At 35.2% G+C, this 72,089-nt stretch overlaps 1 protein-coding gene across 2 annotated transcripts; it reads left to right on the top strand.

Moving 5' to 3' along the window:
• Positions 1 to 11,918: 11,918 nt before the first annotated feature.
• LOC148835216 (contactin-3-like) lies at positions 11,919 to 70,534 on the top strand. Of its 2 annotated transcripts, none has more exons than XM_088916625.1 (22): positions 11,919 to 11,987; positions 16,777 to 16,903; positions 26,507 to 26,682; positions 31,986 to 32,081; positions 36,061 to 36,264; positions 36,802 to 36,904; positions 39,468 to 39,652; positions 41,880 to 42,016; positions 42,530 to 42,659; positions 47,807 to 47,957; positions 50,012 to 50,142; positions 51,944 to 52,119; positions 55,212 to 55,329; positions 61,501 to 61,659; positions 62,824 to 62,973; positions 63,396 to 63,466; positions 66,282 to 66,516; positions 67,134 to 67,249; positions 67,945 to 68,131; positions 68,414 to 68,526; positions 69,795 to 69,960; positions 70,437 to 70,534. In XM_088916625.1, the coding sequence occupies exons 1-22, from the start codon at positions 11,933 to 11,935 to the stop codon at positions 70,532 to 70,534; spliced, it is 3,084 nt and encodes a 1,027-aa protein (XP_088772751.1). In that variant the 5' UTR covers positions 11,919 to 11,932. The 2 variants fall into 2 exon arrangements, with proteins under 2 accessions (XP_088772751.1, XP_088772752.1); XM_088916626.1 differs by having other exon boundaries at positions 11,933 to 11,987; positions 16,780 to 16,903; positions 50,015 to 50,142; positions 68,414 to 68,537; positions 69,806 to 69,960.
• The last annotated feature ends 1,555 nt before the right edge of the window (positions 70,535 to 72,089 follow it).

Genomic DNA, 72,089 nt, shown 5'->3' with positions numbered 1-72,089 from the left:
AGTTTTTTTTTCCTTGTGTTAGGAAATCCTTAATTTGAGACACCACCCACAAGAAAGAGGCTAACAATGGTTTATCAATAACATCTATTTTTATGATAAAGATAAGGGCAGTGCAGTTTCTTTCTGGGAGGATGAGGAATGGAAAAACAATCTGTTCAGCAGAGTGTGTGCTACCCATCTGTTTCACGACTTAGTGAGATATTCCTTGATAAGAAAGCTAAATTTTCTGCATGAATAGTTGTAAAGTACATTATCTGGTGGAAATCATTGGCAATAGTTTTCATCTAATTTGTGCAACAAAAAGGAAGAAGATTAAGACCAATACAAGATGTTTTTCAGTTTCATTAGATTTTTTGGTAGATACAGTATGATGACTTGTGCTTGAAAAAAGCAGATATTTATTTTTTGTTATTACTGATCTTGTAAGGGAACTATGAGTCTAACAATTTAAGAGGTGGGTCTTTAGTTAATGTTGTAACAAAGAAAGAACTCTAATTTCCAGAGATGATGGACAATTTCAGAATGCAATTGCTTCTCACAGTAGATGTCACTCACAGAGTAAGCAACTAAGACCAAAGGTTCAGTGACTCAATATGTTAGTTCACTGATCTGTTGGGACTGAATTGTGATAGCTATGATAGTAGAAGGATAAAAGAGACAACCCAATCTCCAACATTTCTCAGATTTCCAGTATTGGCAGCATTTTTTAAAAAAATTCACAATCATATAAGAAAAAAGTAGGTGTACAATGAATGTGTAGTCTCAACTTTATTTAGGCATACTGTATCAATTTACTTTGATTTATTGGTATATTCCTAACTTCTGGTAACCAAATGATGACCGTTTTACCATTAAAACATAACATGATTAAGCTGAATTAAACATGTTTAAAAAGCAATTATAATTCAAATAAAATCAAGCTTGATTAGGTAATTTTCAAACAGGTTGCTGAGCATGTGAAGACATAGAAAACAAAAGTAAATGTGATCTTTATTATAAACAGTTACATGGCTATTTGCATACTTTAATAAATAACAATAAAACTGTATTGTTGTTGTTTATGATCTTTAAGCTATGGCGGACACTTTATTAGCCATTTAGTGTCAGTTTTTTTTCATTATATACCAATGATAATCCTAAACTAACATGCATATACTGTAGTTGCATGTGTTACTGCCAGCTTCTGTGTCAGCAGCACTTGAAATAGGGGGCAGGCATACTTCAATAATTGTTGTGACTTGGAATAGAAAATGGAAATGAGGAGATTAATATTTGAATTTTATATTTTTCAGTGGCAGATTTAAAAAGTGCATTCTAAAGGCCTGTGATGCTGAATGAATCCTGGAAAAAAAACAGAGCAACAGAAGTTTCAGTCTATTGTTAACATCTTCCTACACTAAACTGCACTTGCCAATTCTAATCACTTTAACAATAAATATATTCCACTCCACTGCTTTGTCTGGCAGATATGTGAGTAGGTTTTGCTAAACACAGGAGAGCAAAAGTCCCAGTTTTCCTTCATCTTTGAAAGAACACACAAATCACAAAAATGCCCATTAAATCATTGGATATGAACTGCCAGAAAATGAGATGAATTATGGAAATGTAAATCTTAATTAGCTCTAGCTTTTCACAAAGATAGAACTCTTATAAGGAGACTTTGCATGTACAGTACAAAATCAAAGTAAGCAATGTTTATTGTTTATTGTAGCTAAACTGTAACCAGTAAATGGTCGGAGCTAATTTATATTCACAATTTTATAACTAATAGTGACTTGCGTATTCTAATCCTGAAATGTGCTCCGTATTATATTGATAGATAATGTACTGTAGGTGTATGGATATTTACAGAAAGCCAAGTGATTGAGAATTCATTAACTAACATGACCTCTGCCCCTTGGGTTTACTCCAGTTCTGATTACCCTGTTATCTGGTCAGATTTGTTACAAAAACATAATACATAGAGCTAAATCTATGCTTTCAGATTATACAGTTAAACTGTAATTGAATGTTTTACATGTTATGTTCTCACTGTGAAAGAGCTGCAACATCAACTCAGGGGTAATTTAAAACATGAGTTATATTTTGTATTACAAAAAGAACCTTGAGTGGTGTAAAAGGTCACAGTGATGGCTGATGTTTCCTAAGTTGGAACAAAAAAGGTATTGTTTATGTTTATGTATGTTATACACTCTCTGGCTAAAATATTAGGCACTACAAGTCAAATGAAGAAATTCTCTGAGTGACAAGTAATGAGTAATGAGGTGCTTTAGGAATTTTGATTATTCATATTCTGTTATATTAATGCTAAGCAAGAACAAAGCATTGGTAACACAATAACAAATCCCAAATCCCAGGAAGTTAAAATCAGAGGGACGAGGCCCTGCGCTCCAAGCCCTGGACTCAGCTGGTCAGGACGCCGTTCAGAAGCCTATGCCCTCAAGCCGCGGACATGGGGCAACTTGATGCTAGGCGGGCCTCCGGGTGTCCATCTTCCAATACAGAGCCCTGAGCTTCGAAGCACGAGGTTTAAATAAGAGACAGGGAACAAGGGGCAGGTGAATGTAATAATGAAACTGAACTACAGAAAGGGTCGGAGCGCCCTCTAGAAGAGGGATGACTTTCATGACAGCAAGCAACCGTATTTTCTTATTTGGATTTTTTTCCTATTTACAACTGCATCTTTGGTATGCTTAGCTAATATGTGCATAATACATTAATATGGTTTGTGTGCTAAAGTGATACTCTTCTCATTATATGTAAATGGAACAGCTTCTCACTTATGTATGATATTCTATGTTATAGGTGCATAATATTACCAGTTACTCGACTAGCTCAGAAGATCTCTGCTGGCATCTGTACCGATATAAATTAAAAATCAATAGTATGAATACCATTTGGCATCCATGCTTAATTAATTTAATTGAAAATACAATTCTTAGGAGACAGGAAGATCTATAAGTTCCACCTAAGAACCTCCTCAAGAGAAACATGAACCAAAATATACAATTAATGAATAACATAAGCACCTTCAAACAAATGTGAAAGTAAAATTTAAGTTTTGTAAAAAAGCAATTTACTGGCTTTATCTGTGTTCCAAGAAATACCTCCAAAACCAATTCCATCTAACACAAAGTCCAATTCATAAACATAGCTGATACCCCTCAATTCTGATTTTATGAAACATATCTACAGGTAAAACTACTCCATAATGTGAATAATTTCCTTTCTCAAGACTAATTAATTAATCTTTTTTGGTTTGATATACACTTGTGCCAAAATAGACACCAGAGATTAACCATAATGGTTCAGTTTTGCAGCTGTACTGGTAAATAATGCCAGCTGTTGCCTGTGCTGGTATAAATCTGGTCAGTATGGATACAAAAGCCAATAATACATCCTCCCAGTTTAAACCTCCATATACAGTAGAAAGATTTGTGAGAGCCTCAGAGAGTACTGGAGTACTGTTGGTTTGCTGACGTCTGAGGCATGGCAACAGCTTTCAACACATCTTAATTGTTTGTTCTCATCTATTAAACAGTAGACGCACGGTTTCATATTGTTGTGGCATTTTTCTTGAAATCCTTTCTCCACAATAGCTTCTTTGTGGCAGCATTACCCTTCAGGGGAAAGCTGATGGCCCTTTAACCACTTTTCCCCTCAATTAGGAGCAGACAAATGTCTCAACAAACAGACATTCTTATAATTTGCTGAATCTTAGAATCTGTAGCCCCTGATCTTTTAATAGCCAACTATATCTGCTTAGGCTCAGTTATTGTGAAAGCAAAAGCTGTGAAACTCCCATTAAGCTGGTGGAACAGTATGTTGTTTAAATAATTACTGCCCAAAGCTTCTGTACACTAAAACATTTAATGGGGTGTATTTTGAACTGATCTGTAAGCAACAAATAAGAGGAAATGCCCTTAAATTTTTATTTAAAATTTTACAAATATATAAAGAGAAATGTTAATTTTTTACTGCTATTGAGAAATGCACTGGTCAGCATTTAATACTGATTCTTCCCCATCCAGTTACGAAGCAGTTGTTTGTTAAAATTTCTTCAAAATGGAATAATGAGAAGCTTTGATAAAAAAAGCACATAAAGACAAGCAATGGTTGAGGTGGGGCAACATCCAGTTCATGAGGGATGACAACACCCATTAAGAATAAAATGTGTTGAGGAATGTTTATTGAAATGTTAAGAAGGTTTTGGCCTAATCCATTTGGTTGAGGGTTAGGATCCCCAAAAGAAGTAGGACCCCAAACCATTAATTCAGAATTAAGACTTAAAATGTATTAAAGAATAAATGACAATTCAATGGCATCCCAGTATGTTCATTGGCTTCTGTACAAATTGGCCCATGTGCAAGTATGTGCATGTTTGACTCTGTGTGTGCCTTGCAATGGACTGGCGTCCCATCCAAAGTGTATCCTGTGTTGCGCTTGTTGCTTTCAGGTTAAGTTCCAGATCTCCTCTGGCCCTGTATTGGATAAAGTGGATTAGAAAATGCATGGCTGGATAAATTATAAATGCTCTTGTGACAGTACTTCTCTAAGCAGTATTACCTATTACATTTTGGGCATGAGAGAATGAGCCTTTTTTCTGTAGGAGGTCTGAAACATAGTATAGCTCGACTGCCAAACAGTATTTGTTTGGCCGAAGAGGCACCAGAGTTAAGGGTCAGCAGCCATGACTTTAAAAGTATTAGCAATGTCAAGTTTAAGAGCTGGGCATTTTGCCCCGCTGCTTTGATCAGATACATAGCATGGTCAAAGGTTGAGCAACACACAGAATAGCTATTTAGGTGATCTGACTGACTTGAAGTAGAAGCAGTGAGGGCACAAAGAAGAATTGTGTACATCTCCATGATAGCTGTTTGTGGAGGAAGTGACAAGGACTCTCTGCATCTGATGTTGTTATTTCTCCCTGTGAAAATGGAAGAGTGACCTTATGGGTCTTACCACCTGGAAGAGGGGATGAGGGTTGGAGAAGAGAGATGGAATGGGGGGAATATTTGAGAGACTGGGCCAACAAGGTACAGAAATCAAAGAGATGGCAGGAGAGAAAGGAGGTCGGAGAGAAGGTGTGGCAGAGAAAAGCTAATAGGAAGTAAATGATTGAATACATAACAGTTCAGTGTGCTGTCCATAAACTTACTAAGGTATGTATAGCTTAAGCTTCATTACATTACAGTCAACTGCACAAATTATTTTCCAGAAGTATTTAATCTCAAATATAACTATTGTACCTTTCATTGTCAGCCAATGAACAGCAAAAATTATATACCTGTATAAAGATACCACTATCAGTATTTTTTGCTGTTTTTGAATTAGAATTTGCCTCCCCAGCATGCACCTTCTTTGGCTCTGCTCAGTGGGGGGGAATGACAGCTCACTGGCTCCTGACCTGTGTTTGCCTTTGGTTTGACAAGTAAGACACCAGGTTGCTTAAAGGGTAGGCCAGCATCAAGGTTGTGACAGTGAATATGTATTTGATAAAAGCTTTCATGTTACACAAGACAGGAAAAGAGATTTTTACCTAAAAGTAAAAAAAAAAATATGTAGTTTTACCAGAGAATTGGAGATTGTAATAATATCTAGGCAAATATGCTTAATAGAGTCTTTTCCCTGAAAATCAAGCACAAAGTGTTAAAACTTTTCCACACCATGTAAAAATTCTGCAACACAACTCTTGCTGTGTTGACATTTTTGCACCTCTCCCTTTAAGATATTGTCACCCTCTTTGGCTAATTCCATATAGTAGAGAGAATAATACCTTTATTCTCATAGCCTGGTTGTCATTCCAAGTGAGTTAAAGCCAAAACCTCAAATTGCTCCACCACAATACTGCTTAGTACTAAAGTTAGTCCAAAGCTATTGAAAAAAAAACCTAATATGAAAAGAAAGCAACATTGAAATCCCATATGGCTTTAGTGACTGGGTATGAAAGAAAATTGTGCATGAAGATCCAGCAGAACTGACCCAGGAGTGACTTGAAGATTATATAATTTTGAATAAATGAACAAAGTTTACTCTTGAGAAGAATGTGTCAGTTTTCATCTATAAAAGTATATTTTCTGCTGACATACCCCTATATGGCTTTAGTAAGACTGGAATTTGAATTTTTGAAGGCAATATTCTAATGACCTTTTTCAGAATTGCTCTCCTGGAAGGAATACATTGTGTTTTAAGAGGCAGGGAAGGTGTGTGATCATGGAATTTTGGAATTTGTTTTAAAATCATTCATGGGATTTTTCATTTTTATGGTAGAGGTGACTGAATAATTTGACCACATAAGGAAGCTCAGGCAGCACGATGGTGCAGTGGTTAGCATTTCTGCCTCGCAGCACAAGGATCCAGGGTGAAATTCTGCACCTAGGGTGCTGTCTGTCTGGAGTTTGTATGTTCTCCCTGTGTTAGTGTCGATTTCCTCCAGTATTTCCAGTTTCCTTCCTCTGTCCAAAAACTCCATGTATCTGCGATGTGATGGACTGGCATCCCATCTAGGGTATATCCCTGCCTTATACAGTACCTGTTGCTTACAAGAATAGGCTCTGGCTCCCCTGTGACCCTGAATTGGAGGAAGCTGTTAGAAAATGGATAGGTGGATAAGAAAGCTTATTTTTAATGGATTTTTTATATCTTGGGGGGTTGTTTTTAGATGTGTTTCAAGATTAAAGCATATTTATTTATTAATCGCAGTCAATATTTGCTCACTTATAGCTATGAAAACATCAAAATGTAATGTTGCTGTCTTCTCAGATACCTCTGAATCACAGTCTTAACACAGTAATAAAACACCCCTACCATTGTTAGTCAACATACAGTATGGTTTACTTTCTGCAATCCATTTCCCTCACTGTAAAAAACATAAAACTCATTTTTTAAACCTTCTGAAGCATAACTATTAGTCTACACAGTTTGACGTGAAAGGGAATTGTTTTAATAAAGCAATTAAAATTGAAAGCAAGCATGGTGGAGTTGGAATCTTTGTTAGCTCTATAATCAAGGGTTAAAGAGCACACCCACAACACTTAACTGAATGAGTCAGACGGTGCTGTACTGGAAGTTTGCTGCACAACAACAGAAATAAGAATGGAGGATATACATCATGTTACTTTTTTATTTATTGTCTATTTAACATATTCAGTAAAAAGAAATCAATTTTCAGAAGTGGTGTAATAGTAGGTGGATATTGTGTGACTATGGTCAATTCCATAGAGATGCCATTTTTATTTTGCTTATATCACCTGATATACAGTATCTGCAACTCTTTTTCATCTTATGTGTAAAATCCCTGCATATACTGACATTGTGGTCAAAATTAATAGACTCCAAAAATGCCTCTAGGCACTAAATCTGGGTCACTGACATTTATGGGTTAGTACAGACATTGTTAGAAATTATTTCCTAACAAAAATATAACGCTAATCTTTTCACATTCTCACATAAGTATTCTTGGCCACTTCTAGGGCAAAACTGTAATTTCAATGGCATTTAATAGGTTCTTTCTACAGAATTCTTTCTGTCTTTCATCAATTCTCAACTTAAGGAACATTAAAGCTGTCACTTGGAGACCTATAAACATGACATGTGAACTGGATAAAACTTTCATCCAATTTCATCTAAGCAAATGTATGAAAAGATTATTTGACATCACTGTGCTGAGCCAAATCTCACCCCTTCCGAAGTTTTATGCCTGAGGAGCAACAAATGCTAAATACAGTAGCAGCTAATGGCTCATTCTCCCTTACCAAAAATAGCTAAAGTTCAAGTCTAGAGAATATGAAGATGCAAGAACATAACAATCTCAATTATCATGTTTGGAAAAACGAGCATTATAATGACAAACACCCATCCTAAAAAGAATAAATGCTTCTTCTGCATTAATAAAATTAATTTATGAAAGGTGTAAAAACAAATCCCAGTGAAGACAATCCTAGCGAAATTACTGAAATAAATCTATATAGAAGCCAGCATTTTATTGGCATTTTAAACCTTAAGATAAAAATCAGTTTTTTTTAAAAAACAACAACTACAATAATTATACTGTACATCTCATTACAAAATGAAATATATCATTTGGGTGGGCATGGCATAACATATTTAAAGCTAAAGAACTATATGCAACATTTAGTCAATGAAAGATACACACCATAATCCTAAAAGGGCCTTGTTAGATGCATACAGTATATGAACCAGTTTCACTGGTCAAAGATTTTTATACCACACTGATGAAACAGCTGTTCGTGACTGCTGTCTTTGGCTTTATATACTGTATGTGAAGTGGAATTAATCATTTGTTTAGGTTGTTCTGCTGTCTACTGTTGTGTTGAGAAACACTGAGGCCTAATTAATATTCCCAACCTGATAATTAATCTACAATGTATGTGTTTTGTAACCCATGGTCATGTCACTGCTCTAAGTAATTGTCACTTGAAAAAATGAAAAACTAAAAAAACATTCAGCTCTTGATCTAATGAAAACTACAGACATATCAACACAGTGCATTCATAAAATGAATAAACTTGGTGTTTGGTTAAAGTAAAAAAGATAAGACACATTAGAGTTATAAAAGGAATAATGTATTCAGCTGCATACATTATTCCTGCATGTTGTTATTGAGTGCTGTTTCACCACCTAAAACTCAATCATCACGATTATGAAATAAAATATAAGTTATTATTACTTCAAGTTATTTGAAGACATGGGAATGTTTTTAATTCATGAAAAAACATTTTAATAACATTAAAAAAAACGATAAACAAAATATACTTTGGTTACTTAGCTATTTGACCAAAATTATTAGAACTTCAGAGAGTCTTCAGATGAGAGATCTTTTGGTCCATTGAGCACATCTGATTCTGTTTCTCCATTGTTGCATATCCAATACTGTACAGGCTACAGTACATATTCCCAAAGTATGAAATCCCCTTGCGACTGCATAAGAAAGGTGTTAAAGAAGAAAAGGTAAAGAGGTCAATCCGTCTTAACCTGCAAGTTTTTAGGTGGTGGAGACTACTAAGCGAAAATATATTAACTCCAAACCCAGGACCCTTTATTATTATTAATTTGGCTGATATTTTGTATCCAACAGAATTACATTTACATCTACTGTATTTATAAAGCAGGGCATTTCACATCAATGAGTCATGGCATTGCTTTGTGCAAGAATACGACAGCATGTATTCCATCTAGGATACGAAACTACAAAAAAGACCAGAGCGCAAACCACAATTTTTTCACTGGTACATAACCCAAATATCATGCATGATCTGCTATAAAAGAATGAGGGGGTGGTAGGTCATTGTCCCCAAATGCTACTTTAATAAGCCCTTTAAAAAGAACTGTCTGTCAACCTAAATGCAGTAACAAGAATATTCATTTTGTATCCCTGTTCATTAGTCATTGATTTCTGTGCATTTACTTTTCTTCTGTGTTGCTGATTTTGAAAAGATTTACTTTGTCATAATCTATTTTTAATATGATATATGTTCAGAACACATACTGTATTTGAGCATTTTTTACACTTCCCATACTGTACATGTTCAGAAGAGACATTGTTTTCAGAATGAGCATTTTTGACAGTTAACAAGACTGCAAATAATTATATCATTAATAATAATTCCTTACACATATATTCTGTAACGCTTTTATGGACACTCCGCTCAAAGTGCTTTACAGGTAATGGGGACTCCCCTCAACCACCACCAATCCACCTGGATGGTGCGACAGCAGCCATAGTGCGCCAGAATGCTCACCACATACTGTATCAGCTATCAGTGGGGAGGCGAACAGAGTGATGAAGCCAATTCATAGATGGGGATTATTAGGAAGTTGAATAATAAAGAACAATGAGATCTTTGGCAAGGATGAAGGATAACACCCCTACTCTTTTTGAGAAACGCCCTGTGATGACCAGAGAGAATCAGGTCCTCTGTGTTATGTCCCTGTCTCTATACTGGAGCACAGACCGTGGGATGAATCCCCTATAATGGGCCTACTAACACCTCTTCCTGCAGCAACATTAGCTTTCCCAGGAGGTCTCCCATCCAGGTACAGACCAGGCTCACACCTACTTACACCTGCTTACTGTAGATTAAGTGGTTGTTAGTTGTGAGTTGCAGGGTGATAGAGCTGTGTTATGCTGATTTCAGCGGGTATACTGTATGTGGGTGTGATGAAGACTGGGAAGCCGTAAAGCGGTTATCAGGAATCGTACTCAAAGGAATAACATGGTGTCCAAAAACCAGGAAAGCACTCAATTCATGAAAGCTAAAGTCAAAACCCAAAAGGCAAGTTCAAGTAGGCAGTGCAGAAGTCCAAGAAAACAGGAGACAGGCTGAATCACAAAAGAAGGCTCTGAAGTGTATACCAAGAGATACAACCCAATATTGAGCAAAGGTGGATGCAGATGGCTGGGCTTAAATAGAGAAGGAGGGAGGCGTGGTCATGGGTTAAGGGGACCTGGTTAACCCACGCTATACCAGAGTAGATGAAGCAAGGCACAAGCGTGTATGTGCCCTCCGGTGGTTGGATGTCAGTACCGTAACAAGTTGCTGGCAAATGTGAATAGAAAATTAATATTCTAGTTTATACTCCTTTTTATTTTTGCAACCGGGTCTATTCAAGAGGCTTAGAACAGTAGCCATTGGTGTCCATATCAATACCATTTAATTTTCTCGCTGTTCATGTTCTTCAGGTTGGCATGTTATGTATAAATCAATGCGGTTTTTTTCTGGCATTGTGTTATTATAAAATATGGTATTACATTTTTATTCATCTTTCAATCAGTTTTAATGTCGCCATCTTTTCTGACTTTATTTACTTACTTTTGATTGGTGATAGTGATGATAGTTTTCACTGACAGAACATTTCTCCTAACAGGCTTCTTTTGACCTTTGCTCTGTTTATTTTGCTTTTTTTTTATTTAAGGTCATAACTTGAAACCTGGCAGGGTGTTACTTGACAGAATTTAAAATGGGAAAACATTTAAGGCTTGCAAAACTTCCTAGCAAGTGGGATTTCAGTGAGATCTGCTCCTCCAATCATATGGTAGCTAACACTACACAGTGGGACTAACAGCAGAAATAGGAAGGGGGTAGCAAATTCACATCCCATTCAGAAGATTGCATGTCTGTTACACATCCTTTCTGTATTAGTAATATATTTTTAGTTTTTTATATATAAAATAAATACTTGTATGTCTCAAAACATCCTAAAACAGAAAAAAATACATGATTATCATTCATTATTCATATAATGAAATAGAAGAATATACATATAATCTGAGACATTTTTTCTCACAAATTGGTAGCTTCTATGGATGCAGTTGGTTTGGAATGAAAGACAAAACATAACAATTTTGTATAGAGGATAACTGCCAGATTAACATAACCTTTGCTGTTAGGTGTATTTAGTATTGCATTTTAGTTCACTCCTCATTTATTAAAGGCCTTTCCTTCATATGTAAATGCAAATCACATTCCAAATGACAATGGGATGGAAAACATGTGGCCACCCGCTACTCATGCGCAAGCAGAAATAGCAAAAATAGCAACTGAGTGAAAATTAATTCAGGAAAGAGGCCTATTTACAGCACAACAGTGTATTGGAATTCTAAAATATAATTTTTTGTGTTAGTGTTAACTTGTTGATATAGTTTCTGTTGTGAAAGTGGGTCATTTCCTTTTTTATCTCTCTCACACATTGCCTTTTTAAACACCTTTTATTACATGAAAATGGGTTAAATAAAGATAAATAATAATTCAAAGTTTGCAAGAGTAAATGCTTAGTGTATCTGGCACTAGATGGCTTACTATTAATTTTTTCTATAATTACTTTTTTCAGATTAAGGGTCTTGCATTCAAGGGAAAAGTGTTCTATTCACAAGCGATTGGATGAGAGTCTTCTTTGCCCTTGGCAACTGAAGATGATGTTACTATGGAAACGACTTTTCCTGCTATCAATCATTGGCTGCCTTGCAGGTAAAATGTCTTACTACTTCTTTTTATTTAAAAATGATTCCTTTGCAATATTATTTTATTTTAAGAGTATAATGCAATTTCCAAATGACCAGCACAAAAAGTCATTATTTTCAAAAACATACAATGCACACTTATTCTGATGTTAAATTGTACAGTTTTAAATTAATTTCTTATTTCTTGCATTTTTTTTACTATGTTGGATATGTTCTGCAAGTTTGAAACCGGATCCTTGTTTAGTTCAATATGGATGACTGATCCATAATCTAATCACATTAGCTGAAAGAATCTTATTGAAGTAAAATAGAACCGTTTCACAAGTGACAATGATTTGGCCAGTCACTGATAGGACTGAATTGATAAAAGCCGGTTGTTTAACTGAAATCGAGACCCTTTGTTAATGTTATATGCTTTCATTTCCTTCCATAGATTTTTCAGAAATATGTAATGCATTGTAATTATTGTATGATTATGTTAAAAACGTAACTTAGAAGAACAAACAAAGTGCCCTTGTCATTAGTGCTTATTTTAGCCCTTAACTGAGACTTTATTTCAGAGGTTGATTACCCTTCTGGGCCAGCGTCAAATTTCACAATATTTCTAAAACAGAGAAAACTGAAATGTTCATTTTATTCCATTAACCATGACTTTTTAAAGTGTTATGCCATTTTATAGGTCCAACATGATATGTAGAGATTTAATTTTATGTGTATTATTCCTTTCGCCATGGATCAAGATTTCAGACAATTGCATTTTTCATACTGTCCCATAGTTAAACCATGCCTATTTTAGCAGAAGATCTTAACAGTAAAAAATCATGCCAGATAAAGATAAAGGTAAAGAGCTACTAACTAAAAACAAAATTTCAATGTTAATATTGACAAATAATTAACAGGAATACAGCCTATGCCTTTGTCAATAAAATACTTTAGCATTAATCAGGGCTTGATCTCAGAATCTGATGAGTTTACTGATAAGTTTAGGTTTGAAACTAACCTTTATTTTTAATTAATGTACTGTATATAAAAGAAACTTATTTAGTTGTCAAACAGCTTATGTGAATAATTTCATTTCACAATCACATTTTTCAGATTTTATGTTTACAAACGTGATCCCATTCAATTAATCCCTCAATTACAACATCAAAATTGAGAAATGTTAAACCAATGATAGAAAGGCCTATCCATCCATATAAAATAGATAGGTTTTGAAATAACATTTAGTATGCAATTATGTCAAACAATTACATAGTACATTAACCCAAAATTACACATTTTTCAGATCACTTTTTACAAAACTGTCAAAATAAATCCCACAGAATCAATAAATCAATTATAACATATAAAGTTGTGAATCTTTCAGACCTGCTCACAGACAGAATACAGCTATCCATTCTAAAACTGAAAGTTTCCACAAAGGTGTAGGAAATTGTTAAAAAAAAAGATTTTAGCATTCAAGAGTAAACAGCTTCCAACTTATATGCTAAACATTTGTAGCTTAAAGATGAAGAGAATGACTTAGTGGAAAAGGGAGTGCTGCAATCAAAGGCCTTTTGACCTAAGGATGTTATAAATCATGTAGCTGCTGAACACCATTCTTATTAGATCTAAAGGTATAATTTGACACTACTTCAAAGTACACTCAAGTGCTGCAGAAGGTATCTATCATTACCTATAAGCACAAAGGGCATAAAGTAATAATAAAAATAACTTTTGCTTTGCCTAAGAAAGAAAGCTGTAAAGACAGGAAAGTATTTTGGACCCTTAAGTTGTATACAATATTTTTTTCCTGTAAATGAGGACTGGGGTGCCATTGTTAATAGCCATAGTCATTTCTTTGTTTTTTTTCTCTTGGTCAATTTCTAAACATATAATCAATGTCAACAGCAGCATTAATTCAGATGAAGATTGAAGGTAGATAAAAGTTATAATACATAACTTATTGATATGGTGGAAGCTGTAACTAATGAAAGGCTTCTACAGTACATGTGCAATTGAGCTGTTCTAAGACACTGAATATTTAACATTTTTCTACTATAACATTGTCTGAGAAATATGCTGAAATCTTTCTCTTTTTTGTCTCTTTCTCGTCACAGTTTTCTGAGAATGATATACTATCTGTAACGAATGACATTCTCTCCAGTCAATTATTCAACTTTGATTTAAAGGGAAATTATTAGTTTGGATTTAGAACAATGGGTCTGACAAATAAATTCAGATGTGTAAGTGTGGTTTTGTCAAACATATTGTCATACCTTAAATATTTTACACTGGGTTTTGCCTTTTTAAGTGCATTTCTTACTGATGTTGTCTTAGGAACGTTATGCTCTCTTAGGGGACATAACTGTTCTGTTTCACCTTGAGAAAGTCTGTGGTCACAACGTGAAGCAATTTAGTGTTCTTAATCAAAGATTGGTAAAAAAATAAACTACTCACTTTGTCTTATCGTAGGTGAGATATAACAGCAACTTATTTCTAATGAAGAATAGTGACAACACTGAGCATCAAAACATAAATGGTAATAATAAATGTGCTCAAACAGAAGCAGGTCATACATAATAGGTGTAAGAATTAATTGAAGTTATCTACTTGGTGTTTGGAACTGAAGAGAGCATAGGGTAAAATCAGTGTTTATCTTACTGGAATTACCATTCCATAGATGTTGGACTGAGAAAAGAAATCCCACGTCAAATTATGGTAGAATAGGAAGCGTGAGTGATAGGTCTGGTGGAGGGTGTCCATGAGTCGTAACATGATGATGATTACCTGCCATTGTCAGGTAATGAGGCCAAAGCTGATAAACTGTAGTCTAACTGTAGTCTAAATGCAATTTCCTTAAAACTTTCCTGCACTCTTGGAGGTATATTTTAAATATAGATATTGGATAACCAGGCAACATAATGTAGAAAATACACCTAGTAATTTTAATGGGGAAATATATTTTTTTTCTCAGTGTGCAAACAAAGTCGTACCTGTCAGCCCATTACTGCACAAAATCTTAGTATTCAGTGCTCGTATTTTATGCAAACAATGACCTTCTACGACTCAAGTATACAAATGCTTAATGCTTCTTAACAATAATAATTAATTATTTGCTTTAGAGGAAAGGGAATTTATGCTGCATTCTTTCATATACTTTGCAAAGAATGAACCTATTAACCTATTGAATTATTTTGTTTGAATTTGCTGTCATTTAAAATGCTAATGGATTTGCAGTGCATGTTGTCCTATGATTTTGTACTGAATGGACGTACTATAATGAAATGTACAGTATAGCATGAAAATGCAGATGATTTTTAAAATTAAAATTAGGTCTGCGTGATGTGTTTATATACAAAGAAAAAGTATCTGATCAATCAGAGTATACAGTGCACATGAAAACAAAGTTCTGTATCGAAAAGAAATTGGAATTTGTATTTTTTAATGACCCTTACTGCATCATAAGCTCATTCCAGATAAATAATATAATACATTCTAGCAGGAATCTGTCTCTTTCACACATCAGAGCACATACTGTAATGGTGATGATGATGACGATGATGATCAGGTGCTGTTCTTACAGTATATGTGCAAATTTTATGTTTATATAAAGCAAATTGCTTTTTGGAGTATACTAGCATTGACTTTCTGATGAAGAGAATAAAGCTCAGTTACTTCATAGTCCCAGTTATATTGACTGCATGACATTCTAATTGTCTCCTCCAGTGCTCCAGTTCTAGAGGGATATGAATACCTGGTCATTTACAGTACAGTCCACGTTCAAGGTGCTAACTGATTTTATTGAAACCAAACTCCTTGTGACCTTTAGTGCTTTTCACATTATTTTCAGCATACCCTCGGGTTTCTGAAGTGCTGAGTGATTTATCGGTCATTTATATATGCAGTATTTATATAAAAGGGGGTAATTGAGCAGGAAAGCATTTCATCTCCACTGTTTTGGGAAAGATGTGTTTAGAGTACATTCATGATGCATCATTATATGACCAGGCCTTAAAAGTAATTTGTATGATTATATTTTCCTCCCATATAATTCACTTTGCACACAATTTTTTATGATTTATGATTTATTTTTATTTTTGACACCAATATGTGAAAATCACTTGACATTTTTCCTAAGTCTTAATTTTTTAATTATCTGAAAGTATATACTGTTTATACATTTTATAATGCATACATTTTAATGAACTCTTCATCCAATCACTGTCTACCTATTCTATTTCCTGTTGCATTGTTATTGGAACATATAAGAAAAGATATGGATTTTGTTGAATCTAAATTAAGTTATTTTCAGGGCAGTGTGGTTTCTCTTCCTGCAAAAAAACACCTCCCTGGTGTCATGCTTGATTTCATTATCAGTTGTTCCAGATGTGATTCCAGTTCATGTTCTTAAGTGTCTTCACTAAAGGAGATAGACATATTTCTCAAAAAAAAAGAGTGGCTTGTCTCTAAAGCCAGATGGATGCCCTTTACTTCCAGGCAGGTAAACATGCTTTCAATGTTCATGCACTAATGAAGGACATAATGGACTATGTAAAAGGAGACCCACGGAGATGCTGAAAAATGCTGGTTATTCATGTTAATTCCAATCCAACTAGTCTTTTAACATGCATATTTGTGTGCTGAAAAAAATTATCTGTGTAATCCTAATATAAATTGCAGCTTAGCCAGAATTATCCGTCTCGATATGTAGTCTCTTTTAAGTTAGTACATACAGTATGTTAAAAACATTGAGCCTTATCTGACAGAGCACTGCATGCAAACAATTTTGTTTTGTATGTTTTTGTTCTGTACAGAAGACAGAGTATTCAATGGACCAAGCTGGGTGAATGAACCAAGCGACCTCATTCTCCCTATTGATTTACCAGAACAGGAGGCAACCTTGACCTGCGAGGCCAAGGGGAACCCTGCTCCACAATACAGGTATGTACTGATAACTTTCAATTTACTGCTTTATAGAAAGAAAAACAATTCTAGTGCACTTCACTTTAACTTTGAATTTGGCAAATACATCAACTAAAATTTATCTCACTTTGTTTCAACTACGCTGGCAAATAGAGATTCTGGTCTTTGCCTGATAAGCCACGGTCAAGGAATTCTCTGACCTGAATTTGCAATCAGCTCACCTCTCATGCCCAGTAACTTAAAATGTGTGAAAGCTTACAGTAGATCTTTGTTCGTAACGATGCTGGCCTTAAATATGCATGGTGACTTTTTCATGGCTGTGTATTTCACTTTCAAATGCTTTACAGCCCTTTTTTCTTCTGCCTAAGAGAAGAGAACCTGTTACTGTCTCCCTTTTTGAATAGTAACGTTAAGAAGAATGTATCAACAGCACCTGTTTGCATTTGCATCCACTGACGTGCAGCACCCAGCTGGGTGAAGCATGGCAGTCATTCTGCACTGGCAATCCCAACTACTCTGCAGATCAAAATGAGGAGAAATGAGTTAAGGTGACATTTAAGGAGACCTGACTGCAGAAGCCCAAAGTGGAATTCAGCCAGGACAGCAGTATTGAACAGTGCCTGTAATGAGCCGGCAGTCAGAAACTTGTTTCAACATCCAATCTAAAAGACTACACTTCCAACAGTGCTGCTTCCCCTCTCATCACACTGGGGCATTGGTTTGGAAATTACAGAAGGAGGAGCACCACCTACTGGTCCACCTACACTACTTACAACAACCTGATTTTCCCTAAAGGTTGTGCAATCCAGTACTAACCCTTGCTTAGCTTTTAAGACCTGCCTACAAGATGTTATCTTTGTATTCATTAATAAGTGCCATAATACGCTGTTATGTTAAATGTAAGATTTATTCTTTCAATTTTTTTGTTGAGCTTATTTGTAAGAAAATTGCCTCTAACCTGTGGAGCCTGTTTATATTACTGCCACTGAAGCACACAAGGTCCATAATGAAGTCAAGAGAAGACAAACTTTCAGGGGGAGACCATAATGTGACAAATTTACATTAGGGATGCAGGTTTTTTTTTCACTTGCACAATAAAATGGACCCCCAGGCACAGCCTGCCCAGAAATAAAGGTTAGGGAAATTTTTAAGAGATTGTGTTGCTTAGCTTGGTCAGCAGCGTGTAAATGCAAAGCAAGCATCTGAAAGAAGTAATAACCTTGTGAGTGACATTCTGTTAAATGCTTACATTTCCTGTAATGTGCCTGTTCTGAAAACATGCCCTTAAAGCAACAGCCGGGATGCTGTTTCTTTTTTGCTCGCTTTCTTAGCAGAGTGATTCAGAAATGAATGTTATGGTGTAGCATCATTTTTAAACAAAAATAGTAAAAACATGCTTTTGAATTTAACAAATTAAATGTAAATGTTAAAATCAACTTAAGCAACAGCTTAGGACTGCTCATAATAGTTTACTGCCCCTATGTAAACAACAAACAGCATCACCATTAAGTGGAAATAATAATAGACAATTTAAACCGCTGTAATAGATCTTTGAATGCTTGTTTAGACAAAGAAAAAAGGACATTTTACGACACACTGTTGTAGAAGATTGACATGTTTGTCGTAAATGTTTATTTTCTAAAGAAATGTGTGAATAGTCACAGATGTGGAATATTGAATTGTTATAAATTGTTGGTCCCTCATGTTTCATTATGTAATTTCCTTTCATATTTTTATTCTCAGATTTGTATTTATCCAAAAGATGTGTTTACACGTTTTTACTAAGGAGAAGTCAGATAATTCATGCTGTACATAGTTTACAAAATTGATTTCTTGCTATTCTTTTTTTTAATTAATCCTTTTTCAACAATTGCTTAGTCCAAAACTGAGATGTGGTAAGCTGAAGCCTAACAAAAGGATACAATGATACGAGGTAGCATTTATCACAGACAGGAAAAAAACATGCAAGGCACACATTTTTATAGATGCTAATTAACATAGCTTGGTCTGAAGCAAGGAAAGTAACCAGAGCACCTGACTGTGTGAAGAACATGCAAACTCCACACATAATGTCTCTAAAGCCAGACTTCTACCCTGAATCCAAGAGATGTGAAGCACCAATGTTACAGTATACACCATACCACCATGCCTTTTGTCCCTCGCGTATGTTTTTTGCATCCCACCTCTCCACCTTTGCAGTTGCCCCTTGGTCACTCCTCACCCTGCACAGGGTCCTGGCCTCCTCGTCCTGTGGCCAGCAGGTTAGCCCTCAGCCAAGCAGGTTAAGCCAAATTTTCACTGAAAACTCTATACTCCCATCAGGACACTTTATTTTTGGGTATTGTTATTCCTAGTGAAATAATATTGTTTTGGTAACAAAACGTATTTTTCTTAAGGTAACTAAAGTGCAACCGTTTTTTTTTACAAAACAAAAACAATGTGCTGATCAGAACAACCAGAGCCCTCATTTATTTGTACTCTTTCCCAAGTGAAAAAGGGCTACAACAATTTCTCTCCATTGGTAATACAAATGCAAAGCATCAGAGCCACAAAATAAATTGCCTTGTTATAGCGCCGGGGTTCATAGAAACCAACAGGGGCAAATTCAAATTGCTTTCCACTTTCTCCCAGCAGTGGATGTAGAGAAGGTATTACACTCTTCCTAAAACATTGACTTTGTATTAATGTGCTAACACAAATCGAGATTCTGATTTTTATTTCTTAGCAACTAAGCAAGCTTACTAGTATTACATATTGTATATATGCATTTTTAAAGAGAAACCTTGAGGACAACAGAGAAAGATTGCATCAGTAATACATTCTTGTCCTGTTGAGATGAATGCATTTCTAATTCCTGTATAAATGGCCAAAATATATTTTCATTCTCCAGCTTTTATGAGGAACTGAGTTGTGAGAGATTTTACTAAGAATACATTCTCGACAGATTTAGAAGGCAAATTAATAAATAGAAGTTTGTGATTCAATCAAACTTTGCTCTCCTTTTTTAGTTTAAAGTTATTTTCAGTATGAATGTTGGAGGATAAGAACAGCTGAGAACAAGAAGGGGATGCATAGCACACTGAGGCTTATTTGTTTCTTTAGAGCTGACTGGGTCCCTTAGTATTCAGTACTCAGGGGACATAAAAAAAAACATTGAACCTAAATTGATTTTTGTAGGGGGATATCTCTGGAAGTCCATGACTAATGGATTGCCCTACCTCAAGGCAAAGAAACTAGGATACCAGTGCAGGGAGTTGCTGGTTTCTAAAGTTCAGATAGTTAAGTGGTACAAAGAAGCTTGAAGCAATGAACAGCTCTGTGCTGTGGATGATAAATGGAATGCATGAGTTATATGGGTGAGCTTTGAAGTAAGCAGTGTATCTATGGGCTCACATTTGCCATTATTCCAGACCCTGTGGACTAGGAATCCTACAATAACTTGACAAGTTTATCCGAACAACTAGAAAAGGGCAGGATTTAGAGTTTAGTTAGGGAGCACTCACTGGTAAGTAAATCCACATGTTGAAATTACCACACTAGGACAGAAATCTTTAAAAAGGGAAAAACATAACTATGCCATTTCTTTAATATAGAGTTCAAAAAACTTAGACCTCAATTCATATACAGTTACAACAGTCTGAACACCTTTCCTAATTATACAAAGCAATCCTCTTGATTTACTTGTGCCTGTTTGTGCAAAGGGATGTTTGAGCTCTTAATTATATTCCCAGAAATCTACATTTAAAAGAAATTACAACAGCTTTGTCTCTGCTGATGCCAATTAGCTGCTCTTGTTGTTCTGCATTCAATCAAAACTGCACAGAGTACAGTAGTTAGATACATCCTTAATTAACTTAAGTAAAGATATTGTGTTTGTCACTTTCAGCACATATATATACTTTTAATTACTTTTGCAGAATTAAAATTGAGATGTTTTATGTGTGGTTAAATGAGAATATGTGTATATCGAGAGATACAGCATTTAGGAGAAACTAGATGATAAAAACCATATTGAAATACACAGCTACAGTATATATACACTGTATATTACTACTGTATATATTAAAGGAGGCATACTTGTCTCGCTATTTTTTAGATTAAAATTGCTCAGTTCCAATTGAATACATAATAGGTATTGACAAATTGTTATTGTCAGCAGCTAAGTCAATTAACATACCACTTTTAAATGTTACTAATGGCACAAAGAAGGTTTCATAGTCTCCAATTATAGTTCTTCATATTTTTACCTGGAGTACCCTATGATTGAACAATTCTTTCTTAATGCTAATACATGTCTATTTAATTGGGTAGTGTGCATAGTGATTGTATCTTTTGTTGCTCTTTGATGTTTCTTCTTGTTATTTTGTTTCTGGTATACAGTATTTACTGTGGTTTTCCTCTTCTGTGGTAAAGGAATGTTGGGGAAGTAGCCATTCTGCTGCTAAAGCTATTAGCACACAGAAAGCTAGATGGTCACTGGGGAACAGGGGAGTGGATAGGTGTAATAAAGGTGAAAGGCTTTCAGAGAAAAAAATGTGCAGCAGCAGTGCTGTCAGACTCATTTTGATTAAGGGACCTCATACGAAATTGATACAAACAGTAAGGTCAGCCTGAGTTCATTTTCACTAAACAGAATTCATTGTACTGCCCAGCATTCCTGCAACTGATAAGGCAATGCCTCAACCCTGCTTTTGTTGTTGTTTTTTGATAGGTATGAGATGTAGGCATAAATGTGTATTTTATGTATCACCACAATTTCAGCCATCCTGTGCTCCTGACACTGAAGCTTGGTTTAACTGGGTTTTCTTTATACCTATGACACCAATGCTTAGAGTGGTGAGGCTGTTTTACTTCTTACTATTTTATTACTGTTGTTAATTAGACCTGTTGAGATAGTGGTATTAGTTCTGAATTAAAACATACACTTGCTGCTTAAATTTACATTCAAAAGTGAAATAAAGTTTCATGGTAGTTGTTTGTGCTTGGGTTTCCTCCAGGTGCTCACGCTTCCTCCTGCAGTCCGATACATCTGGTGTAGTAGGTTAATTGGCTTCTGGGAAAATTGGCCCTGTTGTGAGTGAATGTGTATTTTTCTTACAATAAACTGGCACACTGTCCTGGGTGTACCCCCTTGGCTCTGACCCCTCCACGACCCTGTATTAGATAAAGCAGTTGGCAAATGGATGGATGAAAGTTTCATTCAGTATAAATGAGCATGTGTAGTATTTTTTGCTAATTAACCTGTGCATTATTTTTAATCATCTTAACTAGCAAATAGATAGTGAAATACATTAATCACTTAAAAAAATCGATTTACTGTATTTACTGTATTTAAGTCTATTTAAGGGTTGACTAAAGGAATTTGAAACAAATATACTTGCTGCAGTACTGTATGCCGATATTTTTATAAAAGAAGTTCTGAAAATACATCCAGAAAATGTACAGAAAAAATAACCTTTGGTTATGTGATCACAGGTTTTGAATTGTTAACATGGAACAGCAATAACATGTACATGATAGCCATTGAGAATTTACATTCAGTTTGCAGATTCAGAATTTTAGATTTTATTTTAGTTAGAGTTCATAGAGAGGATAAATGAAATATGAAAGCATTGTTCAGGGTTGGTGTCCACCCTGTTGAGATGGCAAATAGAGCAAAGAAAAATATATTTCCCAGATTGTTGAGGTGCTGTCCAGTTAAAATTGGTGAAAATAATAGGATGCGCTAGGCACTCATCTACTTCAATAAGTGTTTTTATTAGAACTTGTCAACTTTTGTGATGTAGCACAAAATGTTGAAGGTGAAAGATGTTGAAGACACAAATAGACTGTCTGAAGAAAGGAAAAATATGGACAATATAGATGTGCTACTGTATTCATAACTCATTATGAGACCTGATTTTTTATTTTTATTTCATGTATATTTCTTTTTCAAAGGAGGAAATAAAATGGTTTTGTGAATGGGGATGGGGATTTTTTTTTCTGCTTCAACATTACACAATTTCAGAGCAATAAAACCATTGTTTGCAAAAATGTACTAATTTACATTTTTTTAGAACTAGTGCAATAGTAATAGGGAATCTTATGAGCAACATTAAATACCTAAAACATTTTAAGATGAAAAGGTTGTTGTATTTAGATGCCATCAACACAATAAAGCAGTAAGTTTAGTTAGTTAAATTAAGTTAAGTTTGTGGTTCCTTCATCATTCACTAGGTTTCATTCATTTTTGCCATTGTCCATTTGCATTCCTGTGCTATATAGTAAAATCAGCTTTAGTCGTTTAAAGAAAGCTTTAGTTTTATCTTGTAACTTCAGTCCAGCTCTGGAAAGAAGCTAGTGGCATGTTTCTGGAGTCATGGCTGATACGATGGCCACCAATAGCTGCAAAAGCTGAACACACTATAGGAATATCTGTAGTACCTATATGTAGTTCAGGTGGGTAGCTGCGTCAGCATGCGTAGGCTGCAAAGGAACAAGTAACAACAACAACCGCATTCCTTTGGTGCTTCCTTACCACCCTAACACACTTCCTATCCCCAGGACCATTAACCACAACTTTTCCATCCTACAGGATGATCCCTCCATTGGGGCCCTCTTTTCTGATCGCCCTATCATCTCATATCGCCGACCACCTAATCTGCGTAACCTCCTTGTTCATAGCTCCCTTGACCGCCCTCAACAACCATCCACACCAGGCACTTTCCCTTGCAACAGAACTCGCTGTATCACCTGCAAGTACACAGCCACCACCACACTCATTCAAGGCCCCTCAGGACAATTCCGGATCACCCAGACAGCATCTTGTACCTCGAGCAACCTTATTTACTGTATCTCTTGCAGTAAATGCCCAGCCATCTACATTGGAGAAACAGGAAGGAGACTCGGAGACCGCTTCAGAGAACACGTCAGGGCTGTGAAGATTAAAGATCTCTCCAAGCCCATTGTTTCTCATTTCACCTCTGACGGCCACGACCACTCTAATCTCTCCGTCTGTGTTCTCAAAGACGGTTTTCCGAACTCATACATCAGAAAGACCACCGAAACTAAAATTATTCTGCAGCTAGGATCACACATTCTCCCTTCCCTTAACAACAGATTGCTGTTCTTTTAAATTTTCTCCATTCATTGGAAGTTTCATTTCACACCTCTCTGCACCCATTCTGACTTCACACCTCTTGATTGGCCTCTCTTTCTGTCCCCTGCTCCCGCCTCTCACTCCTCCTCCCTCCCAACCTTTGTTCTCCCGCTACTTTACCTTTGCCTACTGCCCTGTCAATTCAATTCAATTCAATTCAAGGTGCTTTATTACCATGACCGATGGGTACAATCAGTGTTGCCAAAGCAAATGAAAGTAATGATATTTACATGAAACAAAACAAAAATAGAAGTAAAATAAAATCTACAGACATATTACAGACATTTACAACAAAGACATATTATAAAATATTGACATATTCTGTAGGCGGCTGGAGCATTATTGGGAGACAGACTCACTGTTCCTCAGGCTGTGACAGGAGATCACATACTGGGCTGCCAGTTCAACTGAGTTCCCTCCTCCCTCTCCCAGTAGGATTGGGACCCGTTGTGATTCTGGCAGGTGTGGGAACTCTGGGATTAGATTTCTGAATTTCGGAAAGAATGTTTCTCTAATCCCAGAGTATCTGTCACAGTGCAGTAGGAAGTGCACCTCTGTCTCTATTTCTCCCCGCTGGCAGTGGGAGCACAGCCTGTCCTCTCTGGGCAGCCAGGTCTGCCTGTGTCACCCAGTTTCTATGGCCAGGTTGTGGTCACTGAGCCTGTACTTCGTCAGGGTCTGTTTCTGTTTGTTATTTTTTATTTTGGTCAAATATTCAGCTAGTGTGTATTGTCTGTTTAAGGTTCTGTAACATTCCAGTTTATGTTGTGTTTGTGTGTGTGTGTCCCAGTGTGTGAGATATTGCTGTTTGATCTGTGCTGTGATGTGGTTGAGTCTGGGTTGTGGTGCTCTAGCAGTGCTGTCTCTCCCTGTCTCTCTCACACCTGAAGAAGGCTCCACGGCCGAAACGTTGTGTTCTCTTTCTTCTTTTTTTCAACATGGAATAAACCTATTACTTGTTCCTTTGTACCTATATGTAGACTAGCTAGGTCCTTTGCTCGCTGAATCTGTCTTTCTTAGACTTTTAAACATATTTTAACATTCATTGACTGCTAAATGATAGGCTAAGTGGTTGCTGGAAACCTGACACTGAGTTTTTGAATATACTGTATCTACATACTTACCACTTATTCCTTTAAAACAATTAATCACTTTGCTTCTACATTTATCAATCCAAAAGCATATTATTTCAGTTCACAGTTATATTGTAGCTACAACGTAATTAAATGTTTCAATACTTCCAACAAGTGACTAATAACTATTTATTTATAGCAAGTAGTGTTAGATTTGCAAGGGGCACTGTGCAATAAAAAATTAACAATTTGGACTGTGTACATAAAACATAAAGGTAAAAGCATGAAAAAGAAAATATTTAAATTGAACCATTTGCACGGGTCTGTACCTCTTGCAGGCTTGTTGCATACAAAAAGGAAATACAGAAACAACAGACAAATATGTTTACAAGTTTATTTCATTAAAATTTACAATAGTTATGACAAATTATATTATCTCAAGCCTTCTACTTTTACATATTAATTATGGAAGAAAATTAAGAAAATACTTTTATCTTTCAACATGTTCTTGAAAATAAAATCTACCAGGTTTTAAGAACTGAATATGACAATAATGGGAATAAAACATTTTGAGAATGTTTGTTTGGACTATGAGAAAGTTATTTTATTATTTAAAAATCAAACTACATTCCTAATAAAGATGACTGTTTCTAGGACTTTAGATGAGAAATGTTAGGGAAATATTTTTATATTATATACAGTATATAAATCTTAAAGCTGTTCTTTTTTGGAGATTTTAAAGCTGAAAAGGGATTCTATGAAATATATAAAAGCAAGTTTTTCAAAACGTTAGATGATAGCACATGACATATTAATGATATCTGAAATGAATTAAGTTGATTTGGTAAATGATAGAATTTTGTGCCAGAATGAAATAAAAAACAGATAATGTTCAAATACAAAACTCTGCACAAATACCAAGCCATTTAACAAACAAGTGAACAGACAGACCCACTCAAAAATAATCACATTCATATTTGATGAGATGACTTGAGCGTCAAAGTCTGCATAATTACAGAGTGAACAAATGTTCAAGACTGGCAACATATTCAGAAAATCTGTAAGCCATAATGGGTATGAAGGAGCATAACAATCTCCCTCCTCAAGTCAATTGTTCCTCATTTGTTTTCTGGGTATTTTTCGTAAAGCAGGACATACTGTATACAGTATAATGGATAATGTTGGCAAGGTTGTAAGAATGTCTAAGGCTTTCATTTTTGTATTGAACGTTCATCTGATAACCCTGGTGTGTAAGAAGAAGGATCTATTTTATTTTAAGCAAGCCCCTACCCTTCTGTCTTTACTCCTGAAAAAGTCATCCAACATTATTTTTTATAACACAAATGATAAATATATTATAAACACAACATATGTTAGGTCATGTGTTAATGATTGCTTTGTGTCTTACAGATGGTCACTAAATGGAACACTGATTGAGCTCGGCATTGACAACCGACATCGCTTGTCTGAAGGCAGCCTAATAATTAAAAAACTGGACAAAAACCAAGATACAGGAATATACCAGTGTATTGCAACAAATCCATCGGGAACCATTGTTAGCAGGAAAGCAAGCCTACAGTTTGCATGTAAGTTTTCAGAGGGCTACGGTATTAAAGCAGTATTGGGAAAATGTGAAATATTTGGTATTTTAGTAGATGGGTTTGTACAAATATATGTCTGAATCTAGTTAAGATGTGTTAAAGGGGTACTGCTGTCCCAATTTTGCAGACTGGTAATTACTGGTTATTATATTAAATTAATTGATGGTATACAAAATATTGACAAATTTTGAATTAAGCACAAATTGTGAACTTTGTGTAAGTACTATAAGTTGCCATGTTGTCGCAAACCCCTTGTCTAGCCACAGGCGACAGTAAGAGTTCCTACGAATGCTGTCCTTCCTGCTCACTAGTCAATGTAATAACTAAATTAATGTGAAGTACGGGCGAAAAAGTACAGGCTGTACAGCAGATATTTCACAGCAGAAAATCTGCTTACAGAGTTAACAAGCAAGTTTTATTTATCGGCAAAACTGTCTCGAAGTCAAGGGCAATATTTTAACTGAATTGATTAAAAGAGATGTATTCACAAGCCTGCTTGTTTAGAATGTAATAGGGCCACAACACTGGAAGTTTTGTTGCCCTTTTTGTGAATTGCAGAATATGGCACTTGGTAATACCTGGAAATTTTGTGTATTTTATTATGTACATTGATGGTTTTACAAGTTAGTGCGCACATTTTATTTTTATTGTGGTTTAAAATGCACTCATCAATGCTGATTCTTTCTAACCCCCAAATATAAAAAATAGGGCAGAATGGATTGTACTGTATTTTGCCAATATGTTTTAAACTTGTCATTTTTTGTTGATTCATATTGTGTAGAGTTCCATTAAGTGAATATACCACTTATGGAATAATTAGTTTTGCAAAACATGTACTATAGAAATACAAAGATGGAGCTGATTGTCCAGGGCCACTACAGCTCAAGTTATAGTCAAATAGCTGAGCTCTGCTTGCCAGTTTCATAATGATGACAGACAGCAGTGTTTGAGGAGAAACTGAGGAGTTTGATTGCATTGAATTGATGGAAATACGATGTAATTGAATTAGAAGATCTCACCTTGTCAAACAGAGGTTAATACATTCTCAGAACATTTTGAACGGTGTTCAAAAGTGCTTTTGAACCAAACCTTATGAGAAAAAGTTTTAAGAGTTTCAGAAAATGAAAAACATATTATTTGGCATGATTTAGCTCAGCACAACTCTTGGCCTGACAATTACTTTGGCAGACGATTTCTCTCAATCTGATCTCAGTAGCATGGCAACGTTCATCGATGATGATCATTGTGGCATACACGAGATCAAATGTTCTGCAGCACCAAGCATTTTCTGTTCTCTCTATTCCAAATTCATATTTGCCCTTTTGTTCGTTTAGCTTTGGGATTATCTTGAGCGACTTTCACAATCACATGTTTTGAATATTTTTATATAGTCTTGCTATTTCTTTGGAGACTGAATTGAGTGACATTAGTGGTTTTAGATATTCCGGTTTAAATATTAACACGATAAGGAAATGTTATATTTAAAATATTTCAGGACTCCTAATCCAGAAAGGTATCCAAAACAATAATTATTCTTCAACTTGGATCACATCTTCCCCCTTCTCTCAATGACAGATTAATCTCCTTCTAATTCATCTCCATTCGTTTGTAGATCTCAGCTTTCCGCACCTCTCCTGATCTCCCTTAGTGTGGACACACATGCTTTCCTGTTATGTTGATCATGTGTTCATCCCCCACTCCCCTTCACTCATTCTCATTTTCTCTGTCCTTTGTTTTCACACACCTTCTTTGCCATTTCCCTTTCTCCCTCATACCTGAAGAAGGCTCTACAGCCAGTTTCTTTTCTCTACCTTTCAGCATGGAATGAACCTCTATCCGTTCCTTTGCAGCCAAAGCCTCTTTTATGTTTTAAAATGTGAAGCTTTCCAAATTGTTATGTTTTACACAACAGTTTTTACTTTCTGATGTACATGTGTAGTGTCCCATATTTTAATCTATATCATATCTAAGGAACAGGTATTGAAATGCCTTTATTTCTTAAAAAAATATATTAAAAAGCAGCTTAAAAACAGTTCTTTTTTGCTAAAACATTCTTTTATGTCATTGGGGCACCCTAATTTTTTTTCATATTTCTTGCATATTTGTAATAGACTACAGTAGGATATAAATCACAAATTAGACTTCATACAGTCCATGTTGTGTATTGATAATAGTTATCCTAATATATTAAAATTAAAAATAGAAAAAAGTACAGTACCTCAAAAGAAAACAGTAGCACCCATACTTTTAATGAACTGGAATTGTCTATGCTGCACTCAACTAATTTAGCCTTTCAGGTGGGTAGCTGCATCAGCATGTGTAGGCTGCAAAGGAATAAGTAATAGGTTTATTCCATGATGAAAAGAGAAGAAAGAAAACAACGTTTCAGCTGTGGAGCATTCTTTGGGTGTGAGAAAGACAGGGCAGACAGCAAAGATTAAATAGCACAGGAGAACAAAAGCTGGGAGAGTGGAGGAGGTGGAAGCAGGGGAGAGGCAGAGAGGCCACTCAGGTGGTGCGAAGTGAAGAGAGGTGTGAAGTCGAAACCTGCATGTGAATAGAGAAGATTACACGGAAAGTCTGTCATTGTGAGAAGGGGGAGGTGTGACCCAAGTTTCAGGATAATTTTTGTTTCTGATGTCTTCCTGTTCTGGGAGTTAAGAAACCCTTCTTTGAGAACGCACACAGAGAGATCAGTGTGATCATGGCTGTCTGAGGTGAAATGAGAAACTATGGGCTTGGAGCCCATAATGACAGACTTGTTTTTGTGTAATCTTCTCTATTCTCCCCTGCTCCTGCCTCCTCCACTCTCCCAGCTGTTGTTCTCCTATGCTATTTAATCTTTTAATGCTGTCTGCCCTGTCTTTCTCACACCCGAAGGAGGCTCCACAGCCGAAACGTTGTGTTTTCTTTCTTATCTTTTCAGCATGGAATAAACCTATTACTTGTTACTTTAGCCTTTATTCATGTCTTTGTTTTTCATCCACAAATACAGCACAGTTATTTTATTTTAAGTACATGAACATTAAAAAGGTGGAAACATCCAATTTTTTCAGTTCAGATAAGCTCATGGGTGTTAAATTATGTCTCAGCTGAAACAGCATAACCCCAGAAAAATCTATGCTTCATTGCAGGTGTTGCTATGAACATAAAACATTTTTTTACTGTGATATTTGTGACAGAACTGATCTTTTGCTGTGCCCTGCTGTGCGTATGGAGTAGATAGAGACAATGTAGATGTCTTTTTCACTCCAATTAACACTGTGCATTGGAAGAAAGGCAACCATATATTTCTTTTATGTTTCAGTCTGTCACATAAAAAATTACTAAATTTTCTAAACTGTTCTGGCATTTAGTTTCTGTGTGATGATTCTTGCATTGTTTATAATTTCTCTTACTTTTCACTCTAATAGCCTTTTATATGAACTGCTGGCGATTCTTGTGTAAATGAGAATTTGTTAAAGAATGAAATTTGCCATTACTTTCTCTTCCTCCGTGATTTTTACGGGCATAATTGTCAGATTAAAACTCATAGTTTACTATCTATGATCCCTAATAAAGTTTCACTGCATGGGAGTTTGCCAGGAGCATAAGGGACTAATTCATTAATCTTCTCCTGCATGCCAGTATTAACCCTGTTTTTAAAAATGGTCATAATTTGTCTTAGGCACTGAGTTATCTTCTTTTGTTAATATTTTGTACTTGGCTTTCTGGATCATTTGAGAGAAGGCATTTTTTTTGGTTGTATAGCTGTATATCAGTCATGTACGAAAAGACTAAACTGTTTCTCAAATTACTAATAGCCATCACCTTTCCATCTTCTGTTATATAAGTAATTGGCTAAATAATTGTTTTGAAAATGACAAGGAAAATACAGCTTTGAAGTAGACCACATACAGTATACTGTATATAATATACTGTATTATATATACATGTGCAACTACTGTGTAAGTATACATGGAAGAAATGTTCTTGCTGATGCATTATTTTGGATTTTGATGAGGCTTCAATCCTGTCTCAGATGTTTTGTTTCATTTGAAACAATGAATACACGTAAATGGAATATTTTTAATCTCTGTTTTAAGGATTCATAAGAAACATGAAATTAAATACAATACATTGTGTAAGGCTTGCAAGGTATCTTTCATAGTGATATCCAGAGTCATCGTAACATACCTATAGTTGATTTTTCTTTTCCTACCTGAAATGTGTTAACTAATGTTTCAAGTTAAAAGCATACAATACAATATGCATGAGTTATATTTTTCAGTACTTAGTGCACACACAATTTGTTGTGAATGCCTTTGTTTACCTCTTTGCATGTGGTCTGACAAGGATTGTTCTTCCGAAACTTTTTAAAGCTTTAGGAATACCTTGCAAGAGTGATGCTGAGTCACCTGTCACCTACATTTCGCAAAACCAATGATCTAACGCTAGTTACATGACAGATTTCTTGTACAAATACTCCATGTCTGCATTGGTATCTTCCTAGGGAATCAATGTTCAGTGACTTACTTGCAGTCTTTGCAGTCTTAGCCATGACCAATTCCAGACGGAACAGAAAGAGTTTTAAAAGCTTAGGACTTTAAGAATGAGCGTTTTAGGTAATAGAAAAATATTTCAATGAGGTAAAAGACTGAGAAGTGTTAAGCCTAGCAAGTTAAAGCATTAAAGATTTGCCAAAGTCAATTTTGAACAGAAAACACATGAAAAGGGGAGATACAAAAATGATATTCCTAATTGTACTGTATACTATATAAGAATACAGTAAATATTGCATGCAATGTTAGGGAGTAAAAATAGGATTACTGCAGTTATTGTAGTGTGATTACAGTACACTTTTGATCAATTTGTAAGTAAAACTATTGATTTAATTAATTGATTTAATGAATACATATTTTGAAAATGTTATATTTCTGCTACTGTTTATCTATATTATCAAATAGCTTGAGATGTCTTCACATAAAAGGAACTGTACAAAAAGTTTAATAAAAGAGTAAATAATGTTTTAATGTAACCCACAGCTTCACTGGAATAAATATGCTTATGGATTTAATACAATCTGGTTCTCACTTTGAGAATTGGATCTAGCTGTCATGAGTTAAACCATTTAACTCATAATAATTATAATTGAACCACATAATTTGTAATTTATTCAAAAGTTCAAGATTTATTTCAAAAATCTGGAAGCAACATCAGGGACTGAATGGTAGGTGAATGTAAATTAATGAATTATGTTCCATTCCACGCATTAAAACGTTTGTTTCATTTTTAATTCTTCTGTGCAGTCATCGATAATTTCAAAACTCAGTCAAGAAGTACAGTGTCTGTTCGAGAAGGACAAGGAGTTGTGCTGCTGTGTGGACCTCCAATGCATTCTGGCGGTAAAACTGCTTTTTCTTATCTTTAAATTAAATAATAGAGGAAAGTGGATGAAATCTGGAAATAGTCATCTAAGTGACCAAGCAGTGCTGAAACTGCACCAGAGAAATAAAAAATATGTTGTTAAAACATTAGTATCAATGAACAGGCACTCTTATGGTGCTTTCTTCTATCCTAAGAATGCCAGACTATACAGAAGACATAAACGAGAATCTTTAAAAAAGCTACTTAATCACCAGAATTCTGCAAGCTAGGATGGTTGTATTTCAACATTTTATTATACACTTCAGTTGAAGTGATTCAGTGGAAATAATTCTAAAAAAAAAATCTTAATGCCATGGTTGATTCTAAAAGAATCAAGCAATGGTTGTCTGTTTTGCAATGTAGCTGGAATTGTGTCAAATACCCAATAATTGTGCTTGATTTTGATTTATACCAAAATCAGTATCCAAGCAAATAAAAATGTCTTTTCTTAAATGGGAATCCTGACCTAAATGGAAGGAAATGTAAATTGAGGAGATAGTGTGTTCAGCTTAGATTGGATAATAAATTGAAAATTTATCCTGAGCTAATTTATTACAGGCAAATGGGGACCTACTTAATTAGTTCAGCATATGGTTTTTAAAATAAAGGACTTGATGAATACTTCAAAAATTGTTGTGTGTTTTTCTGTTTTCTGTTAAGAAGAAATTCAGAATGTTTGCTAGTGCTCTATTGCATTGTGCTATAGTGTATTAAGCAGGTGAGCATTGTCATGTTATACACTCTAATTTTACGTGTATGCACAACATTTGTTTAACAGTTGATTGCTATGATGTCTACAGTTCAAATTCCTACTTGTGCATCAATATCAAGACATCCAGTCATTGTGAACTGTACTAACTAGACTAAGTGTATACTAAAAGGAATTAAAAACATACTGGGTATATTGGGTAAAAAAAAAAACAGCTCAACCAAAATATAGTTTCAAGGTTCTTCTATATAATCTCAATTAAAAAGTGTTAGTGCTGTTTACATCATATATGGACCTTCAAATGCAAAATACATACAATAATAAAATGAGAATGCTATAAGGCATTATGATGACATTTACTGCATTGTTTCTCAGATATCTAAAAGTCATAGAATGTGAAAAATTATCACAAAGCAGCTCCTTTACATTACAGTAATGTGCTACTAATTACACAAAATAATTGTAATAATAATTTATTAATTAATAATTAATAAGAAAATAGTGCTTGGTATTACATTAGCTGGAGCTAGCTCTGAAGTTATACATGGTAGAATCAGTACTCTTTGTTAAATATTGCATTGTTTGAATAAATTAATGTCCCTTCATAGTTTAAATCTGATGCTGATCAAGGATAAGATACAGTATGTCTTTATCATGCTATATTCTCACATGGACACGCAATGTGACAGCCGCCTACTGATAAACTGAAACCAAAACAGTTTGCTAGCTTTTTGAGTCAGTATTTTTCTCAGGATTCATTAGACGATTCCACCCTCTTGTACTTGGGAATTGTTGAAGTATGAAAGCACTTCATGCAGTAAGTTTGAAGTTCTTCAGATTGTTTCACCATTATAGACATAAGAGCATCCCTAGAGTTTTTTATGTTTGTTTGAATGGCGATGGATTCCTTTTTCTCAAATGTGAGAGCTGTAAGTCATTCAAAACAAATTCAAATGGCATTTGATTTACAATTAATAGAAATGTTCTTCTTTCCACGAAAGTATTTTTTTGTTTGTTCACAGACATTCTTCTGTAGCTAAAATAGAATGGGCTACATGTTATATATTTCTAGGATAAACTCCTTTGCTAGAAGAAATCATTTTAAAAATGAATTACTGTTCTTTTAACAATATCCAATTGTTGAAGCAAATTTTAAACAGCTTGTCAGTCATCAAACATAATTGTTTAGTTAATAATGGGCATTTTACACATAAAACAACATGAATCACAAATTATACAAATTGTTAGCACCCACATGTCGATAATAATACATAATATCTTTACAGTTCAACAGCTGTAATTTAGTTAAAGTATAGCCTTCTTTTTATATACACCTCACTTGTAAAAACTAGATAGCTTTGCCTATAAATGAAAAAAAAAAGTTTTGACACAGAATGCAATGAACAACTGTTGTGTCTGTGAAATTTGCGATGATGGACAATGTGGCAGAGACGTTGTTGATATCCCTGTAAACCAATTATAAAGAATCCTGTGTAAATAGTAGTTATACTGTATAAAATACATTCAAGCAAAGTCTGTACAGAGATTATCAAAGGTACTCACCCCTTCCAATGATGACTCATTTTGCTGAATTACAAATGATACATACACATTTTATTAAAGTGAAATTAAAAAAAAAGTCTTAAAAAGCATATTTGAAAACAATTAAAAAGTAAAATTAATAATTTTAAACATTATTATAGTGTGATTTTGTAAGGCACTGTATGTTAATATGTTGTGTCCATCTGTTAATTGCCAAGACTAGTGTTTTCCAAGCAACTGATGAAATACATAAATGCAGAGTATTTTATTTTGTTTAAAATATTTAGACATTTAGCTGGAATAGCCACTAACCATGCATCCTCATAGCTTTGTATTTGGTTCCTGACTGATTAATGTTCTGTGTGGAGTGCCAATGTGCTTGTGTTCCCTGTGACGGACTGTCGTCCTGATTAGGAAATTGACTGGCAGCTACAACATTTACCAAGAATAAGCAAATTCAGATTATAGATATATTAATATATGGATACCTAAGCCAGGTCATTTGCATTTTGTTATTTCAATTTATTGTAGATAGTTTAAGGATTTTTGTGAACCGTTTAATAGCAATTGAATATTTTATGCATGTAAAGATTAAAATAGTTTAGAACAGGAATGCGGTGCAGTTCATTTTAAGTCTAAAAATTGGTCTTATTCTGGTTTAATGTGATCTTGATTTTGGTCACTTTTAAATGGTCTTTCTTTGTTGTGCCCTGCAGAGAGCTCAGAAAAAAAGACAGTACAGAATGTTCCCAAGCATGCTGCTATGAACATATTTATTATTCCTTTGTTCTTGCCAGCATAGTAGCTTTTTATTTCTTTATTTTTCTTGATATTGTCACTTTTTCAGTTTTGTGAGTTCTGTCTTATAACAGTGTACCTCTAGATCAGTGTGCTGGAATACAACCTAGTTAGTCAGAGTGAATTAGTTTAAGCATCATTGCTCTGGCAGCTGAAATGAAGTCTTGGCCAAGGTTATGCAGTATGCATTTTGGGGATAAGAGTGAGTGACAGGCTTTGCATGCACCTTTTAGCTTCCAACAAGGCTGTTTCTATTGCCTGAAGCTGCTCACATGAAGCTTCGTTTCTTCAGGATGTAAGCCGGATGACACAATATTGCATCAAAGCAATGAAGCCCCCCCCTTTAGTTCAGACTTTGCAGGAGGGAGAGAGGCATGAATCTAAGCATTATGAAAAATCACTGAGCATGCTGGGACATTTGAAAAGGCATGTGGAACAAAATGCTAGGACTGAGCTTTTCACGTGCTTTCATTCTTTTGTATTTTGTCTATTCTGATGTGCTTTATTGAATTAATTGAGAAGATAGTATAAATCAAGATATGTTGAGAATTATGTATTTCACATAAATGTAGCTATCCCTGAGAAATGATGAAGAGCAAAATACTTTTCTAGGCATCTACAGCCTTGTTGGAGCTTATAAAATGTATCTATTGATGTTCTGAAATGGATACTATAGTGTAAGAAATTACTCTGTAGAATGTCTCAAATGACAGCGTTGTGAAAGATTATATATATAGCCTAGCTGTCACACACCTAACAAATAAATCACAAGAATCAGTTTTAGTCTCCTATCTTCAGTCTATCTCAGTTGAGGCAAAAACTAGCCAGTAGCCATTATAAATTTATAACCTTTTTTAATGTTTTGAACACTAACAAACTTTAACAAATCTTTTTTTTAATCACGCTAGAACTTACGTATGCATGGATCTTCAATGAATATCCTTACTTTGTCCAGCAAGACAATCGACGTTTTGTGTCTCAAGAGACAGGAAATCTGTACATTGCCAAAGTGGAGCCCTCGGATGTAGGCAACTATACCTGTGCTGTGATCAACAGCATAACAAAGGGCAAAGTTCTGAGTTCACCCACTCCTTTAGTCCTGAGGAATGATGGTAAGTTTTGATAAAGATCCTGCCTGAGGTTATGTGTGCATGATGATAGGCTCTCACAAGATAAATATAGAACCTATAAAAATAAATATGTTACACATGTATGCCCTTGTGCATTTACATATTCCCATTAGGTTGGTGATATAGCTCCTTTCCTTAGTTTACAGATTTTTTTTCCCCTCAAAGCTCTATCATCCTACTTTTGGTTTATACTATACAAGTCTAGCAGTCTCACATTGCTCACAAACATTGCCTATGGTGTTGATTAAATATTTACTGTCAGTCTGAAAAAGAAAGAGGCCAGAACTCCACATGAGAAGAACCTGAACTTCCAACATCTACCTAACTCGAAATGTGTATGATAAATTATTTGTTTTGAGGATGTTTTTTTTTGCTTTGAATCAGTGACTTCAAGTAAACAATACAGATGCTTCTGAGTCCAGAGAACGTGTTTCTTGTACATACATTTTGAGGCATAAACCGTACAAGTCATGCAATATTGATTACAAATACAATTTACTTATCGTCTCTCTGTTACAGGGGCAATGGGTGAATATGAACCAAAAATAGAAGTACATTTTCCTGAGACTGTTCCTGCTGCTAAAGGATCAGTTGTTAAACTTGAGTGCTTTGCTTTGGGAAAGTAAGTTGGATTGATTATAACATGGCTCCAAGCTGTTATATCATGCTCAGTTACTCTTCCTTGTACTTTCTTATCATTAGTTAAATCATTGTCTTAATTTGTGCTTTCGGGATCATGTATACAGTATGTACATGTTTGGGATCATTGACAGTTACTATGCATTTGAGAGTGTAAGATTAGCTACTGTATTACTGTACATGACAAATAAAAATAATATATTTGTTTAGAGTACTACTAGATTGATTTAAAAAATTAAGTCTAACATCAACATTAAATATACAAATATACAGATTATTAAGTGTTTTATTTGTTTGATTCAATACTGTACTCAGACTGTACTGTACATCCTGTGAAATCTGTGAATAAAATGCAGCAAATGTGGAACACAAAATAGCAGGTCTTGAAATACATTTCCAGAGAATCATGCTGCTCCTATTCTCACTAAAACACACCATCTATATTCTGGTTTATAGAACCGAGTGGCATCACAGAGCAGAGAGTGAGCAGACATGCCCGGTAATTTTGTAAATGTAAAAGTTATTTAGAGTGTATATAATTTGGTGCACAGAATTAGGGACATGGTTATAACTAGTTAAACTAAGATATTACATTAGGATTCAAAGATAAATTTGTGCATATTGACAAAATAATAACCCTATTAAGCCAGATCAAAAGACTTTTCTGTACTTTTTCTGTACTGTACTTTGGAAAATAATAGCCATATTTTCCAAAGTTGGTAAGGGCTTTACTAATGAGTGAGGACATCAAAGTTAATATTTCACATCAAAATGTGCACAGCCATTCAGAATTCTCTTGTATGAAAAATAAATGTACATTTAAATGTAGTTTTTCTTGAAAGACAGTTATTATTAAGCATTAATTGAAGAACTTCAATTACAATAGAATTTGTTCAAAGAGGTTTTACTCATCAATAAGTCCTCAGTGGGTGGAAAACCTAAGCGAAAGATGAGGCTGATTGTGTACCACTAAAATTATATAGTAGTGAAGGAAGAAAGACCACCTAGTATGAGTATGAAATTAATCAATTAAAAAAAATACAGAAAATTATATATATTTGTTAGATTTTTAACATATTTGTAAGTGTTTTCCACTATGCTAAGCTCACAGCACTTCATTATGAGAAATGAAGACCCTTAGTATTCTAATTAGAACTGTGATGCCTACAACTGCTACTTCATGTTTCTTTCTTCGGATTAAGAAGGTGTCAATTTAATGCAGTGATAAATGTTTCATGAATACAGTCCATTAAATCTAAACAACACATCAGTTTTTACTATTTATATAAAAGGACAAGAGTTTTATCTTTGCTGGTTTTGAATAAAATATATATTTAAAAGAAGATGTGTAAATTTTACAGTAATGTACGTACAATGCATCTTGTAAGTTGTAGGTTTTAAAGAGGGTGTGTACAGTATGTTACAGCTAATTCAATGTTTTACCTGCAGTGCTAGCAATCTTGTTTTATGAGAAATCCAACCATATTTATTATTACGATATTCGTCTTTTGTGCTGTATATTTATAAACTCCCATTATTTTACTTTGCTTGTGTATTGTGGAAAGGAGGATCAGTATCATTAAATAATAATAATAAAATAATCCAAGAAAAGGGGAATGTAAGGCATTCAATATAGCTGGCTCACAAGATACATGTTCATTCTTACACAGTTCTTGTACAAACTCACTGGTGTCAGCAGTGTTGAGTTATTTTGAAAAATTCCCCTGGTTCTCTACTTAATGAATTTTTTAACACTCGGTAGCACATAGCAGGTTGTTAAATGTGATAAATCTTCAAAACGATGAATTTCAGACACAAACAACTCAGTCATACACATGATTGAGCTTCTAAGAGAAATTGGTTGGATTTTAAACATAAGCAAAACACTTCTTGAATTAACAAGATTGATATAAATGCTATTCAGTAGTTGGCCTTCAAGTGGCCTGTTGTTGAGTGGAACTCATGTTTGACTATGGGGAGAAGAGTAACTGTTAGTTAAGTGGCAAATTGAAGTGCGGTTATTGTTTTGTGGGTGAGCTTTACTTGTGGAGAGTGCACAATGTTCAGAAGAACAAGAGTGACAGTGGTGATTTCTTTTGTAATAAAAAGATGTGTCAAAGACCTAGATGTGTCTTATATGCTAACTAGATCTGTTTGCAATGTTCCCATAATATACAGCAAATAGTGTGAGACGTAATGGTGCTTGGGTTTGTTTGAGCAATGCCATAGCATTAGTCAAACAATAAAGAAAATAAAGTAACGAAGAAATGTTAAAAGTTTTAATGAGCATTAAAAGCGGCTTGCATTGCTGCCCACCTTTCATAACATTTCAGGATATCAGCTTGCAGTGCTTTCTGATGCCTTTTTTCTGTTTAGACTGATTCATTATTACACAGTAGATACTGTAGGAGAAGATGGGGGTGGGGAGGTTATTAATTCTTCCTTCTCTTAAAATAAAATAAAATAAAAACACGCTAATACTTTTTTTCTCATTAAACGTATTGAATAATTTTAAAACCATCTTGTATTTTTTTTTCACGTTGTAGCCCAGTTCCTGAAATATCCTGGAGGCGGACTAATGGAGTTCCATTTCCAAGCAAAGTCAAAATGAAGAAATCTAATGCAGTCCTTGAGATTCCAAATTTTCAACAAGAAGATGCAGGGTCTTATGAATGTATTGTGGAGAATACAAGAGGCAAAAATGCTGCAAAAGGGCGTCTCTCTTTTCATGGTATGTGCGGTACAATGATCTTTTCTTTGAAAATCTTGGCTTTGCCCTGAAATAAGAATGGAGATCAAGTGTGGAGAAAAGTTCAGATCATTATATTAAAAAATGCTGGTCCCTTCTCATACTTATTTTTCAAAGGCTAGTTTTCAGAATGCACAGGTGTGTGACCGTCAATGCTATTGCCTTAGAGCTCAATGAATATTTTGTTCAGTGTTAAACTGGAGTACTTGGGCTTGTAGGTTTTCCCCAGATGCCCTAGTTCCAAAGATGTAGTGGCTAGGCTATTGGAATCTTGATATTATCATTGTGTGTGACCAATGGAAAGGCGACTCTTTCATACAGCTGGTTGAAAAACAGACAAGATAAAATAGTTTTAATGTCTATGGATTTAGGATATATTTACACAGACATTACTGGTGATGTGCTCCATCCAGGGTATCTAGACCTGTGTTGCATTATATGTGTCTAGGATAGGATATGGGTTGCTGTGACCATTAAAAGGCTTATACTGTATTAGTTCAAGTACGTACTGTACTGTAGCTGCATCAGCATGCATAGGCTGTAAAGGAACAAGTAAAGGTTTATTCCATGGTGAGACCTGAAGAAGACTCAATAGCCGAAACTTTGTGTTTCTTTTCTTCTCTTTTCAGCATGGAATAAACCTTTATTTACGTGTTCCTTATACTGTATTAGTTTCTGATACTGAATAGCAATTTGTTTTATCGTTCATACTGTACCTGATTGAAAGTGATGCAATATGCAATGATATTTGTTTTAAATGTGCTTGCACAGTGAGAAAGATGGGAAAGTATAATTACTGATATATTTTTTTTGTGTTAAAAAAGTATAATTGATACAAAGCTTTGGGAATAGGCCAGCAAATGAGTGTCAAATATATTTTATTTAATTGCAACAATAATTCTTTTTTTTCTCTCCAGATCCACTCTGAATTTGTAGCCTTTCTTGTGCCTCCTACAGCCACAATGGTCAAAAAATAAAGCTTATTAAATAAACGTTGACAACATGTTAACATGAAGAGCATTGTGCATGTTAACATGTGACAATAGCACTAAATTATTTCCTGTGAAAGCTTTTGAAATTAAGCTTTATTGCCCTGAAAGTTAAAAGGGGGGCAGTAGTGATTTATTGTGTGTTTAGTTGTAAAACAGATTTTGATTATAATTAAAGGCTGGTGAAGCATCTCTGTGCTAATTCCTGCATGGAAAACTAGGCTATTTGCCTCTGGGTCCTAGATAAGCCTAACTTTGAACTTTTTAAAATGTTCAACTGGTTCATGCACCGAACAAATATATTGTGAAATAACATTGTCAGAAGCTAACACTGCAGCCTGTGACATACAGTATAACCAAAATAAATAAGAAAATATGCAGTTTCATTTGTAAAGGTAATCTTCCACAATAACTTGGAATATCAATATCCTTAACCCTGGTAAAAATGTTATTTAGTTCTTTAAGGGTTTATCATAACTACTGTGCTAGTTAGTCCATTAACTACCAGTGGGTTAAATTACCTTTTAATTGTTTTTGTTCTATCTACAATCAAAGTAAGAAAGACATTCAGTTTGTTTTCTTTATCTTATTGTTTGCTGAAAATTGATCCAAGAATCCCATCGGTCTGGTTTCTTGAAGAAGATCTTAGTAAATAAGTAGTCAGAGCATTGGAGATTTGTTTCATAAACCCATCCACAAATATTGTTCAATATTTATTTCAGTGTCCTTGATCTGAACTCATGGGATTTATTCTGCATCTTTTTTTCATTTTTGAACTAAATCTAATTCTGTCACTTTATGATGCCAGTACTATGTGGAATTTTACATGACTGTTTGCAGAATGTCAAATTGTACTAAATATTTTGGGAAATTAACTTTTCTATTCACAAAATGTCTGCGGGTGAATTCAGTATACAAAAGTTAAATGAGTTCTCAAGAAGCATTTTCCATATATTGAACAGATTCTCACATGCTCATAGCTTGAATAACTATATTTTCAGATTGTTCAAATCTGCATGTCCTTTTTTTGCATTGAGAAATATAGGATAGATGAATAAAAGGACACGGTCATACATTTAAAATATTTATAAAGTAATTTTAATCTCAGAATCACATTTAACCATCACCACTCACAACAAATGTACAATAGTTTAACACTCACTTTAATATGGAATGAAATGCTTATTTTCTTCTTAAACTTTCTCTCTATTTATTTATAGCTAAGCCCCACTGGATACAAACAATAAGAGATACATCCATGTCAATCGAGGACAGTCTGTCTTGGGATTGTAAGGCCAATGGAAAACCAAGGCCTTCCTACAGCTGGTTGAAAAATGGACAGACATTACTGGTGGAGGTAAATCACTTCAAACAGAAAATTCTGCCATTCCCCATAATGTCTGCACTGTTTTTTGTAAGACCGTTAAGGTCTGTGGATCCAGATGGTATTTACAGCAGATGTTTCAGAATCCAGAGAAGTAACATGACTGTAACAGCCTTGCAAGGGGTTAAAATTTGTATTACAAATTTAAAGAAAAAGTGTTTGCTTAATATTAATTCCTTACTCTGATGTTCTTTACTTTGAACTCCAATTGGGTAGTGAAATAAATACAATTATCTCTTATTGTTATACAAGTGATCGTCTCTGAACATTATTCTGTGTTGCATCTCAAGTTCAGGATTTGACTTTCTCTATTTAAACACTGCATGTCTCTTACTTACCTTGTTCTCCCACTTGAATTTCAGTTAAAAAAACACAATTGAAAATTGAGTTTTAACCGCTATTTTTAATACAAATGTGATTCAGAGTGTAAAAGTAAAACCCTGATACAGCACTACACACAAGAACTAATCTGTTTTTCATTAACAGGATAGAATACAAATTGAAAATGGAGCACTTACAATAGCATCCCTAAATATGTCAGATTCTGGGATGTATCAATGTGTTGCAGAAAACAAACATGGTATTATATATTCTAGTGCTGAACTAATGGTATCAGGTAAGATTGCTTTTCATTTTTATTGTAATACAATATGTCTGTTCATCTTTTCATCTTATGTGAAACCTACATACAGTACATGCTTGCAGAAGGAAAAAAACAACAATGTACTTTATCACTAATTATTCTTGGTCAAAGATCACACAAAAATTTAAAAAATATATGACCAAATAGAACTATAGTACCAAAAATACAGAAGGATCATTTAGGTAACATTGTTACAAGGAATGTAAGCAATTATACAATTATACAAAAATATACAACAAGATAGAACAGATTCTATGAAGACTATAATTCCCAAACCTACTACTTCCTCTACTTCCTATCTCCCTCTTCTCCTTTATACCCTTGCTGACTCAGACCTTTCTCTAGACCAGTGGTTCTCAAACTGTGGTACGCGTACCAGCAGTGGTACGTGGCGTGCCGCCCGGTGGTACGCCAAATGACCCTGGAACTGTGTTGTGTGCGCTGAAAAATCGGGACGGGTTTTCATATTTTGTATTTTAATACGTGTCGAATACGCAGCCTATGTACTACGATACATTGCGTGCTAATACTTCAGTGGACACAAGAGATACTCTGTAATTCTATACGACTCTATAGGAATGCGTGCTACGGATGCAAGTGACCAATTGTATTTAAAAAAAGCTACTGTATCTCCAGCAAATAGGGAGAAAGGAGAATGTGCGTGATTTTGGAACAATGCCAACGTTGTACACACAGGAATGCATAGAAATACGTGCTACGAACGCAGGTAATCTTGTGAGCACACGAAAGCGTGATACCAGAAAAATATTTAATAACTGTTCTAATTTGAGAAAAATACACCGAGTGTCTCTGTGTTTCGCTCCCATGCGCATGAAATAAAAACTTTAAATAAATACGGAAATAAAAACGGAAACGCGGAAAAATGCAAGCTTGCAGATTGCTAAAGCAGGTAAGCTACACTATTTTGAAGAACTTTATTTACCGTTGGCAAAAGAGCTGACACGTATTAAGTGTGGAGAAAAGGCTGCTAAACAGCTCGACCTGCTGCCCCCCTCCCCGTGAATTATTGAAATGAAGGATTATATCAAACGTACACTGATAGAGTGCGTTAAGATGAGCAGATGTTTTTCACTGCAATTAGATGAGTCTGTAGTCGATTTGGTCAATTTGCTCATTTACGTTAGATACGAGTTTGAGGGTACGTCCCATGAAGACTTTCTGTTCTGTAAACCGCTACCAACAGGAACTACAGGAGAGCACATATTTCAGCTTCTGAATAAATTTATCGAAGAGAATGGCCTCGACTGGATAAAATGCGTCTGAGTTTGTACAGACGGTGCTAGAGCAATGACAAGCCGACATAACGGTGTAGTTGCACGAATTAGAGAGGTTGCTCCAGAAATTAATGTACGCATTACAACATCCACCGCGAGACCTTTGCCATCAAGAAAATGCCTGACGATTTAATATCTGTTAGACTCGAAAAATTGTATCAAGTCTCGAAAAATTAATTCACCTCTGCTTTGCTCAACTAAACAGGCTCACCCCTCTCACTGAAATGGTGCTTTTTTATTAGTTGTTGTTAATGTTTTTTTTCCTGTAAAACACTTTGAGAAGCCACCTTTAAAGGCGCTATATCAAATAAAGTTTATTATTATAATATTTATTATATGTGTGTGTGTGTGATTGTGTGCGCACACGCACGCTCATGTTGGATTTCTGGGGTTCCTATGAGATGATGACTTGTAGGTGGTACTTGGATGCTTTGGGTGGATTAGGGGTGGTACTTCGTCCAAAAAGTTTGAGAACCACTGCTCTAGACCAATTAACCTATGACTTGTATTCTAGACGTACTCACTGTTTCTATGTTGCTTTCGCTAATCTCTGTATTTTCTCTGTACGTCTGCATGTAACACCTCTCTACTCTTGGATGTTTTCCCTCTGTGTTTAAACAGGCCTGCATTATACCTTTCTTTAAAAAACATACTCTTGGTCCACCATCTCTTCAGAACTATTACCCTGTCACCCTCTTTCCCTTTCTTTCTAAAGCCCTAGAGTGGGTGTTGCACTGACAGCTCCCAACTTACTGTACCTTTTGATTCTTAAATTGCAGTTAACCCATTACTGCAGTCTGTATTTCACTCAACACACTTTATTGAAACTGTTCTCTTATGTTACTTCTCTTCACAATTTGTATTGCTTCCCTCTCCTCTTTCTTAATCTCTCTTGATCTCTCTGCTACCAATGACCCTGCAGATCTGTCCATTCTCCTGTCAGCACTTGCTGACCAAGGAATTTCTGACATGGATTATGACCCATTTCTCTTCTCTCATTGATTGTACATACCAGGTCTGCTGGTGAGGCTTGTTCCCTTTTCTGTACTCTCCCTCCACTGGAGTTTTATCCTGTGTTCCCTGTTGTTTGCTTTCTACACTCACTATCTGCGTCCTCTAATCTCTTCCAATTGGTTATCATTTTATACTGATGATCCTCAAATTTAGTTTCATTTCCTTCCACTGATACGCATGTCTCCTCCCATACTGGATGTCTTCCTCACAACCATCTCCTTGTGGGGTGCACTACCATCTTAAAGTATCACATCAAACTAACCTTCATTGTATCCCTTCACCATCTTCTTGGTCAATCTCTTTTTTTATGACTCCAATACTACTCTATCCCCTTCCTCATCTGCCAAGAACCCCATTGTCACCCTTGACCCCTCCCTCTCCTGCACACATTTCTTCCCTGGCACACTCTTGTCACTTCCTGAGCATTATTCACAGAATCCACCCCCTCCTTGCCAAATAGTCTATACAATGTCTGGCCCAGCCCCTGGTAATCTCCCACCTAAACTATTGTAATTACTTCTTGGCTGTTCTCCCTGTCAATGCAATCCACCCACTCTAACTCTTGTAGAATGTGCTGCTCGCCTTGTCTTTTCTTTTTCTCACTTCTCTCAAGAGGCTCCATCAATCCAGCCCCTGCACTTGCTCTGTATTATTCAGGTACAAAACCCTGATTCTTGGCTACCATAGTCTCAACAACCCTACTCCTTCCTACCTTATCTATCCCTACATCACCTTTCAACCTCACTGCTCCTCCTATTCCTCCAGACTTTCTTTACCTCATCTCTGTTGAATCTATCTGCACCTTTTAAAGAATCTGAGGCGGTTAAAGACCTACAGTCATACAACTCATACAATTCAAATAGTTTTGGGACAGAACATAAATAGGTTGCTTTGTGTGTTGCAGAGTAACTATGGTTATACTGTACAGTTTATAGACTCTATCAGGAGTACATACAAGAAGTCACAGATGAGGACTTTTTTTCTGACTGAGCATATATGTTTTCCTACATGTGTTATAATGACCACGACCCATTTGCACCTAATATATTTATTAAGCTCAGTGTCATAACTGATTGATTGGTTCGTGGTGGCCATGCTTCTACATACAGCAAATTGTGTTGAACAAGTTAGATTAATATCTTTACCTATTTTACATATTTTCTGACAATTGACAATGGCATTTTAGAGAAGATATTGCTTGATTTTGTTTTTGCAAATCTAACATGGAGCCCAAACCATTTGGTCTATCACCTTGTCCTGACCACGTGTGAAGTCTTGAACATGAGGTAACATTGTTCACCATGTTTCAGGTCTGTGCTGTGAAACTCTTGAATTATTGCATATGGAAGCCACCCAATGTGTCTGGTCAGTTTCATTACCACATTCATTGTACGAACATAGGATTTGGGACTACCTCATGTTGTATGAGTCTATTACTCATTTCATGAGCCAAATTACTCAAACCTTCAATTTGATTGGCTCGTGGCAACCATTGTTTTTATATACTGTAGCATCCTTTCATTAACAAACTTGATAGACAGCTTCATAGACAACAGGATCTCCTTTAAGGTTTGCTTCATTTGGCAGATTCAAAGGAGAAGTCATTCAAGTTTCTTCACAAATCCAAGATGGTGACCAAACCACGAGACCAATCAATTTGTGATGAATTAGATTATACCACAACATAGCATAACATGGCCCAAAAAGTGTCTGATCTCTAAGATATTCAGTTTAAGAGAATAATAGATTTGAAAAGTCTTTACATTTTGCACAATATTCCAATATGGTGACCAAAACAGGCAACCTGTCAGCATAACTTTGCTAATCTCTCACAGGTTATTGCATTGCATTTGGATTAATACGTTTTAGATAATTAAAGTGGAAAAAATAAAAACAAATCCAAAAAGTTTGGTTTAATGTTCCAGTACAGTTTTTCCTCTAATAAACATTTGGAGTACATATATATTTTTTTTGTATATTTAAATGGACAAAGTATTTTTGAACCTTCAGGAAATACAAAGTATTAATCTTAATTAATTATTTTTAGTCATGAACCTATTATACAATAGGCTCTTATTTTTCATAAATGGATTTACAGTACACCATTTGTTCTTTGCACTGACCCTCTGCCAATTTTGTCCTAATGTACCTTGTTATCCACCATTTGGAGATTTTTCTCAAACTTTTAAAACAAAATATTTAAAATATAAAATATACATATAAAATAATCTCATCTTAGTTTTACATATGCAATAAAAACATAAATTAATATTTAAATCCAGCAGTATAGCTCTGAACAATTTAAACATATCGTCAAGAAAATATCTAAATCAATCTTATTTTGATGAACGATCATCACTTTGAGCTGTACATTCTTCAAAAAAATGTCTAACAATCCATCACAAAAAGTTTATTTAGTGTTACTTTGGCTTTTGTGATATTCCCTTTGCAAAAAACACAACTTTCTAACTATATATCCTGAAGTAGAAGCCCTTGGTTATGAAAAAGAAATTGGTTCACAGTAAATACGGTAGCACTTGTATGAATTAATTCTGAAGTGGATGAGTAGCATAAGAGTCAAATTTAAAAAATGTTGAATTAGAGTAAATGTTAGTGCTAAATGATGAATTAGTTATATTCAGGTGGTATACCAAGTCACTGATATGTCAGAACTCTGAATCAGATCCTTATTTTTCATGAATTGTATTTAGCTGCATCCTTCAGTGAAAACAGTGTTATTTTGGGGCCTTGTTATTCTGTGATGGCTGTGATTGGCTTATTTGTTATTGGTTTTCATTCTGTTTTCTCCAGCTTCTGCTCCTGATTTTTCAAAGAACCCACTAAAGGCCTTGCTTAAAGCTCGCTCAGGCAGCGAAGTGATTTTAGAGTGCAGGCCCCAAGCTTCTCCCAAAGCAATTAGCTTGTGGAAGAAGGGGAATGAGATTCTTCACAGAAATGAAAGGTAATTTATAATTTTGATGATCAATAGTGTGCAGTTTCGCCTGCATTTATGGAAAACTTGACCCTGTTGCTTCAAAATGGGGAACAGGAAACAAATGTACAGATTTAGGGGAGAGAGAAAAATAATGTTAACCATCATCTTCATGAATTATATATCCTGCCATTAAGTGCTGGATCTAAAGCTACATTTGAAATACCATAGGTTGTAACATACTAAATCAGAAAACCCATTGGGACCCCAGCAATTTTTCAACTTCTGTCATTTAGAAGCATAAATGATGATCAATTCAAATGGTTTATAGTGGAATCCCTGTTGTCAACACTGAGAGACTAAGAATTGCATTTTTGTCAGAAGTGGGAGATGGGGGCTGTTACAAGAATAATAATGTTGTAAATATGAAAGGCCTGGGTCTGTAATTGCTAGTGGGGCTGAATGAAAACAAAATGGGAAAGGACATGCACATAGTGCTGTCTTGGATTTCAGTGTGGCTGCCATTAAATAGAAGTTGAAAAGTACATTTAAGAAAATCCATGTGCATTTTTTGAGTCAAATTCAAGCCTTTCTTTGTATAAAAGGTGCTCTTAAGGTTATATAAGTTATTTTATGCTCCCTTAAGAGCCTGTGTGAATTGTTTAAAAATGTTTTTATCCATAGCAAGCACAAAAATACAATTTTCTGTTCATTTTGTTTTCATTTTTTCTAGTTTTCAGACAAATACTGTCAAAGCATGTACAATAATTGCCGATATCTTAGGGGATAGTATTTATTTGTAAAAAAAAAATCCCCAAGGGGCCAATTCACTCAAGCTCTCTAACAGTTGAAATCTTACGTATTCATTTTGTTTCCCTAATCCTTGGCTGTCAAGTTAGAAGGATTTTTGTAGAGACGTAAGTCTAGATAAAGTGTTCCAATGGTAAGCTGATAAAATATTGCACTATAATGTATACTGAATATAAACTTAATGCTTAACATTGAATGTTCAAGAACAGTTAACATTTTCCATAGCTTTAAGCATGAACCATGAATGTATAGATCTGTATAAATACTTTAATATTATAATATTATGGTTTTTCAGAAGAAACATTATAAAGAATCTGAGAATATCTTTTTCTAGCTTTTAATTCAATTTCATTCACTTTAGAAGAGGATTAAAACGTGGCAAATATATACTGTACTTATTTTTCAGAAAAGGTTAAGAATACAGTTTAAAGACCTGAGTTTTCTTTTTGTTTTGTTTTTTTAGTCAGAAATAATGTTTCCAAACTTTCATTGTATTTGCATTTTGTATAATGCAGTGCTGGGTTAAATAAATTGCCAAATTTACAGCAAAATAATATAAGAACAATATGGCAATACAAACCCTGCCTCAAAAACATCTGAATTGCACCTGCTCTCACTTGCCCTTGATTTAAATTCAGGAGGCTAATTTTAATTGCACCTTTAACTTGATAAGAACTGGGGATGATTCTGTTTTCTCTGATTTAAAAGACAACTGCAGATATGATTATCAGTCTTATTCATCGATTGGTGTCATGCTTTCTTTGGAGGCAACTTATCAAAGACTGCATTAATCTATGGCATTTAACTTTGTTATTATGTAGGTGAGGTGCATCATGCAGTGGGTGGCACTGTCTCACTGGCTCACTTCCAGTGACATTGTGTGCCTTGATGTCTCTAGGGTTTTGAAGTCTGGGGGAACCTTTTAAATTTTGAATTAGGTTTTGAGAAAAGAAATAAAGGTGTCTTAACTGATCAGATTGGGGAAAAAAGGGCATTTCTACATGGAATCCAGTATTCGGTGGAATATTCAAGGTCTCTGGGTTCACAGAATCTGTGTGCTGTATTTGATTTTTTTTTTATTTTAAACCATGTGTTACTAAATGTGATAAATTCTTAAATACCAGTTGTTTTTAACACTCAAATTGTCATCTTTTATGACAACTGTTATACATACAATATATTAACAATATGAGCTTTATTTGTTTTAAATACATTCACTTTAACTGTTAGACCCAAAGCTGAAAATAATTTATGACATCAGATTTTATTTTCAGTAGGGTCACTCTTCTTCAAGATGGAACCCTTAAAATAGTAAATGTCACAAAGGCTGATGGAGGAAGCTATACCTGTGTGGCAAGAAATCAGTTCGGAATCGCAAGCACAACAGGAAGATTACTCATCACAGGTAAACCAGGATAATTCTGAAAATGTGTTTGTTCTAAGATATGCGCATACTGTATATTGTACATGCACCGTTACAAAACAGTGCATAACTCTGCAGTGTCATGAAAGAAGTAGTAGTTGTAGTATGCCTTATCTCTGAAACCATTAAAATGTAATATACAGTATTAACATTTTTTCTGTAGTTGCATTTTTCACATGTTCTTAGGTTTTTCACATGCTGTATACACTGCCCTTCAACAATAAAAGTGGATTATATGCTTCATAAGAGTGTCCCTTCCTATCCTAGTTAGAACCTGGGCCTCAATAAGTACTGGATTGTCTCAGGCAATGCTGTGCCAGATGCTGTTGACTGAGCATCAAGTAGAATCAATGCTGAAAAGTGTTGCTATTGCAATTACTGCTGGGAGTGGACAGACCCACTGTTTGGGTATTATCTGTAATTCTGGTAGAGCTCAACATACAGTAATTGTGTTGCACAGTTATTAGACATATCAGATTCATTTTAGAATTTTTTTCTCTGTGACTCAATTGTTATGAAAGAACTTGAACTTTGTACTTTTGTATTCCGAAACAATAGAGATATGTAGACTAATTTAAAGCCTGTAGTACAGCTTATTTCTCCAATTTGAGATGTCAATGAAGAATGCTTGATGATTCATAGCTTATTCCTGATATTTCTTTTTATACTGCTTCTGGGTGCTTGCCAGTTGTTTCCCACCACTTTTCCAATATGTATATTTAACAATTTATTTCTTTAAATCTTTAGATCTGAAAAGCGTTTGCAATGATTTGATGTTGGTAGCTTTAATGGCTTGGCGTGTTTTCTTGTAACTGGTTATGCAAATCAATACTTGTGAGGTTTCACAACGAGTCTGTTTTATGTTGTACACTTTATAACCTACATAGAGTATGTGTACCAAAAGCTCTGTTACTCAAGGGACAAAATGTATCTAATCCTTAAGAATACCATAGGATGTTTTATTACAGATCTTGATGTAATGCAGCTTCACACTATCAATGATACTAATACAGCTGTGTCATTTAATTGTTTATTAACTGTGCTGTACTTGTCATAGTTACTTGTTTACTACACAAAAATGCTGTCTTATTATATTTTATTGAGGGAGATTTGTATTTCTCTTCATATTGCTGTAGGTCCAACTTATGTGTTCTGGATAATAACTGTGATTAGTTCACATTTACTCAATTTATATAAGAGTACAGAGCAAATTCTCTAGAAAATACACATCCGCTGCAAATGTTAAAGTGTAATAAAAAACCAAATTAAAAGTAGGTGTTTTATGGACATGCATATCCACAGTGGACTCTCCTACTTCACACAAAAACTTATATATCACCATCTGAAAACCTTTTTAATCTAATGTAGCTTTAATTAACTTGACCTTTCTCTCCAAGGATTCCTATACTCTACTGCCATCAATTTCCGAAAGCATTTATTACTGCCAGTGCATTATTTAATGTTCTCATATAATTTATCCATGGCTGTTCTTAAGATAAGCTGGCAAATACAGCTGTAAACCAATTACCACACACGTCTCTCACTATCTACTTAGGTGTCGTTGTTATTTTAGAAAAAAAAACATTAAGAGTTTCAAAACAAAACATAAAGTAATACTTCTTAACATAATTTGTCTACTTGCTGAGACTGTTCCAGTATAAAAAAAATCAGTCTGCATAAAAACTAATACTTTATTTATTATTTTTATACCATGATTCTAGAAGCATAAATATTGCTGACTTGTTGAATTAACTTATTTACACTTTTGTTGTTGTTTTCAAAGACCCTACAAGGATAATCCAAGGACCAACAAACATGGAAATAATAGTTGGAGAAAGCATCGTTATACCATGCCAGATTTCTTACGATCCAGCATTGGATGTATCATTTTCCTGGTCTTTCAATGGGCAGCTCATAGATTTTGACAAAGATGGAGATCATTTTGAAAAAGTGGGTGGGGTAAGTCAATTAATTGTTACACCATAATACACATACATGTGCAGGAAGTTCTTTTGTGTGTTTCCTAACAACTTTCTTATGCTTTTAAGAACAGTTTCATACACGTACAAATGGGAGCACGGGGAATAGAAAAAATATGTTGTACTGTATTAACATTACTGGGATCCACCTGAGGGTGTCATCCATCCTAAGCATACTGTAAATGGTGGCCACATCAAGGCTATGCAGCACACACTGGTACTGTATGTCCTGCCTTCCTTCATTGTCTCATTTGAGTGTTTAATTTCATTGCTCCACCGTGCACACTCCGATAAGCACATAAACACTTAAAGATCATGCTTTGAACAGAAAATTTTAAATAAAACAAAAACAGCAATTTAATAAACCAGTTAATTTTAAAAGCACCTCTTATTTTATTTTGTTTTATAATAACAAGGCTTTGTTGTGACTTTGTTTTTTTCTAAAAGCAATGGTTCACATTATTAGTGTACTGTAAAATGTTTTTATTGCATATCGTAATTTAATGAATAATTGGATTTTATTTCTTTATATGTTGTTTCTACCTCAAAGTAACTCATGAAAATGAATGCACACTGTTATTTTTAATGCAAATATAAATGATAATCTTACCATTATTTCAATCAATCAATTTAGAAACACTCTGAAATTTTAATACCAATGACTTTATTATTCAGAGAAAGATGCTTATCTTTTTTTTTTTTTCAAAAGAACAGGATATTAATATTGAAAGCACAGTACTATCTAAACATCTTGTGCTCCAAAATAATTTGGAAATGACTCAGAGAGCATTGACATAGAGCAAAGTCATGACATATTCGCTTACATTGTTAATTAGAAATCTATAAGCCTTCATAAATTAGATTGGTCTACTCTTCATGGAAAATGTTATTAATTCAGGAGACGCCAGAATCGGCAGATCACACCAGGTTACTACAATACAGGCTAAGTGTGTGTGCAAGTTCAGTACTAAACTAAGGAGGTGCAAATAAGGAAAATTGGCATACTGTACCACCAGTTTATTGAGAAGATCAAGAATGATATTTTAAAGTTAGCTGAACTAATTAGTACATTATGTTTCTGGAAAAGATAATTAAAAACCTATTAAAAATATAGTTTCTCTTCTGAAAGTGTCTATTGAATGAGATGGAGGTCCTGAAAAACTGAAAATATTTCAAACACCAAAAAAGGGACATGAGTAAAATATTTGATCATTGCTTAATCATTTGAAATTCAAAATGGGAACAAAATGGAACAGCTTGTACAATAATCATAACATAAACACATTTTGTTAATATATTCATAACAACCAAATATGATATGTATATGCACATATACTGTAATTAAAGCCAAATCTCCCGTACAGTCAACGCTCCAGATATAGTAGTTTCCTTCATCAGCATTTATCAATAAATGGTAAAATAGAACATATCAATATCTGAGTGCATCTATACTTAATATTTGATTATATGTTTGAAGATACAGTACCGGAATAGTTTTGAAATGACTGTGCTGTTTTGTGTAGTGGAGTAAGGTCATTTGGAAAATGCACTAGGCACTTGGGGTCGTAACACTTATATACTGTATAAGGAAAATAATTAACCATTCATTTACCATTTGCTTCCTGCCAGTCACATGGAAAGAGAGGCATGAAGGCCCATTTTTTTCTCTTTCTAATAGAAGGTAGCCTCAAGCAGTATTAATATTGCTTTACTTTATCACTGCTTTACAGTCAACATTACAGATCCCCAGATGCTCTTTTGAAAAGGCAAGGTTGCTAACTTCGGGGTCATAGCCCAAACCCATATAGGTTAATATAATCTGGCCTGCCTAAATTCTTTCCAACCTGATTACTTCTTGGATAAACCGTTGTTGGACCCATTCTTCTTCTGGGCAATTCTTGGCATGCGTTGCTGTGTGATATAATGCCATAGAATAACTATTTTGCATTTCCCAAGAGCTGGCTCCACTTCAGTATAAAATTGTTGGCTTGGCTGTGGCAGCATTGTGAAGTACTTACTGTAGGGATGCATACACTGTACATGGGAAAAGGCTCTACTTTCATGTTAAGTTGCATTTTTAATGTACATACTGTACAGTATTGAGTCTTTTCATAGGGAAAGCAAACAAAATATATATTTTTTATTGACAGATAATTCATAATTCTTTTGCACTCTTGTGATTTGTCCTTGGTGCCTTTTATCTAGAAGGTTTTGTCCTCTCCTGGAAATTCTTTATCCCTGACTAAATTTACTTGTATTTTAGAAATGCAAATTAGAAAAAATATTTACACAGGTTTATTCGTTAATATTGTCTCCAAAGAGAAAAACATATTTATAAATTCAGTCCAGGAGCTGATGTGTGTAAGATATTATTACGCTGTGTGTTTGACCATTTTCTTCTTACTTGCTTATATAATTAAGATTTAATTAGCATCATCTTTCCAATTAAATATTGTGTATTTTCTTTCCTTGGTACTTGTACACTGTACCCTTCTTCTTGGCTATATAATCCTTGCAAAGCCTCCAGGCTGGGCCAATGTGAATATTTGTTTAAGTCTGGCATTTTACAGAGCACAGCAGACATTTATATTAGTTTTCCAGGCATCTGAGGATTATAAAGCTTTCTTCATCTTATTCACCTCCCCTGAAGGTTGCATCACTAAACGTTTTGGGAGTGTTCCAATTTACCAAATTTGCATTTTCCGCAGCTATATTAAGAGATTTTTAGGGTGTTTTTTATCATTGATTTTGCTTAAAAATATACACAGTGCATTTTTTTTCCATTATTGACCACTTTTTACATCCAATGTTCTCTATCTTTGTTTTGCATAAAATTGAAGTTAAAATATACTGTATAAAACATACAGTATGAATATTTAAACACTGGAACAGCAGTTTACCATTAATTATATTTCAATAATGCAAATTAGTCAGTTGTAATTCTGTTCAAAATCTAATTGATGTTTTTCTTCTTTTTTGTTGTAGTTTATGTAAGTACAAATTTGGCATATATATATTCAGGGTTATCAATTTAGTATAAGCTTTTTGAACATGTGTTAATTTGCCTTTCAGAGTATAGCAGGAGATCTGATGATCCGAAACATCCAATTGAATCATGCTGGAAAATATGTCTGTCTTGTAAATACAGATGTAGAAAGTTTGTCATCTGCAGCCGTATTAATTGTAAAAGGTAAGTGACTGGACTGCAAAAGTATCCAGGCAAACAGAATGGTTAATCTTGATAAAATAACAGTTCAAATTAACCGATTCACTGATGTAAAAATACTGATAAAAACAGACTGGAAAATATAAAGATAACATCCTTCACAGTGATGGGATGAAGGTAAAAGCTTGGCGGGTTATGCCAATGTTTTGCCTTCAAGCCTTTAAAGTATTTTTTTTTAACTGTCAAGCAGGCATATTGCATTACTGTTTATCCAAATCAATCTGAGTTAGGTTTAAATATTTAAAATCGAAGGGGAGGAGAAAAGTGCATTTCCCATGCATATTGATCATGAGATAACTGACATGGATGTTTATGTGGAGCCCTAAATGGATACAAAATAATTTGTATGATCACTAAACAATAAAACAAGGATGTATTTCTTTCTGGCTTTAATTTTAATGTTGACTAGGAAGTTGATAATTACTTCATAGTTCCATAGGTTTTCTTGTTTGGTTTAACATGGTTTTCCCTTGAATTCTATCATGTACAGAAGTGTCACACTTTCTTTTTACAATTTCAGAAATTCACTCTAAGCAATAGGAGCAAATTATAATTTATGATTATAATGAATTGATGCAGAAATTGGAATTCAGATTGTGTGTTCATTAGGTGCATGGTAACAAGACAACCTTATCAAACCTGCTTATCAAAGCTAGCTAATAAGTTTAAGAATGATGAATACCCTTCAATTAAACTTAGTCAAGCTAAATAGATATAGCAGATGCTTAGCTAGTATTTAAACTGTTGAGAGGCACATAGATATTAGAAAGATCAAACTATACTGTAAAGTTTCTTGGTTTAAAATCAAATAAAAGAGATTAATTTATCAGGAGGCCACAGAAACCCAGATATTCAGTAATGAGAGGAACAATGAATTTGGCAATTCATTTTGAAAGCTATTAGCAGATCCACATTTTATTGTGAAATTCATACTGAAAGCTGAAGAGTAAAAACGCAGTTGTTTTTTCTGCCTTTTAATAATTTCAGTTTTGAACTGACAATACATGAATGCATTGTAAAAGCAAATAAATTATCTCATTCCAAAGCACAACGGTGACATATTTAGCTCTATTCTGTTCATTGTGCTCTATATGCTACTCTGATGTTTTAATATGCATTTAGAATACATTTGGAATCCCAGGAGTTGAGCTGAATCATACTGTGAATTATATTAAACCATTGTTTTCCAGTCCTGGTCCTGAAGTACCTGTGTGCTTCATTTTTTTTCTTCTGCCTCAGCTTTTGATTAATTTAGCTTATTGAACTTTTAATTGAACTATTTGCTTATATAAATCAGCCCTTTTAGACCATGCATAATAAGAAAAGGTTGGGATTTAGCAATAACCTTGTCTTAGAAGCTGTGTTCACAAACCTTTTCATTGTTGATTACTTGATGTTGGAATTTAGACAATGGTACATCACTAAGAATGCTTATGATGTGAATGTTTGGCTCAGTGGCACTCCCTCCTGAACATAATTAATTTATAATAAATTAACAAAATGATTATTATTTTTTAGAAATTATAGGAAAGCAACAACTTACATGCTTGAAATAGAATTTCTTTTTAATATTTCCTGAAATTAATTTGCAAAAAAATAATTACTGTTATAACAAAGACATAACTGCAGAAAATAGATGAAAACCAAACAGTTGGTTCAATTCAGTGTTCAATAACCTTAATTAATCAAGTGCTCAACTGGAACAAAAACCAGAAGGCTCAGGGGTACTTCAGGACTAGGACTGAGAAACACTGCATTAAAGGATTCTTAATTATAGCATTAACACAGGATTCACACAGCTGGAACACTCCTAGAAGGCTCCTGGTGCAGGAAGAAAAAAAATACATTGGAAACAACAAAGTGCATTTCTATTAATCACTTACATAAGACACTGCCTTTCAAAGTTTGTATCTGTCATATGATATACTGTATGAGTAAAATATGTTTATTTGTGAAGCAGTAAATCTGCAAAATATTGCAAAATATTGTAACAGGTAAATTAATAAATTAATAATAATGTATAATATGTGTTCTGTAAATGAATACATAAATGTGTACATTTATGAGCTTCTTGAAAATTAAGCAAGGACATGCATACTGTACATTAAATTTATAAATTATAGCTACTATTGCCTAACATAAGATTAGTGGTGTACCTGAAGGCAGTCTCTCTAGACTCAAGCTCAGGATCTGAATGGTATTAATGTTTTAATAAAACATTGTGTGGAACTCTGAGTGCCTAGCACAACAAGTGGAAAAAGAACTTCAGTTATAAGTACTATAATATCATTAGCACCATATTTCAACCCTATCTCAGTGGTTGACTGATTGTGGGAGGCTGAAGACCTGGCAGCTGTGGACAATTGTAGTAGACATGCCGTGCCTGACCAAGCACAGCAACCTTTGGATGGTAATGGTAGCAAGCAAGATGCATGAGTTATCATGTTGCCCTGGTGGAGCAGATTGGCCAAGATCAGCCACAGAGCAGGAGCAGGATTACAAGAAGGAAAGCTACCTGATGGCAAGAGCACTGTCTCCTGCCTACAAAGCAGCAGCAAGGAACAGATGGAGCAAATGAGGAAATAACAGTGTTACTGGATGGTCCTGCTGAGTGGAATGGCCTGCATATACGATTGTTGCAGTACAGCTGCCAATTCTCATTAACACTGTCTCCACCATCATCATTTTTTCATCTGGGAATTCAGTCTGCAGTTGTAAGGGATGAAGATGCTGGGAAGAGACATAAGTGACAGGACAATACAGTCCATGATACGACTGCAAGTGCTGGAGGCCCAGGCTGGGACACATGCCATCAATCATGAGTTCTGGTTGGCGCATGTGGAGGACCCACGCTTTCCTGGGCCTGGATCTCCAGGAGCCAATTTGTACTTTGGAGCTTGCATGTTTTCCAACAAGACCCAACAAGATGGGAGACAAGGCCAGTTCTAAAAATACAGTATATTTCCAGGGCCATCAGAAGAACTTTGTTTGGAAGAAAATTAAATCATTCTTTTTTCAGATAGCAGAGGAAGACAGACAGCTGAATAGAGATACAGGTCGATGGTTATGTGAGAGATACCATTGCCACTACCAGAGCTGTTCTCTATGTGTCAAGATAGACCCTCAAAGACAGTTTGCAGCACTTGATGTAGGAGCTTTAAACATTAACAGTTGAAGTACCATGCTGATCTCCTGGCTATGGCCACTGAGCAGTAGCATAGTTTAGAAAGGGACAAAAATCCCTCTGGAAAAAAAAATGACAATAGCAGTCTGTCACCCTCGCATGAGCAGCACAGGAAGAAGGTGTTCTCCAGGCCCACAACAAGGCCTCTGTCTTGACCTGCTCCGCCAGCAGCTCTGTGAGAGTGTTGCTGCATGAAAGATGTTGCCTCCAGTGAAGCAGATGACCCTGCTTGTCAGCTGGGACTGAGGACTGCTTACACTCAGAGCACTGCAGAGCAAAAGGAGGCAGGAGGCACTGGCCTTCTAAGGGAAACTATAAGTTAATACCAGTCAGGGGTTTGAAATACTGTAGAAGCAGAAAGAAATGGCTATAGAGGATTTGTGGCAGCAGTGTTGGGAGGGGCTGTTGGTGCCAGAGCAAACACAGCTGAAAGACTGTGAGAGTTTCAGCACATTTTAATACTCTTGATAAGGACTTTACCTGTGCCAATCTAGTACAGTATCAAATTAACACTTCTCAGTAAACAAGTGGCAGATGGATGGGTGAGCTTTCAGAGAGGCTCTGGTTATTTAGCTCAGAAATGGACTATTAGTTTCTGTGTGGACTTGAGTTAAGAAAAAAAAACTTCACCTGTAATGATTTATATTTATTCCTTGAGATCAATGAGGTGCTGGGCTACATCTCTAGTTTACAGTGGTTTATTTCTCTTAAATCAAAGAAATAGGTATTGGTACATGCACCTTTTAAAAAGCAACTTTTAAACCTAAATAATTTAACAAAGTGCACTTATACAGTAGCTATGCCTTAGTGAACTGTATTGGTTCATGAAATAATAACAAATGCCATATTTTTTTGCTGTTGACCATGCATCAAAAACATGTAGCTGTTTTAATGTAATGCCTGTATTTCTGAGGCTCCTTCTGCCTGATCAAGAGAAAAAGTGAACAGCTCAGAAGGATTGCAGATCTGATACATGGGTAATTAGGGGAAAGATAATGTAACTGAAAAAGTTACATTTTTTAAACCAGTGTTCTTGAAATCTCATAAGAACCCTAATTAGAACTGCCACCTGGCCAGTGACTTTTTTGCGCATTTCTTTTTATTTTTTGCCAGGAAACCAATTAAAAAAAACATTCTTGTATAGACATGGGAAGTCAGGTAGACATTATCTTGATATTTGGCAGGGATAACAAATATTATGCACCACCGCTACAGTACTCACTCACTACGTTTTAGCTATACTGAAGCAAAAAAAAAATGACTGCTTACTGTCTCTGCCAACAGCAGGCAAGTGATCTCACACATTTTTGAGTGTAGGGTTTTGACTCAAATCTGGTTATATTAAGCTAATTGTCTTTTAGTTTGAGGATTTGCTTTATTAAAAAAAAAAACAAGCATGTATTTTTGATGGTTTTTATTTAAGGGCAGCACAATGGCACAGTGATCAGCATTGCTGCATAGCAGTGCTGGGGTCCTGGGTTTAATTCCTGAAGTTCTGTCTGCATGCAGTTTTGATGTTCTCCCTGTCTTTGCGTGGGTTTCCTCCAGGTGCTCCTGTTTCTTCCTACAATTGAAAGACATATTGGTAGGTGAATTGGCCTGTGGGAAATTTGGTCCTGGTGTGAGTGTTTGCGCCACTGTGTGTAATGTGAAGTACTGGTATTCTGTCCAGGGTGTATAATGCCTTGTGCCCATTGCTTGTTAGAATAGGCTCTGGCTCCCCCACAATCATATATTGGATACAGCAATTAGAAAATGAATGGGTGTTTTTTTTAACTATCAGGGTTGATGTTTAAAGACTGAATGTGATATACTATAGTGGAAAATATACAATAGCAGCAACTAACAATTACTGTATATGTATTCCATAATTAACATGACCGAGTCTATACCATTTAAGGAAATAGATTTTGCATGTGACCTTTAGAAAAGGTTAGAAGTCAAGAGTAAGGCCCATTTTAGTATAACACATAGGATTTCTTCTATTTGACCAGAAGGACAGATTAAACCTTTTATTTTGCTGCCATTTCATGTGACCAATCAGCTTTATCCAGCTGTGGACTATAATTGCCAAAGCTAGTCTTCTGTGATTATACAAAAACTCTCCTATAAATACACGTTGCAGTGCGTGCATATTAACCAAACATGAAATATGATTGGATCACAGTGCCAATGTTTTCTAATGTTGGCTTGTTTAAAACGATCATGCTCTTGAGAGGCAACCTGTCTTGTTTGCATGTACCACGTTTCGTCCAAACTAGCTTAAAATTGTTCATTTTCATACAAAGCAGCAGGTCCCATGGAAGGTTTACTATATGTATGCTAAAACATTAATAAGCATTAATAAATTACTTTGGAGTACAGAGAGTACGCACCCAATTGCTTTTGTTACTTAATCCCTGAGTGCGTACTCTATCAATGACACATGCCTGTGCATGTCATTGCTTAATATACAGTTTGTAAGCTATGTACAGAACAGTCAGCTACTGCAGGGGTGACTTTTCGTCCATAATCTCCTGGCTGTATAGATGAGAGGGGCTACTAATAAAAATGAGATATTGGATGGTGCTTGGCAGGAGTTGGTTTGCTGACACCTGCCTGAAATAAGGTCCCATGTCACTTTACACCTGAATGGTATTGGAATTTGAATAATCTTGCTCTTGTTATAATCCTCTGAATTCATTTCAGACATATTAAAGGAGTGTGTAATGATTGATAATGGTGATGTGACATTGTAAGTAAAAAAGACAGATGCACATACAGTATACAGTCTTGCATATTGAATCTGAAATTTTACGTGCCTAGTATTTTCATAGTAAAAGAATTGCTGCAAATACTTTATTTTAGAAAATGTATGTTTTCTCATATCTTCTGTGACGCACTTAAGAACAAAAGGGTATGTGGTGATATCATTTTAAAACTAACTTTGGATTTCGTTTTGATTGAGTCAGGTCCCCCAGGCCCTCCAGAAGCTGTAACAGTGGAAGAGATCACAGACAGCACAGCTCAGCTATCCTGGAGGCCAGGGAGAGACAATGGAAGTCCTATTACTGGCTATATCATACAGGGGAGAACACCATTCACTGTGGGATGGCAAGCAATTGATACAGGTAAATGCTTCATCATATGAACCAAAACCTATATCCCACTCTTAAGAATGGTTACGAAGTATTTACTTCAAGGTATTGTAAATACATTCATAAAATATTAGCAAGCTCCATTTTACACATAGAACTTTAAACAACAACTCTTAAATTAATTTCAGACATGCTTATGAGTACAAACTCAGATCTATACAATTCTTATGTTCGATAGTTTCAGTAGTTTCAATGGGGGCTTAGTATGCCTTGAAAACACAATATCAAATCTCTTAAATAAAGGTCAGTGTCGACTACAGTGCATAGAGTACATCCAATTGACATTGAATTGTACTTAAGTAACCATATTTCACAGACCTTTGAATGCTAACAATGTATGTGATTTATAAAACCTTTATCTCACTTTTGCACAAAATATATTGAGTCTTTTAGCAGCAATTCAAGAGTTTTGATATGCAGCAGTAATAAGATGGGAGACACTCATGTTCTACCTAGAAAATGTAAGACCACTTGTTTATAAATTGGAAATAAATTATGTACTTAGCTAACATACTGGGTTAGAAAAAAATTGCATACTTAGCCAACATACTGGGTTAGAATAATGTTTTTAGTGTTCAGGTGAATCTTCTCAGATATCTCTGTCTGGCTTGTGATTCTGACCACATATTTAAACACATTGGTTTCCCTGACTGAATCGTTCATACAGTATAAATGGATTTAACAAAATAGTCACTGTTGAAAAACATTGAGGAACGATGGAATTAAGCATACTGATTTTATGTTTTTAAAGAGGAAAGTCGATGAAGCACAATAAAAAAAATGCTTCACTTGAGTGCTAAAATACCGTATGGGTTCAAGCCTGCAGGAAAGCTGGCTGGCATTAAAATATAACGAGCCCATTCCTTTTACTTTGGTGTGTCAATAGCCTGTCCACATTCCAGCCTCGTGTTCACAAACATGTGTCCACTAACCTACTTGCAAGAACAGGAGCTGATTATGAATGCTTTGTAGGACTGAGAAACTGCAGAATTTTAATCTAGAGCTATAGCAGACATCCTGCTAAAAAGTGATTTTTTTTCTATGAAAAACATGTTCTTTGGTCCAGCACAAACAATGATGCTGCAGCGATAGTAATTTAGTTCTTAAAACGTCCCTAACTTCATTTCTTTTCCTTAGTTCCTGAGGTTATTGATGGCAATACATTAACAGCCACAGTAGTGGATCTAAATGCATGGGTGGAGTATGAATTTCGTGTAGTGGCAAGTAACAGTGTTGGAGTTGGGGAACCTAGTCCACCATCAATCAAAACTCGAACAGAAGATGCAGGTGAAAATCTTTTTTGTTCATCCATGTCAAAGAAAGTTATTTAAAGCATGACTACAAATCAGATTTGATTTCAAAAGCTAAATGACTACAAATCATGTGCCAAATACGAAAGTCAAAACATCCATTTTGAAAAGCTAAGTAACTTCTTTTACTGGATTTGAAAGTTTTCCAAATATTGAATGTTATTACCTTCATGGTCTTTAATGTGCTAAAGTCCAATTTTCTATGCAGAATGCTGAACTGACAGCAAAGCTTTAGTAATGTTTATTGACTTTACTTCAGTGTTGACATTATAGGGATGTTTTTAACAAGCAATTAATACTGTATATCCTGAAAATAAAATAGTATACTGTTATATGTTAATCCCCTGTTGGACAATTAAAAAATACAAGTATACATGCTTATCTCTTTTTTCCTTACAGTTCCTGACACAGCTCCTACTGATGTAAGTGGAGGTGGTGGCATTAAGACAGAATTAGTAATAACATGGGAGGTAAGTGATCTATCACCGTTTTATTTCACTCCAATTATAGGTAATGAATGACATTTGTTTAATAGCTCATAATTGTGTGAAGGTTTTGTATTGCTCCCGCCAAAGTCAGTAGTTTGCACTTCGTGGATGTGCAATTTAGCTCAGGATTAGAAAGTATTTCATTTAGACTGTCTTAGATGTCAAATATAAGAAGCAACAAAAATGGAAGATGGTTTTGTTTGCTTTCCCAGTGCTTTTATTGAGAATTGGCCTGTAATATAAACCAAAGTATCAGTTTACTTATTTATTGATCATACTTTTTTAATTGATGTGAAAATCTATGAAATTATACTTCAAACTCTTAATACCTCTTAGTCTACATACTGTACTGGAACCTCGCCAAGTAGTACACTACATAATTTGTCTGCTCTTCTATTCTGTAATGTGTGAACGCTTGTGATATTTTTTTATTAACATAATCTTATTTTTAATATTTTCAACTCAAAAAACAATTAATAAAATACAATACAAAAAAAAGGAAAAAGAGTTTCCTCATACCGCAAAATCCCCCATCATCCTCAGTGTTACCTTCCTCCCCACCCACACACATACACCCTCTGTTTCCATTTATGGACCTACAAATAAGCTACAAAAGACGTCTTTTGCAAAGAGGCCTTGACTCCAAGCACTCCAGACTCCCCAGTTCTCTTCACTGTGACCATGAATTCTGGAAGTCTAGAGCTTCATCTAAATAATGTCAGGATAGACCAGGATCCCATAAGGCCAAGGGCAGGAAGTTGCAGTCAAATCTGTTTCTGCTACTGTGACAAGTTAGGATTAGAGTTATCATCTAGCAGGCCTAAAAGATGAGAAAAGAGAATTGTTATGATGAGGTTTGCTCTGGCTGACAGCTGTGGCTGAAAGAAAGGCACACAATCCATCAACAGATGCTTGGTGATTTCCGTAGACTGATAGAGATCGCTGAGTGAACAGGCAAAAACAAAAGTGGTGTAGAGGGAAAATACAGAAAGTCAGGAGGCAGAGGTGGATCCAGAAAAAGAAGGAAACTAGTTTTGCAGGAAGGTTGATTAGCCACAGGGAAGTTTCCAGCAGGCAAGTCCTGGTAACTGGATTAGGAATCAGGAGAAGGGTTATAACTAGAGCTAGTTTGTAAGAACAGAGAGATGCAAAGATAAAGTGTAGCAGTAACTGGAAGCTTAAATGACATAGCATCTTCCGCAATGGCAGTTCAGGTGTTTAATAGGAAGTCAGGTCAAATTAGATGAGGTGCTGGCTTGGTAGAAAGAAGTGTGACTCAGCACACGACCTGAGCATGTAGGAATTGGAGCCCCGTGAGGAAGCTGTTCATATGGGAAAGAGCTGCATCTCTCGTGGGTACCGCAGGTCTGGCCATGACAAGAATATACTTAATTACGATAACGTACAAAATAGAAAAATTTATTCCAGAACTGGACAATTTAAAAACATGGAAAATGCTTCCCACAGCATCTCTCAGGTTAGAGCCCCAGAAACTAGCTTCAACATGAATCCAGCGGACCGTAATGACCCCTTCGCCTTTTTTCAACAGCAGTCCCAGGTTCTTGGACAACTGACTGCAGCGGTTCAGCGATTAGTGGACCACGCCACCCATCCACCACCCCAACCCGCGGCACCCGTGCCAGTCCCTCCCCTTGTTGCCGCTTCTAGCCCCTTACTCCTCCCCACTCCGGAAAAATCTGAGAGATATCCTGCGAAACTTTTGAGTTTTTTAACCCAGTGTTGAATGGCTTACCACAAATCCCCACTTTCTGGACGTCAACCACGTCCATCTTCCCCTCAACTCATTGATGGCTTACCCACCTATACGGTGAATAAGATCTTGGGCTCCCGCCAATTCCCGATAGACTGGGACGGTTACAGTACAGAAGAACGATTGTGGGTTTCAGAGGCTGATATCCTGGACCTAAACCTCACTGAAGACTTTTTTCATACCCATCCATGTTTGACTAGTAGGGCGTCAGGAGCCACCCCTGGGGGGGGTTACTGTTACGCATTCCGCACGCACCTCAGACAAATGCTAATTTTAGCTAGTTTAACAAATGCTAATTTACCTATCACCATTCACTCCCATCACTATTTTAGTTCCCCTTTTTTCTCACTTCCCCGCTCACTATTGTGGATCTCCTTGAACTCCCTAGTGCGCGTTATATGCTCTTGCTATCTAATCATTATCAGACCATCTTGCTTGTCCCCTCATTTACAATTTAGTCTTGTGATTCAGATTGTTACTCTCCTGCTGTCTAACCGCTATCAGACCTTCTTGCTTGTTTCCTGGTTTACAGTATGTCTTAGCCTTGTGATCTGGATTGGAACTCTCAGTGTTCTCTCTCTCTCCTGAGTCCTGCACAGGATCCATACTCCCTTTCCTGCCTCCTCGTTACACTCCCTTTCTAGAATATTATTAACTCCAATACACAAAGTGGGAAAAAGAGGAAATCTAGAACTGAAGAAATTTTAAGTGAGGAAGCACTTTTTTATAATGGAGATGTGATCGTAAATAGAATGCGAACAATGTATACATCTGTTGAAGTCTGTGTCTACCTGTTTAAAGGTGTTATAAGGTGTCTTTTCTATTATCTGTGATCTACTTGTATCACTATTTTCACTGTATAGTATACAATATAAGGTGTAGATTCAGCATGTAGTGTATGAGGTGCTAAGAGTCTTAATTATGTCCCTAACAGGTTCCTATATATTTGTATGAATGTATAGAAGTAAGAACATATCTTTTTTGTATTTGTTTTAATATCACTATAGTTTTGTGTTTTGCTCATAGCCCATCCCTGAGGAACTACAAAACGGTGAAGGTTTTGGATACATCGTTGCATTTCGACCCGCCTCCACAGTGACGTGGACACGAGTGATTATAACCACACCAGGAATAGCTCGATATGTCTATCGAAATGACAGCATTTCACCATTTTCTCCTTTTGATGTAAAGGTTGGAGCATTCAATAACAAAGGAGAAGGGCCTTTCAGTCCTATAGTAACTGTATATTCTGCTGAAGAAGGTAAGTATAAAATAGCTTCACGCTTAAGACAGTAACAATGACCAAATGCCATATCTACACATTCATAAATCTGCTACAAAAAATAAAGACTTGAGACAAAGATGATACATCTGTGAGGAAAGATTGAGCAAAAATCTTATTACTAGAAATTCATCCATACACAACTGGTCGTTTGGCCTTGTGCATCCGCATTGTCTGATGCAGACAATCATGAGAAACTCTGATATTTATATCAATGGCACTCAGATGCCACAGGAGAATTGAGCAATTGTGCATTTTGGTTTTCATTTTAATATGACAGGACCTGAAAAAATAAGCTATTTCAGAAATTAATTTGATTTTACAGATTAAACAATTATGGGTGCCAACTTTAGATTAGTTATTGCTCCAATGCATACATTAAAAGATGCTTTGTGGCACCTAATTTCTGAGAGTAGCTTACTGTGCTAATTTAATTTGTCTTGCAGATAATATTCTTTCATGTCGGTTGCAGCTCCAATTAAAATTAAAGAGAAACAATTGTATATTTATTCATGTATTAATGAAATACCTATTTTTCTCTGTCACGTTGTGAAGAGCAAGCCTTCCAGTGCAACTTGTCTTTTCATTTTTTTTAGAACCCAGTGCAGCACCAGAGATAGTTTCAGCAAAAAGTGTTTCTGCTTCACAAATTGAAGTTGTCTGGCAGGCTCTTTCCTCAAAGATGACCTCTGGAAGGGTGCTTGGATATGAGGTATTATGTCTTTCTTTCACTGTAATGAACACCCAAAATGGCACCTCTTGAACATTAGTTTGTGAAATACTTTTTGATGGCTAATGGGATCTAGAGCATAAAGTACATCACAGGTTCCCTTAGAGACATCTTCGTCGAAAAAGCATTGAATACCTTGGTCTAAAGTTACTGAGGCCTCTGCAACAGCATATTGATGGCAATAAAACTATTCTCATCTTTTTAAAATGTGAAAAGTGCACTGTAGTTTCATCAAATGCTCTTTCTATTTCCATCACCTTTGCCCCAAAGTATGCAGTCCTTGTGTTGCCATGGCACCAGTAATGCCAAACTACAGAACTAGTGCTATTATGTCATTGAAGATGATTTGGTAAAAGGAATAGAAAAACTGTATTTTTTATCCTATAAGTTGTGCTAAAATGAAAACCTAGGTATTGACATTCCAGGCTTGTTCTTTCTAAAAAAGCTATTGAACATTGACACTTTCAAGTTGTGTGCTTCACATTTAATTTGTGAAATCAAGCCAAGCAGACAAGCAATAAAATTGGGAAACTGTGTACACTATGTATTACACAGTAAGTACAATATTGCTCTTTCCAAAATGGGGAATTTTTATATTAAAAGTGGCTCATTCAACTATAATATAGTAACTTGTGATTTATATTGACTTACCTCTGGCTTTGTCTCTTTTTCCACAGGTTGTGTACATGGAATATGACTCAAAACCTGATACTACAGGGAAAGTAAGGGTATATGGGAATCAGACATCAGTTAATATTACTGGCTTGAAAGGAAACAGCTTATATAATATAGCAGTGAATGCATTTAATACTGCTGGAACAGGCCCTTCTTCTGTTTCATTTAATGTCACAACCAAAAAACCACGTGAGTGCTTTTAAAATACTCCATACAGTACTGTACTTACAACTAAAGCAGTTTATCTGACAAGCTTTCATCTGTTTTGTTTGACTGTATAACTGCTTGTGCAAAATGAAAAACTACTGTAGGCATAATGTTCTGTAGAAGACAAACTAATGCTAAAATTTGTTTGTTTTTCAGATTGTTCACTGAAATGGGTTAAATGCCAAAACTATTTTACTTCTAAAGTAAGGATACATATAGAACATCTATCGTGTGATTTGTATTAACCAATTCACTTCCTTTTAGCACCAAGTCAACCTCCATCAAATATTGAGTGGAACCTGATTGGCTTAAAGCTAACTTTAAGTTGGGATCCTGTGACAGCAATGGAAAATGAGTCTGAAGTCACAGGGTATCAAGTAAGTAACAGGTATATACTTATATCAGAGATCTGTTTTTTGGCTTATTCTCCAAAATGTATTTCAGATAATTGCCTCGTGTGAATTAGCATGGTCGGAAAGCAAAAACTTTCTACAGATGTAGTCACATGAATTTACAAAAGAAACAAATAATTGGGTATTTCCCTGTCCACCTGCCAAAATAATCGCATATGAATAACTCATCCTTGCAAAAGTAGTGGGTGTTATCCAGAATAAGAAGATGTAATTTTGGTCCTGGACTACTGAGTTTGTTTGTCAGCTCAGACCTTCATTTAACTTAATTAACCAATTAAGTATATGAGAAGAAACATCTAGCTGTGTCTTCGAGGTTGTAATCAGGTGCTTGTAGAAATGTTTCTCTAAAACCAGCAGGAATCTGGCACTCAAGGACTAGGGTGGCCTACCCCATGTGAAATGATGAGGAATAAATTAGTTATAAAGCAGTAGCAGACCAGGCTTTTTCCGCAGGGTATAATGCTTAGGGACTCTATTTTAAGTGATCTCATAAGATGCATAACTGTTGGTGCACACGCCTCTAGTTGGCCTCTTGTGTGTCAATTCAGACAATTTGAAGGGTTCAAAGGCTGTGGTTCATGTACTGTATAAGCAATCATCAAAAAGTGCAGGTTTTAAAAACTTCTAAACTAAAAGAAGAGATACAGTAACAGATGTCCTGATGTGTGAGAAGATAATTTAGACATACTGTAGACGTCGGTGAAGATTTAAGGCAATCAATGTAACAATGGATGTGAATCAATCCACTTTTGTTATGAAAGTATACAGTATATAGACATTCCTTTTTTATGCACATTACATGCTTTATTCTACTGCCTTTAATGAAAAAGATCTTCCATTGTCTCTTAATCCTACTTTTAAACCTCACCATAACTGATAGTGCAAACTGAATCAGGTAAATCCTGAACAATGTCAACCTCAGCCTTCTCTTGAAAAAAAAAATCAAAAGGTACTGTATTTGATTCATTTAAATTGCAATGCTTTCAAGATTAGGTTTTGAAATAATGGAACGATTACTTAAAGAACTGCAAATCATTTCCCATTGGATTTTCTGTAATTTCAAAACAGAGATTGTATAGCTTTTGAAGAAATGGTTGAGACAAATTTTGTATTCATTATAAAGGATAATATAAAACTGAAAACAGCATTCCTGAGTGCATAAAATAGATGGAAAGAGAAAGGATCTGTTTACAGGGATGTACTGTATAGTATATATTTTTGTTGATACTCAGGTATTATTCAGAAGATACAAAAGCAACATTGTTAATATACTCACAACTAACAAGACCACTGTGGATCTGAACCTTGCTGCACACGATGACTATCTAATACAGGTTAAAGCCTTAAGTGAAGGAGGAGAGGGAGCTGGCAGTGAGCAAATTAGGATTCATAAACTAAGTAAGTGTGAGCTGTTTCTGTTTATTTTACTTTTTTAAACAGCTATGGTTCTGATATCTTCATCACCTTATTACTCCTATAACTTATATTATCTTAAGTTATCTTATCTCTTATCTCCCTTAACTGTCCATGTATTAAAATGACTATACGAAAGTTTTGTACAGACATCAAAGGATTACACTATGAGCACAGATTCCAAATGTGGAATTTCTGAAATGCTGCTACTGTACTGCACATGGCACTGTAGCATTGTTGTACATAAAATAAAACAATGTCATATTATTATCTCCTACGAAAACTTATACATTTATAAAGTATGTTTATTATACTACACCATAATCCAACCAGTGTAACAAACCACTGCAAAACATGGTAAAATCATGGTAAATGTGTGATACCCATGTTGAAACTCATCTTTCAGTGATGGTAAATTGTAATCCTTGCCACAAACTCCTACTGTTCTTATTTCTTTACAGGCATGAGTGCTAGAGGCTCCAGTACTTCAACTTTCAATGCCTTCACCCTTTCGGTGGTCCTCATAGTACTGTTTTCTACATTCAGATCTACATTGTGAGCTGCCCACAGTTTTTCAAATGCCTAGACTATCGTATATTGTACCTTTCTGAATGCACCAGAAGCTTTTTATTTCCATTTAGTTCTTTGATCAGCTCCATTATGAATTCTTATTGCTATTTTGTGTATTTAAACATACTGTATGTACTAAAACATTTTTGAAAGGCTTTGATAGCAAGTATAACATAACAAGGTGATACACTCAGAGAAACTGGGATAGACTGCATGTTGCTTATCAAATCTATTATCATGTTATGTTATACTTGCCTTTAAAACCATTTGAAAATTTCAGTTCAATATATTTGTGTTAAATATACATGGGTCCATGAGGGAATGGTGGTATACCAGTTTATTTTGAGCTTAGATTATCCTTCAAGATGATAAATGCCTTAATTCCATTTACATACCAAAGTAGTTTAACATACACACGAAATCATTATTGTGCTACTGACAATATTTTTGTGTAGATTTAAAATAAATCCAAATCCAAGCCATTTGTACATGACAGCATGGACTCAATTTAAATGTCTTAAGGCAGCAATTTGACAATTTAAACTTATTAATGTGTATCATTATCCCTAATTAAGAGAACCGGTCTGGAATGGGATTTCCAAACGTTAGTGTTTGTGTATCTTGATCATATCATGTACAGAACTGATAAAATGAAATATTTCATGATTTAGTAAAATAGTTGTTAAATGAGGCAACTGTATTTGGAATTTCCTCATTTGATCAAAATTATGTTGCTTTTAGTGTGGTATCATTAGCTTTAATTTTTATTCAGTTTCTTGCCTTTTACCATTAGGTTTTGACCCATATGGTACATGCCCTAAAGAAAGCAAAATAACAGTACTATTCATCAAATAAAAACTTTTTCTGAAACTGGATTATACAATATTATAAGCAGATTATTCCAGTTTAGTTGCTCTTTTGTGGACATACTGTATATATTTACAGAAGGTGCTATAGTATCTTTTTTATTTTCAAAACAAAGAGATACACCCTTGTATTCACAAATCTTTTTCCATAAATTCAGAGATAACACCATTTTTTAGGGTTAGAAATGTCCACATAATGCAAGTAATCAATAACTCAACAGGATGTTTAAAAACAAATTATTTTTAGTTATTAGTTGAACTGCAATTAATTATTATTGCATTAGTCATTTTAATTTTGCTTCTTTTAGAATAGTGTCAGTAATATGGGCCACATTTACGTGAAAACTTTACTCTAGTTTCAGGAGTACAAAATATTGCTATTTCCCGAAATGAAATGTATGATATCAAGAACCTTCAGCAGACATTTGCTTGTGCTAACCATCGATCTAATGTTTCTGTTCAATTTGAACTTCATATGAAGGTATCACTGGAAAGAATGTCATTAAAGACATCTTAACTCAAATTCAGAAAAAAGCATTAAATTAACTTCTTTTTCATTTCCTCCTTTAGGCTAACTAGTGCAAATGTTTTACATTGGTGTGAGCATGCCTTAAGGTACAACAATTTTATATATCTAAATATATATATATAACAAACTCCGACTGAGTGACTAAGAAA

The sequence above is a fragment of the Atractosteus spatula genome, chromosome 5 (assembly GCF_055471065.1).
Source record: "Atractosteus spatula isolate fAtrSpa1 chromosome 5, fAtrSpa1.hap1, whole genome shotgun sequence".
In the NCBI taxonomy this organism is placed as follows: Eukaryota; Metazoa; Chordata; class Actinopteri; order Semionotiformes; family Lepisosteidae; genus Atractosteus; species Atractosteus spatula.
Note: the sequence above shows the minus strand (reverse complement) of the source record. Positions and strands in the feature narration are given on the sequence as shown.

Bases quoted from the DNA above. Each gene is read 5' to 3' on its own strand.
- LOC148835216 (XM_088916625.1), top strand. From the start codon at position 11,933: ATGATGTTACTATGGAAACGACTTTTCCTGCTATCAATCATTGGCTGC. The intron at 42,660-47,806 runs GTAAGATTGCTT...TGTTTTCTCCAG, and splicing joins TGCTGAACTAATGGTATCAG to CTTCTGCTCCTGATTTTTCA. The intron at 47,958-50,011 runs GTAATTTATAAT...TTTTATTTTCAG, and splicing joins ATTCTTCACAGAAATGAAAG to TAGGGTCACTCTTCTTCAAG.